The sequence below is a fragment of the Bufo bufo genome, chromosome 1 (assembly GCF_905171765.1).
Source record: "Bufo bufo chromosome 1, aBufBuf1.1, whole genome shotgun sequence".
Taxonomy (NCBI): domain Eukaryota; kingdom Metazoa; phylum Chordata; class Amphibia; order Anura; family Bufonidae; genus Bufo; species Bufo bufo.
Window position 1 is genome coordinate 168373776 of NC_053389.1, and position 72089 is coordinate 168445864.

The following is a 72089-nucleotide window of genomic DNA, read 5'->3' on the forward strand; positions in this document are numbered from 1 at the left end:
TTATAGGAAATGTCTCATTATTTAATGCTCAGGATAATAAAGGAGTCTCCTGTGTCACAGGAGCTGCAATCAGGTGCAGCAGAACAGCCTAGTGGACACTTATATATGCTGACCACATTTAAGAATTTTTAGAAACCCCAGAATGTGTTGTTTGTCTGATACATCACATACAGTGCTGCCCATAATTATTCATACCCCTGGCAAATTTTGACTTACGGTAAAGTTATTTTTATTCAACCAGCAAGTAATTTTTTGACGGGAAATGACATAGGTGTCTCCCAAAAGATAATACGACTATGTACAAGAGGCATTATTGGAGGGGGGGGGGGGGGATTCTCAGCTATTATTTACATTTGAGCAAAAAGTGTCCAGTCTAAAATTATTCATACCCTTCTCAATAATCAATATAAAAGCCTTTATTGGCTATTACAGCAATCAAATGCTTCCTATAATTGCAGACCAGGTTTTTGCATTTCTCCACAGGTATTTTTGCCCATTCATCTTTAGCAATGAGCTCCAAATCTTTCAGGTTGGAGGGTCTTCTTGCCATCTCCCTGATCTTTAGCTCCCTCCACAGATTCTCACTGGATTCAAGTCTGGACTCTGGCTGGGCCACTCCAAAACGTTAATGTTGTTGTCTGCTAACCATTTCTTCACCACTTTTGCTGTGTGTTTTGGGTCATTGTCATGCTGAAATGTCCACTGGTGCCCAAGGCCAAGTTTCTCTGCAGACTGCCTGATGTTGTCATTGAGAATCCTCATGTATTGCTCTTTTTCCATGGTGCCGTTTACTGTGATTAGGTTCCCTGGTCCATTGGCTGAAAAACCCCCCCAAAGCATTAGGTTCCCACCACCATGTTTGACAGTGGGGATGGTGTTCTTTGGGTTGAAGGCTTCTTCTTTTTTTATGCCAACTGGACACTTTTTGCTCAAACGTAAATAAAAGCTGAGAAATGTTTTTTTTTTTCCACAATACATCTTGCACATTGTCTTATTATCTTTTGGGAGACACCTATGTCATTTCCCATTAAAAAATTACTTGCTGGTTGAATAAAAGTAACTTTAAGTCAAAATTTGCCAGGGGTATGAATAATTATGGGCAGCACTGTAGGTTGGGTGACAACTACTAACTGGTTTTGCCACCTGCTTGAAGCAGCAGTTCCTCTGTGTGTCTCTCTGCCTCTGTGTCCCTCTCATCGTCCATCTCATCTCTCAAGTGGGATTTTACCTTTGAACTGAGAGAAAAAGGCATTTTTCTCTAAGATGTATTACAGTTTATTATTTGCACGCATACTATTGATTTATACAAATGTATTTGTTTGCAGTGTCCATTTAAGCTGAATCCGTTTGATGCAAGAATATTTTTATTTGGCCATCCATGTTTAATAGCTTTACCTGGAAAGGGCAGTAGGGTGTTCTTCTGTCCAGCTGGTGCTGTCAGGGGAGAAGTGGTCATATTATTTTTTATTTTATTTGATGTAACACAAAAGTATTTATGCCTGCTAGATTTATGGATGTGCACCTGTGACTTCTGATGTGCTAGTCTAAATTTTCTTGCAAAAAAGTATTTATATACTGTAGGAAGGCGCAAGGGTCCGTCATTGACGGAAGATACGTGTCACCGAGGTTCCTGGCCTCGGTGAGATAAGAACCGGTTATTTAATGTGTCAGCCGCAGCTAGTGCTTGCTGACACTGTTTATTCTTAGTGTGGCTGAAAAGCCGATCCGGGCCGGTTCTTATTGGGAGCAGCCAAAGAGCAGGGTGGGTGGCTGTTCCCCACGTCCAGGCCAGGTTTTGGGCTGGGGTTTAAAAACCCAGCCAGCAGCTCAGCTGGGTGTGGATTATCCTCCATGGCAGAGGAGCTGAGGAGTCTGTGGTGTGAGACACTGAGGCGTTTATTTGTGAGAGCCATAGGCTGGGGAAACAGGCCTCTAAAGCCTGCTGCGGACTGTGGGTGAAAATCATCTGCTGACCAGGTGAAGTCTTTTTGCACTGTGAACTTTGTGTGGTGTGAACAGGCACCAAAAAAATGAACACTTACTTTTGGCTTGTTTCCTTTCTGTGTGAGAATAAACACTGAACTTTGATTTACAACCTTGTTTTTGCCTCTGTACTGCGTCCGCTTACCCTGCCTACCAGAGCGAATCCCCACAATACATAACATTATTTGGGCTAAACTATTGAAAATATTTTTTAAAGTGTCAGTTCTTATGAGGAAAGACCCTTAAAGGGTTTTTGTCATCAGGAATTACGTTATGTAGCTGACTGACATTAGCGATGTGCTAATGTCAGCAGTACATAACAGTATGCTTTATAACTCCCTGCCTGCCGCTGTTCTCTTAAAATAAAGTATTTTAAAATATGCTAATGAGCCTCTAGGTGCTATGAGGGCATTGCTTCAGCACCTAGAGGCTTTACTCACTGCGCAGGCGCCATCCGAAATAGTATTCGGTGCAGGCACAGTGAGTGAAGGACGTGCTCCGAGCTTTTCCTTCACTCACTGCGCCTGCGCCGAATACTAAACGGGACGGCGCCTGCGCAGTGGGTAATGCCAGCGCAGGTGCAGTGAGTGAGGCAGGGATTTACGCGGGATTTACTGGACGAAGAGGACAACTCGCCAGTCAATCAACTGGGTGTGCCTAAGGCCCCTTTCACACGGGCGAGTATTCCGCGCGGAACGCATTGCACCCGCACTGAATTTCGACCCATTCATTTCTATGGGGCTGTTCACATGAGCGGTGATTTTCACGCATCACTTGTGCGTTGCGTGAAAATCGCAGCATGCTCTATTTTGTGCGTTTTTCACGTAACGCAGGCCCCATAGAAATGAATGGGGTTACGTGAAAATCGCAAGCATCCGCAAGCAAGTGCGGATGCAGTGCGATTTTCACGCACGGTTGCTAGGAGACGATCGGGATGAAGACCCGATCATTATTATTTTCCCTTATAACATGGTTATAAGGGAAAATAATAGCATTCTGAATACAGAATGCATAGTAAAATAGCGCTGGAGGGGTTAAAAAAATAATAATAATAATTTAACTCACCTTAATCCACTTGCTCGCGCAGCGTGGCTTCTCTTCTGACTTCTTTCTTTGCACTGTGCAGGAACAGGACCTGTGGTGACGTCACTCCGGTCATCACATGATCTTTTACCATGGTGATGGATCATGTGACGGACCATGTGATGACCGGAGTGACGTCACCACAGGTCCTGTTCCTGCACAGTGCAAAGAAAGAAGTCAGAAGAGAAGCCGGGCTGCGCGAGCAAGTGGATTAAGGTGAATTTAATTTTTTTATTTTTTAACCCCTCCAGCGCGATTTTACTATGCATTCTGTATTCAGAATGCTATTATTTTCCCTTATAACCATGTTATAAGGGAAAATAATACAATCTACAGAACACCGATCCCAAGCCCGAACTTCTGTGAAGAAGTTCGGGTTTGGGTACCAAACATGCGCGTTTTTTCTCACGCGAGTGCAAAACGCATTACAATGTTTTGCACTCGCGCGGAAAAATCGCGCATGTTCCCGCAACGTACCCGCACCTTTTCCCGCAACGCCCGTCTGAAAGAGGCCTAAGGGTGAGTAGACCAAGCCTCTAGGTGCTGAAGCAACGCCCTTATAGCACCTAGAGGCTCATTAGCATATTTTAAAAGTCTTTATTTTAAGAGAACGGCGGCAGGCAGGGAGTTATAAAGAACACTGTTATGTACTGCTGACATTAGCCCATCGCTAATGTCAGTCAGCTACATAATGTAATTTCTCATGACAGAAACCCTTTAACTAGGGTTTTAAACGCATCTCCATTTTCTTATATCTTTTGTATAATGGTATATACAATTTGGGGCAGTAGTCCCCCACATTTAGTTTTACAACAATGGAGAGCCACTGGTGTAGGGTACTAGTGTTGGGGCTGAAACTTAGGTATGGGCATTATTTCTTGTGATTTTTAGTTTTGTTTATTTTTATTTGATATTTTTGTGTTGTTTTATGTAGTTTACACTCAGGTCAGAAATCAATTTCACCTATACATGACAATCTCACACTTCCTGCCCCTGCTCCCCATCTTTCAGTGCTATCTTACTAGTATCCCCCTGTTATAAGGTGTATGTCCCCTTTTGATCAAAAGTGTCAATTCTTCAACCTAATCATGGGTGACATTAGCAGAATTACAGCTGTGAGGTGAGATTGTATCAGTGTGTAACCATTTACTTTTCAAGGAGGTTGCCCAGCATAGAGACCTTGATTTGATCTTCTTGATTACAAGGATCCAGAGTGGTGGATGCCTCACATCTCAGTCAGTGAACACAACTCTTCCAGGTTAATATTTCCTGTTGCTCAGGCTCTTGTGTAATTTTCGTTGCTCAATCAGTGAGCACAGACAATTAGGGAAACGTGTGAGAGGGAGATAAGGCAGGAAACATGGGAATCAGAGGTTCCTACAATGTCACACAGATCTAATTCCCTGCAATGCAGAAGTAACCGCTCTGTAATTACCCCAAGAGACCAAACTTCCTCCTTAGGCCTCCTGCACACGACCGTTTTTTCCCCACGTTTACTGGCCGTTTTTTGCGTTCCGTATACGGTCTGTATACGGAACCATTCATTTCAATGGTTCCACAAAAAAAAACGGAATGTACTCCGTATGCATTCCGTTTCCGTATTTCCGTTCCGTTTAGAGATAGAACAGGTCCTATTATTGCCCGCAAATCACGTTCCGTGGCTCCATTCAAGTCAATGGGGCCGCAAAAAAACTGAACACATACGGAAATGTATCCGTATGTCTTCCATTTACGTTCCGTTTTTTGCGGAACCATCTATTGAAAATGTTATGCCCAGCCCAATTTTATCTATGTAATTACTGTATACTGTATATGCTATACGGAAAAACGGAACGGAAAAACAGAACAGAAACGGAAACCCAACGGAAACAAAAAAATTGAACAACGGATCCGTGAAAAACGGACCGCAAAACACTGAAAAAGCCATACGGTCGTGTGCAGGAGGCCTTAAGGTGATGTCCACAATATCTATCAGAAATATCTATTGTGGCTCCTGATAAATCCACCCAAGACACTTTGATCAAATGTAGTAGTTACTGAGTCAAAACAGGGCAATGACGATGAGCAAATGGTAAATTTACAGCGCTGTGTCTCTTTTTTTTAATATCTTTAGATGTGGTTTTTAGCCAATAATGTATTAACATGGTTTGTAAGGCTGATTTACAAGACATACGTAAATCCAGTTCAGCCTGTTATCCTGCAAGTTGATCCAGAGGAAGGCAAAAAAAATCTCATGAGATAGAAGCCAATTTTCCTCATGGTAGGGAGCAAATTCCTTCTCATCTTAAAATCTGAAAATCAGAATAAGGCCTCATGCACATGGCCATTGTTTTGGTCCGCATCCGAGCCGCAGTTTTGGCGGCTCAGATGCGGACCCATTCACTCTTAATAGGGCCGCAAAAGATGCAGATAGCACTCCGTGTGCTGTCCGCATCCGTTGCTCCGTTCGGTGGTCCCCCCCAAAAATATAACCTGTCCTATTCTTATCCGCGTTTTGCGGAGAAGAATAGGCAGTTATATCAATGGCTGTCCATGCCGTTCTGCAAATTGCAAAACGCACACGGACGCATCCGTGTCTTACGCATCCGCGATTTTTGGACGGCAAAACACACAACGGTCATGTGCATGAGGCCTGACTCCCTGGATCAACGACCCTTCTCCGGAAATCTAGTAACTATAACCTGTAATATTATTATACTCCAGAAATACATCCAGGCCCCTCTTGAACTCTTTTAGTGAACTCCCCATTAGTGTTGAGCGAACTTGTGTTTTAAGTTCGGTAAAGTTCGGGTTATCAAAGAATCGCGTTATGGATTCTAAATTCTGTTATGGTCCGTAGTAGCGGAATCCATAACGCGATTCTTCGATAACCCGAACTTTAGACGCCGAACTTAAAACACAAGTTCGCTCAACACTACTCACCATCACCACCTCCTCAGGCAGAGAGTTCCATAGTCCCACTGCTCTTACCATAAAAAATCCTCTTCTATGTTTGTGTACAAACCTTCTTTCCTCCAGACGCAGAGGATGTCCCCTCGTCACAGTCCTGGGGATAAATAGATGATGGGAGAGATCTCTGTACTGACCCCCGATATATTTATACATAGTTCTTAGATCTCCCCTTTTTTCTAAACTATCAGGGCACTGCAGTCCGCCCATTCCATGAATTACTTAACTGCCTGTTTTTAACCCACTCTACTATATCTTTCTTGTGTACTGTTGCTTAGTACTCTACACAGCACTTAAAGGGTTTCTGTCACTAGAATTTTCAGTATTAAACTGGCTGACATTAGCGATGTGCTAATGTCAGCTGCACCTAACTCTGCTATTCTAATGATTATATGTGCCCCCGTTACTGTAGAATTCTTACTTTTACAATATGTAAATGAGCCTCTAGGAGCAGGGGGGCATTGCTCCTGCACCTAGACGCTCCCGTCTCCCACCTCAAGTCACGCCTTCCAATGTTGATTGACAGGGCCAGGCATTGATCACATCCTTCTGCCTGCCCTGTGCCCTGGGGAAATCTCACGCCGGTCGGTATTCTGTGCAGGCGCAGTGAGGGAAGGACGCTCGCAGGCTGCCAGCTTCCTCACCGCGCCTGCGCAGAATACTGAACGGCGTGAGATTTCCCCAGGGCACAGGGCAGGTAGAAGGATGCGAGCGATACCTGGCCCTGTCAATCAACACTTAGGCCTCTTTCAGACGGGCGTTGCGGGAAAATGTGCAGGTGCGTTACGGGAACACCCGTGATTTTTCAGCGCGAGTGCAAAACATTGTAATGCGTTTTGCACTCGCGTGAGAAAAATCGCGCATGTTTGGTACCCAAACCCGAACTTCTTCACAGAAGTTCGGGCTTGGGATCGGTGTTCTGTAGATTGTATTATTTCCCCTTATAACATAGTTATAAGGGAAAAGAATAGAATTCTGAATACAGAATGCATAGTAAAATAGCGCTGGAGGGGTTAAAAAAAAATGTAAAAAAAATTTAACTCACCTTAATCCACTTGATCGCGATGCCCGGCTTCTCCTTCTGTCTCCTTTACTGAACAGGACCTGTGGTGAGCATTCATTACAGGTCAAGGACCTGTGGTGACGTCACTCCGGTCATCACATGATCCATCACCATGTTATAAGGGAAAATAATAATGATCGGGTCTCCATCCCGATCGTCTCCTAGCAACCGTGCGTGAAAATCGCACCGCGTCCGCACTTGCTTGCGGATGCTTGCGATTTTCACGCAACCCCATTCACTTCTATGGGGCCTGCGTTGCGTGAAAAACACAGAATATAGAGCATGCTGCGATTTTCACGCAACGCACAAGTGATTTGTGAAAATCACAGCTCATATGAACAGCCCCATAGAAATGAATGGGTCGGTATTCAGTGCGGGTGCAATGCGTTCAACTCACGCATCGCATCCGCTCGGAATACTCGCCCGTGTGAAAGGGGCCTTAGAAGGCGTGACTTGAGGTGGGAGACGGGAGCCTCTAAGTGCAGGAGCAATGCCCCCCTGCTCCTAGAGGCTCATTTACATATTGTAAAAGTAAGAATTCTACAGTAACGGGGCACGGATAATCATTAGAATAGCAGAGTTAGGCTACATGCCCACGAACGTTGTTTATTTCCGTGTCCGTTCCATTTTTTTTGCGGATAGGATGCGGACCCGTTCATTCACTGTGTGCTGTCCGCATCAGTATTTCCGTTCCGTAGCCCCGGAAAAAAAATAGAACATGTCCTATTCTTGTCCGTTCTAGGCATTGTTGCAATGGATCTGCAAAAAAAACGGATGTCATACGGATGTCATCCGTTTTTTTTGTGGATCCGCAATTTGCGGACTGCAAAACATATACGGTCGTGTGCATGTAGCCACACTACCGTTTTTTTTTTCCGTTTACGGGCCTTCTTTTGCAATCCGTATACGGTCTGTATACGGAACCATTCATTTCAATGGTTCCGCAAAAAAACGGAATGTACTCCGTATGCATTCCGTTTCCGTATTTCAGTTTTTCCGCTTCGTTGAAGGATAGAACATGTCCTATTATTGCCCGCAAATCATGTTCCGTGGCTCCATTCAAGTCAGTGCATCCGTATGTCTTCCGTATCCGCTCCGTTTTTGCGGAACCATCTATTGAAAATTTTATGCCCAGCCCAATTTTTCTATATAATTACTGTATACTGTATATGCCATACAGAAAAACGGAACGGAAAAAAGGAACAGAAGCGGAAACAAAAAAAATTGAACAACGGATACGTGAAAAACGGACCGCAAAACACTGAAAAAGCCATAGGTTCGGGTGAACTAGGCCTTAGGTGCAGCTGACATTAGCACATCGCTAATGTCAGCCAGTTTAATACTGAAAATTCTAGTGACAGAAACCCTTTAATGTGCGGTCTGTCTAGTCATCTATAAAGTGGTAAAACTGTGCCCTTGTCATGTGTATATATGCCCCTTTGATGTATCTTGATCATTTTAGCCTTGGCAGCAGCCGCCTGACACTGGTTGCTACAGTTAAGGCCTTGTTCACACATCAGTTTTTTGATCCGTTATTTATATCAGTTATTGAGAGCCAAAACCAGATGTGGATCAAAAACACAGAACAGTTGCAGAACTTTTCATTATACCTCATCTCTGTGTAGCCTCCACTCCTGGTTTTAACTCTCAATAAGGGTCCATTCACACATCCGTGTGTGTTTTGCGGATCCGCGGATCCGCAAAACACGGACAGCGGCAATGTGCGTTCCGCATTTTGCGGACTGCACATTGCCGGCACTAATAGAATATGCCTATTCTTGTCCGCTATTGCGGACAAGAATAGGACATGTTCTATTTTTTTCGGGATCGGAATTGCGGACCCGGAAGTGCGGGTCCGCAATTCCGGATCCGGGCCGCACATCGTGTGGCCCCATAGAAATGAATGGGTCCACAATTCTTGAAAAACGAAATTGCGGACGTGTGAATGGACCCTAACTGATAGAAATAACTGATCAAATAACTGAAATGTGAACTCAGACTAAGTTTACTGTCAACTAAAACTCCTAAGCCTTTTTTTCATGTCAGTGGTTACCCAGTGATTCCCATTTAGTATTGCATGTATTTTCCCTTCCCATGTATATACCTTACATTTATCAGTTAAACCTTATTTGTGTTCGAGGCCACGGTCCGTAGGATAGACGGAGGGGACCCTAACAGTGGCTGATGTGTGCCTGGAGCCACGTTAAGCGGGTAGGCCTAAAAGAGGGCCAACCCTAGGTAGAGTGAAAAGGGGACAGTAAAGAAAACAAAAAAGGGGGGGACAAGGGTGGGATGTACGAATGCGGCGTGCGTGGCGGAGATGACCCAGGAGTGGGGGGTTTAAGAGGAGTGACCTGGCCCCGCCCACAAATACAGGCTGCATGCAGCCTTAACTACTTGTGTTCGAGGCCACGGTCAGTAGGATAGACGGAGGGGACCCTAACAGTGGCTGATGTGTGCCTGGAGCCACGTTACGCGGGTAGGCCTAAAAGAGGGCAAAAAACATTGAGTAGGGAAAAGCAAAGACATTTAATATACATTACAAAACCAATGCACGGAAGACTTCCCGGATCTCTGATTGCGGATCCGGAATATACCGGGAAAAACAGGCAGATCTCCACCTACCCATGTGACGTATGACGTGCGGAGGTGTCCTGTGTTTGGAGGCTGCAGATGCAGCTCCGATGCGGAATGAATGCCCGGTTATCGTTTTGGGGTCCACCCCCAACCCTGCGACCAGGGATCTGATGTGGGATACGAATTGCCGTGTGGATAGAGGCTTCCCTTGGAACGGAAGTAACGGTGATTCAGGGTCCGGAGGTAATATGGTGTTTAGGAAGTGTCGTGGTACGAGAACCGGACACCATTCGTTCTTTGACTCAAAGAAGCAAATCTGTATAGGAGGACCGGTCTGAGACGTCTTAGTGGAAGGAAGGCTTAAGACAAAGTGATCCAGGTTCCAGGATAGTTGTTCCCTCTTCAGGAAGGTCGCCCTTGGGGAAGTGACAGAGAACTCTCCAGGGCGTAGGAAGCCGTAGAAGCTCAAATACATTGCAGCCTTGATAACCAGACTAATGGAAGGGCCAAAAGGATTTCCATCTAGGATTGCAGACAGCTGCCTAAACAGTTCGCCGGAGACCGGCCGTCGGGAAGGGGTCGTATCCCTACTACTCTTTTCCATGCCCCTGAGCGTGGCTTTGACGGCCTGAGATGTAAACACAGAGCGATACTCGGGATCTTGCAACACCAAGAAATGCTGCACCCCGGCGAGGTATAAACGGATGGTGCTGGGTGCCAATTTAAGGTTGACATGACAATAGGCCATAAAGGCCATGATGTAGGGTGTGAAAGCTGTATCCCGTTGGGGATGATCCGTGGTGAACCTTGAAAAAAGCTTCCAACCGGTGTGGTAATTGCGGGCCGTGTTGATAGAGAGGGATCGGTGCATGAAGTCCTTGGCCGTAGTCAGCAGGGACCTTAATCCAACATTAGGCTGCTGAAACTGGGAATCCGTGCCCCGGTCTGGTCGGCTTCTGGACATTCCTGAAAAAACGTGTAAAAATTGAACCGAGATAAAGCATCGGCCGCAGTGTTGCTAACACCTGAAATATGCCAGTGGCCCACAGTGTGAAGTGTGGGGAAATATCCTTTTAAAATATAGCCTTTATAAGATATGCGATAAAATATACACCACAGGATGCATCAACAATACAAAACATATATAAGGGGTTTCTGTGATAGATGCCCCACTGCTGGTGAAGCTAAGGTAAGCAATGAAACTGCTGCGCCTGTGTGGACGCACGCAGTCTTACCTAAAGCAAAGGTAAGTGTTGAACCGGCTGCGCCCTGTGGACGCAATCAGTCTCACCTGACCAACAACAATACAAGACATAAAATTGAGGGGTTCCGGGATAGATACCCCACAGCTGGTTGGAACAATAGTAAGTATTGAAAACTGCTGCGCCTGTGTGGACGCAAGCAGTCTTACCTGACCAACCAGGTGACCAGGATCGGCATGACGGGGAATGATGCTTTGATGGAACTGGGTGTAGAACAGAGATGCAGTCACGGGAGTGTGAATACTGTGCCCTAATTCACCCTATACACTTGGTAGGAAGGGGGCTGCTCCCATACTGTCTGTCTACACAGAGCACCCGCCCTGAAGAGGACGACCCCGTCAGGATACCTGTCCCTAGTTATGGACCTGGTCACTAGTCTAACAAGAATTATTAATAACTACAGACCTCCCGACGTGGCACGTTTCTGTCGTGTCGACTCCTCAGGGGGATTCAGTACATGTAGAAAAAAGAAACAATAGGTACCACCTATAACTGCAGATAGCAGGTAAGCATATCCTGCAGTAAAGTGGTTACACTACAAAGGTAGGCTCAAGCACTCAATATAAGAGCCTGAGGGCAGACATCCCTGGTGCAGGATTGTCATGCTGCAGAGGGATAGATGCTCCTCCGCTTGTTGGTGTGTGAGGATATCGTGATCCTCGCTAAAGGTAATATCCCTATGGTTTAGGGGGTTCCTCAACCAATACCAGCCACCTGAATATACACCTAACACCTGAAATACACCTAACACCTGAAATATGGGAGCATGAAAAATGGAAGTTGTTAATCATAGACAGCCAGACCAGTTTACGCAGGAGGGACATGATTTTTGCCGACTTAGCCCGACCCTTGGTGATGATGTCCACTAAGTCTTGACTGTCTGAAATAAACATAACGCTGGAATTGGCCCAAAGGTGACCCCAGACTGTGGCAGCTGCCACAACGGGATAAAATTCCAGAAATGGAGAAGAACTAAGTGCCTGAGGATCAGTACTGATCTGAGGCGGCCAAGGACCCGCCAACCAGTGGGACCCGAATATTGCTGCGAACCCCCGGGAAGCTGCGGCATCAGAAAACACCCTAGCTGAAGATTGAGTCCAGGAAGGGACGAACAGGCTAACCCCGTTCCATGCTGAAAGGAAATCGTTCCACATACGCAAGTCTGCCATGGCTGCCCTGTCTAAGCGGACAATGCTGTCGGGTTCTGGGGCTGCTGGGAGGAGTGAGAGCAGACGTGAAATGAAGGCCCTACCCTGGGGCATCACCCTTAAGGCGAAATTTAATCTACCCAGAATGGACTGCAATTCTACCTTAGTCAACTGGGAAGATGCTAGAGCCCCAGAAACGACTTCACGGATTTGTGCCAACTTGTCCTCTGGTAACCTGGCTTCCATCCTGTCTCAATCCAGGATAATGCCCAGGAAGGTGATGGAGGTGTGAGGACCAGAGGTCTTGCCCTGCGAAATGGGAATGTGTAAGGAGGAAAAGAGCTCCAGGAGGGAGTGAAGCCCTGATGGTTGACACTGTGGCTGTTCAATGAGGAGAAAGTCGTCCAAGTAGTGGATGACCGCTGGAGTACTGCTGTGTTGGGTCAGAATCTAGTGTAAAGCCTGAGCCAACTGGTCGAACAACCATGGGCTGCTCTCAGAGCCGAATGTCAACCGATTAGCAAAATAAAACCTGTTCTCCCATTGGATGCCATAGAATTGCCATAAATGTGGAGCGATTGGAAGTAGTTTGAACGCGTCTGCGATGTCGGTTTTAGACAACCAGGCGCCCTTCCCAGCCCTGAGGATGAGAGCAATGGCCTCGTCAATGGATGCATATCTCATGGCAAACTCTTCAGATGGAATTAACGAATTGATGCTGGTAATGACGGAATCATGAGGGGCTGAGAGGTCGTATATTAAGCGTTTTTTATTAGTATCTTTCTTTGACACAACTCCTATGGGGCTGATCCGCCACCGAGAAGGAATCAGGTTGAATGAGCCCATGAGGAACCCCTTCTCAACCTCCGAGTTCAGGAGCTCCTGAACAGCGGCAGGATCCGACCTGGCCGACTGAAGATTGTCGCACACCCAGTTAGCGTGGGGGAGCGCCACCATCCCCGTGTCAAAGCCGAAGCAGAGGCCGGAAATCAAGGAGTCCACAAATCCCGGAGCCGGATGATCCCGCAACAAAAAAGCCAAAAGATCGATATTGCAGTCTGCTAGTCATAGCTGTTTGGAGAACCGCTTTGGACAAGTGGACCTGGGGTGAGCCCTGAAGCAAATGGTGCAGATGTGCAGGGCCCTGCAGCCACTGAAGAGACAAGTGCCAAAGTTAAAATTATTACAAACTTGGCTGTTGCCAAGATAGACGATGGGCCTACCTAACTTGTCCATGGAGGAGGGCTGCGAGAAACACCGGAGGGGCCGGGGATAGCCCTATCTGGTTGAGCCGTGGCTGCTTGCGGACACCACTCCGATGAATGGAAGATCGACTGGCAAGTCGAACATGAAGGGGCACGGAGACCGGCAAAATGCCGGCAAAATAACTCCATGTCCAGAGTGGCCCAGTTGACAGAAAACTGAAATTGAGTTAGTGCGGCGGCGGCTTTAGCTGAGAAGGAGCGGTGGTAATCATAAAAAGCTGTGCCGCCGTACTTGTGCCCAAGATCAGTGACTCTGTACAGATACGTATCCAGCTCCTCCCTCCGTGATGGGAAGGCGGAGCAGACCACGTCTCTATACAGGCTAAAGGTCAAAACGAACTCTGGCACGGAGAGCTTGCGGTTGAGACGGGCATCCTTGGCCTTAAGGACAACCGAGATTTCCCCACAATCAAAGGTATTATTGTCCGTGGTATCATGGGATGCTATCAGAATTGAAGCCAGGTTCACATCCTTTCCTGCCAAGATGTCTTTCCTGATGTTGTCTGGCACGAAGTGGGCTGGTGCTACCACTGGAACTGATGGGGCCGTACCTGGAGCCGGTAGCTGAAATGAAGGGTCGGAGGAAGGGACCACCGCCTGGGATGTCGGCAAGGTTCTGGATTCCAAGTCCACCACCCTGGTCCTGATGTCAGCCACGGAAGAGGCGAGGGAATCCATGGTAGCCTGTAACTGCACCAGAGATTGTCGAATGGATGGGGACGAATCTTCCCCTTCTAACGGACCAGTTTCCGACATCAACAGCCTGTATAGTTCGGCTTTTCGTGCAGATGCTGGATGCCTGATGCCCCTTCTGTGCAATTCAGCGACAAGCTTTGGCACGGTCCATCTCCTGAGGGACTCTGGGCCGCCTTGACCAGAGACCGAGGTACCCGGAAGGGACAAAGTGTCGTCCACGTCTGACACCTGAGACATGGTTCGGAAGACCTTGAAGACCTTACGTAGGACCTGAAATTTAAAAAACAAAACATGGCAGCTGGAGAGGACACGAGGACTGTGTTCCGTATTTACTAAGCTCACGAGAAAACGTAACTGGGAACGTACCTGTCTGTAGACTCGACACCCTTGCCTTACCGCCTGCGAATTGACGGATGAGACCCGACTCGCCCTGGAGACTGGAAAAGTCAGGAGCCGGCGTGAGTGAGTTATGCGGGACTGAAAATAACACCCAGTTGTGGCGAAGATGGACGAAAGGACGGACGCACCGACATGCAAGTTTGACACGAAAAAACTGAGTGACGATGGACGGGTGAGGCAGGAACCCAGAAGAGGCTCCCGAGAGCCAGCGAGCACACAGCTAAGGAGGAAAGTAAAACGCCGAAGGGTGTCCAAGGTACCAGGAGGAGGAGAGATGGTTACTGCAGCGAGAGGGAGACCTGGACGTTTCCAGGCCGAGCGGAAAGGTTAGACCTGAATGCTACCGGTTGGGGAGGTGAGTCGTGTACCAGAATGCTTCAGGCTGCGAAGACAGGGACGAGACCTGAAGCCTCAGGCAAGATGGACAGGGAAGGCACCTGAACGTTTCAGGCACAGATGGACAGGGAAGACACCTGAACGCTTCAGGCACAGATGGACAGGGAAGACACCTGAACGCTCCAGGCACAGATGGACAGGGAAGACACCTGAATGCTTCAGGCACAGATGGACAGGGAAGACACCTGAACGCTTCAGGCACAGATGGACAGGGAAGACACCTGAATGCTTCAGGCACAGATGGACAGGGAAGACACCTGAACGCTTCAGGCACAGATGGACAGGGAAGACACCTGAACGCTTCAGGCACAGATGGACAGGGAAGACACCTGAACGCTTCAGGCACAGATGGACAGGGAAGACACCTGAACGCTTCAGGCACAGATGGACAGGGAAGACACCTGAACGCTTCAGGCACAGATGGACAGGGAAGACACCTGAACGCTTCAGGCACAGATGGACAGGGAAGACACCTGAACGCTTCAGGCACAGATGGACAGGGAAGACACCTGAACGCTTCAGGCACAGATGGACAGGGAAGACACCTGAACGCTTCAGGCACAGATGGACAGGGAAGACACCTGAACGCTTCAGGCACAGATGGACAGGGAAGACACCTGAACGCTTCAGGCACAGATGGACAGGGAAGACACCTGAACGCTTCAGGCACAGATGGACAGGGAAGACACCTGAACGCTTCAGGCACAGATGGACAGGGAAGACACCTGAACGCTTCAGGCACAGATGGACAGGGAAGACACCTGAACGCTTCAGGCACAGATGGACAGGGAAGACACCTGAAACCTTCAGGCACAGATGGACAGGGAAGATACCCGAACGCTTCAGGCACCGATGGACAGGGAAGACACCCGAACGTTTCAGGCACAGATGGACAGTGAAGACACCTGAACGCTTAAGGCACAGATGGACAGGGAAGATACCTGAACGCTTCAGGCACAGATGGACAGGGAAGACACCTGAACGCTTCAGGCACAGATGGACAGGGGAGACACCAGAACGCTTCAGGCAGGATGGACAGAAAAACGACACCTGAACGCCTCGAGTGCTAGCGAGTGAACTGCATAACAAGCGACGTGCAGCACTATACCTACCTGAAAGACCCTCAGGCCCAAGAATTTCCACTCGACTGACTGGCAGGGACCCTCAGAAGTGCCTGTAGGAAAAAGATTTTTTTTTTTTAATTTAAATTAGCAATAGGCGTAAGAACCCATCCTAATACCTAATCCTGAGACGTCAGAAGGACAAGAACACGATGCGGAGAAACCACGACACTAAAGGAACCAAAAAAGGACACAAATGTAAAGCATAAACTCACAAGCCATCAGGGCTTGCTGGACACGGCAAAATAAAGAAGTTTTAAGAAGAAGTATGACCGCTGGGACCAAGCAGGCTAGGTAAGTTGCAGAGTGCCGTATGGTCCAGCACCAGCTGCGCTAACACAGGATGGTCATGCCACAGGTTAGCGCCAGAACGGACGGCAGGCAGGAAAGGAGATGGCCTTCTGGACCTGTTGGACAGTATCTTAGTGGAAGCAGAAAAGACCGAGGATACCTGAACATTCCCTTAATACCACTATTTTTATTTTATTTTTTATATTATATAAAAAAACACAGACCTGACAAACATTGCGGATGACCTACATAAGGTGTGCTGGTGCCTACCCTATGCACAGACTGCATGTAACGTTTAACCTAGTCTGTGCATAGTTTAGCGCTTTTTTACCCCATGACACAAATGACATGCAGGAGCAGTACAGCCCTTCCTCCCCGACCAGAGCGGAACAAGGAGACGTCGCGCTGGGGGGGGGAAACACTGCGTCCTGAGCATGCGGTGCGGTGTGGCGTGTGACGTAGGGCCCCCCCCCCCCAAGTGGAGGAGGGCGCGTGATGTCCGCCGCCGGGCTCCAGAGCGGGACCGACGAGCATGGGCACGTCCTCTCGCGAGATGAGGGGCGCGCCGTGGAGCAGCAGCGGACCGACCGGGAATGGAGGGTGCTCAGAGGAAACAGGCACCGGAGCGGGTCGGGTGAGTCGTACGAGGGGGAAACAGGGGTAGGAGCGATGGTTTGCATGGAGTGGCGTGCGCCACCACTTACCTGACCAGCGAGCGTACCGGAAGTGACGTGAACTGCCGGGGATGTACGAATGCGGCGTGCGTGGCGGAGAGGACCCAGGAGTGGGGGGTTTAAGAGGAGTGACCTGGCCCCGTCCACAAATACAGGCTGCATGCAGCCTTAACTACTTGTCACTTCTCTGTCCAAACCTCTAATTTATCCAGATCTGTCTACTTTACACAGTTTAGTGTCATCTGCAAAAAATTATATTTTACTGTGTAATCCTTCTACAAGAATATTCATGACTATGTTGAAGAGAATCGGGCCCAATACTGACCCCTGAGGTACCCCACTAATGACAGTGACCCAATCTGAGTGTGTACCGTTAATAACCACCCTCTGTTTTCTCTCAGCCAGTTACTTACCCACATACAGACATTTTCCCCCAGTCCAAGCATTCTCATTTTATATACTAAGGCAGTGGTGGGCAACCTTTTTTGTCAACTGAGCCAAATATCGCCAAAACCACGATTGGAATTTCTTTCGAGAGCCACATTTTTAAAACCTAAAATATTGCATCAACAGTACCAGTGAGGAATATTAGGCTCATGCTCACGACCGTGTGCCCGCAAAAAAGTAGCGCATGCTGAAGTGAATGGGTCCATGATGCAGTCCGCATCAAGGACCCATTCACTTCAATGGGTCCAGGATCCGGGCGCATGCACTACTTTTTTGCGGTGCGGAGGCACAGCCAGAAGCACCACGGAAGCACACTGTAGCACTCATATCCCGGATCCTGGACCCATTAAAGTGAATGGGTCCATGATGCAGGCTGCACACGGCCGTGTGCAGCCCGCATCATGGACCCATTCACTTCAGCATGCGCTACTTTTTTGCGGTGCGGGCAGTCGGATGCGGATCGCGAACCCCATTCAAGTGAATGGGTCCGCGATCCTCATGCAGCTGCCCCATGGTCTGTGTCCGTGCATTGCGGACCGCTATTTGCGGTCCGCAGCACAGGCACGGCGCCCTTACATTCGTGGGCATGAGCCCAGAGTGTGTTTTTGAATACTTTTATATGTACTTTCTTTTATTTGGATCTTGATTATTATTTCATTTTATCTTTATCATTTTTTACTTTTCTTAAACTTGTCTGCAGATGTGGATGTAATGTGGATGACGCACTTATGGGGGATATCTGTGGATGCCGCACTTATGGGGGATATCTGTGGATGACGCACTTATGGGGGATATCTGTGGATGACGCACTTATGGGGGATATCTGTGGATGACGCACTTATGGGGGATATCTGTGGATGAAGCACTTATGGGGGATATCTGTGGATGACGCACTTATGGGGGATATCTGTGGATGACGCACTTATGGGGGATATCTGTGGATGACGCACTTATGGGGGATATCTGTGGATGACGCACTTATGGGGGATATCTGTGGATGACGCACTTATGGGGGATATCTGTGGATGACGCACTTATGGGGGATATCTGTGGATGACGCACTTATGGGGGATATCTGTGGATGACGCACTTATGGGGGATATCTGTGGATGACGCACTTATGGGGGATATCTGTGGATGACACATATATAGCATAAGATGCTATATATGTGTCATCCACAGATATCCCCCATAAGTGCCCTCCTCAGATATCCCCCATAAGTGCCCTCCACAGATATCCCCCATAAGTGAGCCATCCACAGATATCCCCCATAAGTGCCTTCCAGTAAGTAATGTATTAGTGGGGGGAAGGAAGGGGGCAGGGACACTTGCGGCGGGGCCGGTGCAGTGCACACACCGGGGGCAGCTCCTACCTTTCTGCTGCAGGACATTTCGTTCCTCCTGAGCGGCGGCCTCTTCACCCCTCCTCACAGTGGGCAGCCGAACTAGAGCCGCGCTGCCCGCCCTTCTGCTGCTGTGCGCAGCGTGACATCTCTCCCTCCGTCATGCGCCTCCTGCCCTGCCTGCCTGCTTCATTCATAAAGTGGAAGGAGCAGACAGACGGGGCAGCAGGCGCATGACGGACAATTTACAAGCAGCTTGAGCGGCGCGATATAGCTGCGCGGCCGCCCACCCGCCAGCCCGAACCAAAGAGCCGCAGTGAAGGATCAAAAGAGCCGCATGTGGCTCGCGAGCCGCGGCTTGCCGACCACTGTACTAAGGGGTTTATTTATCAAACTGATCTAAAGTAGAACTGGCATAGTTACCCATAACAACCAATCAGATTCCACCTTTCATTGGAATCTGATTGGTTGCTATGGGCAACTAAGCCAGTTCTACTTTACACCAGTTTGATAAATCTCCCCATAAGATTCTATGTGACACAGTATCAGATGCTCTTCATAGGAACTGATCAAAAAAGTATGACAGAATCTATCCCTTATAAACCCAGAAGACTTCAAACTATTTGCCCACAATAGAGGTTAAACTTACAAACCTGTAGTTTCCGTTCACTTTTTGACCCTTTTTTGGGTTTTATACTGTTTTCTGCTTCCATTTTCTTTAGGGATGAACCAACCTCTGTAGATGTCCCTAGATAAAATATGTGCTGAAGAAAGAAGGAAGCAGAGGGTTATAAGGGGCGTCCACATGGGATGTCTATGACAGTACTTATATTATACCAACATATAGTGCTCACATATTGTCATACCAGGCTTACAGTGAACACGCAACAGTAAGGCCGGGTTCACATTACGTTTTTGCCATATGTTGGAAAAAAAAGGATGCAAAAGCGCAGCACACCATGCTTTTATACAGTGGGATGCGAAAGTTTGGGCAACCTTGTTAATCGTCATGATTTTCCTGTATAAATCGTTGGTTGTTACGATAAAAAATGTCAGTTAAATATATCATATAGGAGACACATACAGTGATATTTGAGAAGTGAAATGAAGTTTATTGGATTTACAGAAAGTGTGCTATAATTGTTTAAACAATATTAGGCAGGTGCAGAAATTTGGGCACTGTTGTCATTTTATTGATTCCAAAACCTTTAGAACTAATTATTGGAACTCAAATTGGCTTGGTAAGCTCAGTGACCCCTGACCTACATACACAGGTGAATCCAATTATGAGAAAGAGTATTTAAGGGGGTCAATTGTAAGTTTCCCTCCTCTTTTAATTTTCTCTGAAGAGTAGCAACATGGGGGTCTCAAAACAACTCTCAACTGACCTGAAGACAAAGATTGTTCACCATCATGGTTTAGGGGAAGGATACAGAAAGCTGTCTTAGAGATTTCCGCTGTCTGTTTCCACAGTTAGGAACATATTGAGGAAATGGAAGACCACAGGCTCAGTTCAAGTTAAGGCTCGAAGTGGCAGACCAAGAAAAATCTCGGATAGACAGAAGCGACGAATGGTGAGAACAGTCAGAGTCAACCCACAGACCAGCACTAAAGACCTACAACATCATCTTGCTGCAGATGGAGTCACTGTGCATCGTTCAACCATTCGGCGCACTTTACACAAGGAGATGCTGTATGCGAGAGTGATGCAGAGGAAGCCTTTTCTCCGCCCACAGCGTAAAAAGTGCCGCTTGAGGTGGGCTAAAGCACATTTGGGCAAGCCAGCTTCATTTTGGAATAAGGTGCTGTGGACTGATGAAACTAAAATTGAGTTATTTGGCCATAACAAGGGGCGTTATACATGGAGGAAAAAGAACACAGCATTCCAAGAAAAACACCTGCTACCTACAGTAAAATATGGTGGTGGTTCCATCATGCTGTGGGGCTGTGCGGCCAGTGCAGAGACTGGGAATCTTGTCAAAGTTGAGGGACGCATGGATTCCACTCAGTATCAGCAGATTCTGGAGACCAATGTCCAGGAATCAGTGACAAAGCTGAAGCTGCGCCGGGGCTGGATCTTTCAACAAGACAACGACCCTAAACACTGCTCAAAATCCACTAAGGCGTTTATGCAGAGGAACAAGTACAACGTTCTGGAATGGCCATCTCAGTCCCCTGACCTGAATATAATAGAAAATCTGTGGTGTGACTTAAAGAGAGCTGTCCATGCTCGGAAGCCATCAAACCTGAATGAACTAAAGATGTTTTGTAAAGAGGAATGGTCCAAAATACCTTTAACCAGAATCCAGACTCTCATTGGAACCTACAGGAAGCGTTTAGAGGCTGTAATTTCTGCAAAAGGAGGATCTACTAAATATTGATTTCATTTCTTTTTTGTGGTGCCCAAATTTATGCACCTGCCTAATTTTGTTGAAACAAATATAGCACACTTTCTGTAAATCCAATAAACTTCATTTCCCTTCTCAAATATCACTGTGTGTGTCTCCTATATGATATATTTAACTGACATTTTTTATCGTAACAACCAACGATTTACACAGGAAAATCATGATGATTAACAAGGTTGCCCAAACTTTCGCATCCCACTGTATCCTTCAGTAAAAAAAACAATACATGGTGCTCTGGTACATGGAACTCTATGGTGAACGGATGCAACGGTATGACACCAGTCTGAGGCGTCCTTAATGTATATATTTATTTACACGTTAAACGGATGGCAAAAATGTGTTGTGATCCCGTCTTTATGTGCACATATGTTAAATAACACGCACGATTGACATAAGGAGGTAATGGTTCCTGTCAGACGAGGTGGTGACCGGGTACTAGATGTCCAGGGGTAATGCTCATGTGGACTATAATCCGGCCTTGTTCTCCTGGACACATATTTTGCGCTGCGGCCCTTGTCCTGACACAAAGCAGACAATAAACGCCATGGATTTCCTCAGTCAATGTTAATGTGCAGCCCATATGGAGAGCACACATGGAATAAAGGAGCCACAGTGGTTGGATCTACAGCCAGGAGTTACTGAAGGCAGGAACGCGCCGCCCTCTGCAGTTGGACGAGCTCTTGTGGTAACAGAAGGGTGAAAATACCAGAAAGAAACACGATCCTTGCTCAGTAATTAGACGGTTAATTTTGCAAAGTCTTGTTAAATGAAATGAATTGAATAATTCTGGGCTTTGGAAGTCGGTGCAGAAGTAACCTGAGGATTTGGTAGCCGGGATGGTTTTAATCAAGTTCAGATGCAAACACTACAATGTCTGTGTTGAGAAGATGTAACCCCTTCATGCCCAGAGAGGCCTGAAACGCGCTGCTGGGGCAACAGAACCCTGCAGATTTGTTCAACAGCCTCTGGGCAGAGTGCCTGTGGCGTGTGATGTGTTCTCCACACCATGGATTCACTGATATATAGACAAGTACAAACAATTGTACACAATTATATGTAATACTGTAAACTAACAGATACACAATTATATAGATACAAACACACAAGTGTACACTGACAGATACACACACAATTATATAGATACAAACACACAAGTGTACACTGACAGATACACACACAATTATATAGATACAAACACACAAGTGTACACTGACAGATACACACACAATTATATAGATACAAACACACAAGTGTACACTGACAGATACACACACAATTATATAGATACAAACACACAAGTGTAAACTGACAGATACACACACAATTATATAGATACAAACACACAAGTGTACACTGACAGATACACACACAATTATATAGATACAAACACACAAGTATACACCGACAGATACACACAGAATTATATAGATACAAACACACAAGTATACACTGACAGATACACACACAATTATATAGATACAAACACACAAGTATACACTGACAGATACACACACAATTCTATAGATACAAACACACAAGTGTACACTGACAGATACACATACAATTCTATAGATTCAAACACACACAATTATATAGATACAAACACAAGTGTACACTGACAGATAAACACACAATTCTATAGATACAAACATACAAGTATACACTGACAGATACACACAATTATATAGATACAAACACACAAGTATACACTGACAGATACACACAGAATTATATAGATACAAACACACAAGTGTACACTGACAGATACACACACAATTATATAGATACAAACACACAAGTGTACACTGACAGATACACACACAATTATATAGATACAAACACACAAGTATACACCGACAGATACACACAGAATTATATAGATACAAACACACAAGTATACACTGACAGATACACACACAATTATATAGATACAAACACACAAGTATACACTGACAGATACACACACAATTCTATAGATACAAACACACAAGTGTACACTGACAGATACACATACAATTCTATAGATTCAAACACACACAATTATATAGATACAAACACAAGTGTACACTGACAGATAAACACACAATTCTATAGATACAAACATACAAGTATACACTGACAGATACACACAATTATATAGATACAAACACACAAGTATACACCGACAGATACACACAGAATTATATAGATACAAACACACAAGTGTACACTGACAGATACACACACAATTATATAGATACAAACACACAAGTGTACACTGACAGATACACACACAATTATATAGATACAAACACACAAGTGTACACTGACAGATACACACAGAATTATATAGATACAAACACACAAGTGTACACTGATAGATACAAACACAATTATATAGATACAAACACACACAATTATATAGACACACACAAAACTATACACTTACAGACACACAATTATATAAATACATATACACATATATACACTGACAGATACACATGCTATTTATACTGTAGATACACATACACAAAGTATTATAGAGACATTACACCTACAGATTCTGCAGGCAATTGTCGGGATGGAAGCGTTCCTTCCCAACAATCGCCTGCTCACTAGCAGAGGAGACCTATGCTATTGCCATCGCTCATCCCCATACGGAATCGTTGTTTGCTGGCCGCAGAGTGCTGATTACACGGAACGATCTGCCACTGGCAAATGATTATTTTTACCCGATGAACAATCGTTTGCGGCAGTATTACATTGCCAGATCATCACTAACAAGCATTCATACGAACGTTTGTTAGCGATGATCTTAGCTATTATCTGTAGGTATAATAGAACCTTTACAGTTACACAATTATATAGACAAACACAAAGGCAATTAACAGATATACACACACACACACACAATTATATAGACAAATAAACAACATTAGACACTTACAGATACAAAGTTATATAGACACAATTATACACTGACATATACATAATTATATAGATACAAACATACAAGTATACATTGACAGATACATATACAATTAATAGACACACACACAATTATGTAGATACATAGACATTTACACATTATATACACCTACAGATACACAATTACAGTATATAGATACAAGTACACAAGCATACATTATCAGATACAAACACAATTATACATTGACAGGTACATATGCAACTACACAGTCATATCCAGATTAAGGGCTCATGCACACGAATGTATTTTGGTGCGCATCAGATCTGCATTTTTTGCGGGTCGGATGTGGACCCATTCACTTAAGTGGGGCTGCAAAAGATGCGGACAACACTCCGTTTTGCTGGCACATCCACACGTCCGTTCTGTGCCATCTGTAAAATTATAGAACACGTCCTATTCTTGTCTACCTTACGGACATGGATAGGACTGTTCCATTAGGGGTCGGCCATTCCGTTCTGCATAATGCGGACTGCACACAGCCGGTATTCTTTTTTTGCGGAACCGCAATTTGCATACCACAAAAACGGCAATGGCAATGGGCATGAGCTCTAAACCCCATGTGGAGCACGGACAGCAGTTAGACGGACTATATAGATTAGATTATAAGTACATACAATTATGCACAGATGCACAGGATTATACACATACATACACACCATTATATAGATAGATAAATACAATAATACACAGATACACACAACTATACATATGCACAAAGTTATACACTGACAGAGACATACATAGTTATCCATTGATATATACAGTACAGTCGTGGCCAAAAGTTTTGAGAATTAGATAAATATTGGAAATTGGAAAAGTTGCTGCTTAAGTTTTTATAATAGCAATTTGCATATACTCCAGAATGTTATGAAGAGTGATCAGATGAATTGCATAGTCCTTCTTTGCCATGAAAATTAACCTAATCCCCAAAAAACATTTCCACTGCATTTCATTGCTGTCATTAAAGGACCTGATGAGATCATTTCAGTAATCGTCTTGTTAAGGCCTCATGCACATGACCGTATGGCTTTTTCAGTGTTTTGCGGTCCGTTTTTCACGGATCCGTTGTTCCGTTTTTTGTTTCCGTTGTGTTTCTGTTCCGTTTTTCCGTTCCGTTTTTCCGTATGGCATATACAGTATACAGTAATTACATAGATGAAATTGGGCTGGGCATAACATTTTCAATAGATGGTTCAGCAAAAAACGGAACGGAAACGGAAGACATACGGATGCATTTCCGTATGTGTTCCGTTTTTTTTGCGGACCCATTGACTTGAATGGAGCCAAGCACCGTGATTTGCGGACAAGAATAGGACATGTTCTATCTTTTCACGGTACGGAAATACTGAAATACTGAAACGGAATGCACACTGAGACACCTCAGTATTTTTTGCTGAACCATTGAAATGAATGGTTCAGTATATGTTCCGCATACTGAACTACAAAAACGGCCAGTATACTGAACGTAAAATACTGTCGTGTGCATGAGCCCTTACTCAGGTGAGAATGTTGACAAGCACAAGGCTGGAGATCATTATGTCAGGCTGATTGGGTTAAAATGGCAGACTTGACATGTTAAAAGGAGGGTGATGCTTGAAATCATTGTTCTTCCATTGTTAACCATGGTGACCTGCAAAGAAACGCGTGCAGCCATCATTGCGTTGCATAAAAATGGCTTCACAGGCAAGGATATTGTGGCTACTAAGATTGCACCTCAATCAACAATTTATAGGATCATCAAGAACTTCAAGGAAAGAGGTTCAATTCTTGTTAAGAAGGCTTCAGGGCGTCCAAGAAAGTCCAGCAAGCGCCAGGATCGTCTCCTAAAGAGGATTCAGCTGCGGGATCGGAGTGCCACCAGTGCAGAGCTTGCTCAGGAATGGCAGCAGGCAGGTGTGAGCGCATCTGCACGCACAGTGAGGCGAAGACTTTTGGAAGATGGCCTGGTGTCAAGAAGGCCAGCAAAGAAGCCACTTCTCTCCAAAAAAAACATCAGGGACAGATTGATCTTCTGCAGAAAGTTTGTTGAATGGACTGCTGAGGACTGGGGCAAAGTCATATTCTCCGATGAAGCCTCTTTCCGATTGTTTGGGGCATCTGGAAAAAGGCTTGTCCGGAGAAGAAAAGGTGAGCGCTACCATCAGTCCTGTGTCATGCCAACAGTAACGCATCCTGAGACCATTCATGTGTGGGGTTGCTTCTCATCCAAGGGAGTGGGCTCACTCACAATTTTGCCCAAAAACACAGCCATGAATAAAGAATGGTACCAAAACACCCTCCAACAGCAACTTCTTCCAACAATCCAACAACAGTTTGGTGAAGAACAATGCATTTTCCAGCACGATGGAGCACCGTGCCATAAGGCAAATGTGATAACTAAGTGGCTCGGGGACCAAAACGTTGACATTTTGGGTCCATGGCCTGGAAACTCCCCAGATCTTAATCCCATGAGAACTTGTGGTCAATCCTCAAGAGGCGGGTGGACAAACAAAAACCCACTAATTCTGACAAACTCCAAGAAGTGATTATGAAAGAATGGGTTGCTATCAGTCAGGAATTGGCCCAGAAGTTGATTGAGAGCATGCCCAGTCGAATTGCAGAGGTCCTGAAAAAGAAGGGCCAACACTGCAAATACTGACTCTTTGTATAAATGTCATGTAATTGTCGATAAAAGCCTTTGAAACGTATGAAGTGCGTGTAATTATATTTCACTACATCACAGAAACAACTGAAACAAAGATATAAAAGCAGTTTAGCAGCAAACTTTGTGAAAACTAATATTTGTGTCATTCTCAAAACTTTTGGCCACGACTGTACATACACAATTATATGGATACATACTCAAAATTATGCAGATACAATTACTTGGATGCACACCATTAAACACTGTTAAATAGACAATTCTACACAGATACACACAGTTATATAGACACATATAAGTATACACTGACAGAAACATATACACTTATCCATTGATACACACACAAATATAGGGACAGATGCATACACACAAATCCATTGATTCACACAATGATATGGACACATGCATAAAACTCTACACTAAGGTCTCTTGCACACGACTGTGTGTCCCCCGTGGCCGTATTGCGGCCCGCATACGGTGGGTCTGCAATACACGGGACATCAGCCGTGTGCATTCCGCATCACGGATGCGGACCCATTCACTTAAATGGGCCTGCAAATCCAGAGATGCGGTGCGGAACGACGGAACGGAAGCACTACAGAGTGCTTTCGCGGGGTTCCGTTCTGTGCTTCCGTCCCGCAAAAAGATAGAACTTGTCCTATCTTTTTGCGGAACGGACGGATCGCGGACCCCATTCAAATGAATGGGGTCACGATCCTCATGTGGCTGACCCACGGTCGGTGCAATTTGCGGTCTGCAGCATGGGCACGGGCAGCACACGTTCGTGTGCAAGAGGCCTAAGAGAGAAATACATAAAATCATTATGAATACATATAATGACACAAATTATACTCTGACAGATATATACACACAGTTACATAGATACATGCACACAATTATACAGATTTCATTAATATTCTAATAACAAGGACAGGTGCACTCTGCGATCTTACTAAGCCCTGAAACTGGTTGAGAATTTGAGAAATTGAGAGACTAGCCAACATGTCCTACTAGGAGGACATGTCTGGGCCCGAGCACCGCACCAAGGTTTCTCAAGTAGCTCGGGTTCTAACACTCACCTACCTTACCGCATGGGCAATACCAGGAGCCAGTGGGCGAAGTACAGGAGTGTGAGGACCGACTCACAGACCACTCACCAGTTAACTCCAACATCTACCATGCCAGCAATGGGAGGAGGGAGGAGTCTGCGAGTCCCACTCAAGACTGGCTGGTATGGCCCAGGCTTCACAGGTGCACCTAAATGTAGCCTGTGGATGGAAAACAGGCACATTTAAATTGGAGTTTATACACCTCCATATACAAGCAAACCAACAGAAATAGCGTGGTGTTCAACAGGCAGGAAATGCTCAAACCCATATGCAGTTATGCACATGGTAGATGTTGGAGTTAACTGGTGAGTTGTCTGCGAGTCGGTCCGCACATTCCTGTAATTCGCCCACTGGACCGTGGTATTGCCCATATGGCTCAGGTAGGTGAGTGTTAGGACCCGAGCTACTTGAGAAACCTTGGCGCGGTGCATAGTAGGACATGTTGGCTAATCTCTCAATTTTAACACCAGTTTGAGTGCTTAGTAAGACCGCAGAGTGCACCTGTCCTTGTTATTAGATTGTTATACTGTTTATCACATCCACATAATTGCTATCTTGTGTAGGATGTCTCTTGTGGTACTTGTGGTCCACAGCAGGCATCCTCCGCCGTATGCATTTTTGCTGGGGATCGCCATTAGCAATGGGCCACAAGTGCAGGATTTGCTCCCCTGTATATATGTGCATAACTGCATATGGGTTTGAGCATTTCCTGCCTGTTGAACACCACACTATTTCTGTTAGATTTCATTAATAGTTATCTTTGTAAACTCAAAATTTTGCTGCCACAGAGAGAAAGCAACAGCTCTGCGGTGACCGCACTTGCTCTGTAGGTGACTTACAACAGGACATACAGTCAGGTCTATAAGTATTGGGACATCGACACAATTCTAACATTTTTGGCTCTATACACCACCACAATGGATTTGAAATGAAACGAACAAGATGTGCTTTACCTGCAGACTATCAGCTTTAATTTGAGGGTATTTACATCCAAATCAGGTGAACGGTGTAGGAATTACAACGGTTTGCATATGTGCCTCCCACTTGTTAAGGGACCAAAAGTAATGGGACAGAATAATAATCATAAATCAAACTTTCACTTTTTAATACTTGGTTGCAAATCCTTTGCAGTCAATTACAGCCTGAAGTCTGGAACGCATAAAGATCAGCAGACGCTGGGTTTCATCCCTGGTGATGCTCTGCGAGGCCTCTACTGCAACTGTCTTCAGTTCCTGCTTGTTCTTGGGGCATTTTCCCTTCAGTTTTGTCTTCAGCAAGTGAAATGCATGCTCAATCGGATTCAGGTCAGGTGATTGACTTGGCCATTGTATAACATTCCACTTCTTTTCCTTAAAAAACTCTTTGGTTGCTTTTTCAGTATGCTTTGGGTCATTGTCCATCTGCACTGTGAAGCGCCGTCCAATGAGTTCTGAAGCATTTGCCTGAATATGAGCAGATAATATTGCTCGAAACAGTTCAGAATTCATCCTACTGCTTTTGTCAGCAGTCACATCATCAATAAATACAAGAGAACCAGTTCCATTGGCAGCCATACATGCCCACGCCATGACACTACCACCACCATGCTTCACTGATGAGATGGTATGCCTAGTATCATGAGCAGTTCTTTTCCTTCTCCATACTCTTCTCTTCCCATCACTCTGGTACAGGTTGATCTTGGTCTCATCTGTCCATAGAATGTTGTTCCAGAACTGTGAAGGCTTTTTTTAGATCTCGTTTGGCAAACTCTAATCTGGCCTTCCTGTTTTTCAGGCTCACCAATGGTTTACATCTTGTGGTGAACCCTCTGTATTCACTCTGGTGAAGTCTTCTCTTGATTGTTGACTTTGACACACATACATCTACCTCCTGGAGAGTGTTCTTGATCTGGCCAACTGTTGTGAAGGGTGTTTTCTTCTGCCTAATGTTTTTGATATCTCTCTGATGGGTTTGTTTTGTTTTTTCAGCCTAATGATGGCTTGCTTCACTGATAGTGACAGCTCTTTGGATCTCATCTTGAGAGTTGACAGCAACAGATTTCAAATGCAAATAGCACACTTGAAATGAACTCTGGACCTTTTATCTGCTCATTGTAATTGGGATAATGAGGGAATAACACACACCTGGCCATGGAACAGCTGAGAAGCCAATTGTCCCATTACTTTTGGTCCCTTAACAAGTGAGAGGCACATATGCAAACTGTTGTAATTCCTACACAGTTCACCTGATTTGGATGTACGGTAAATACCCTCAAATTAAAGCTGACAGTCTGCAGTTAAAACACATCTTGTTAGTTTAATTTCAAATCCATTGTGGTGGTGTATAGAGCCAAAAATGTTAGAATTGTGTTGATGTCCCAATATTTATGGACCAGACTGTATGTCTCAGGATGGGCCATCAATATTTGATCCATCAGTACCATCTCCATACACTGCACAATGGACAGAGCTGTGTAGTTCCAGCGCTGGAACCTCACTGATCAGATACTGAAGGCCTATCCTAAAGTAAGTCATCAGTATCAAAATCCTGCTGCATTGGTTTTCTGGTTTAAAGTCCCGATTGTGACATACAGAATTAAATTTGTACATTTGCTAACAAATTTAGCATTATTTTTGATGACAGAAAACTGTATGGTTCTTATATAATCAAAATATTCAACATTTATCAATTGTTGCACATATCTGGGGGTGGTGAATAAATGTTTCATCGCAGTCGATCGCCCAGCTGACCCAGTAAATACCAGCTAGCTGTATTATGATTGAGGGAACTAGTAAGAGGGTGTGAGGTAGTGAGAGCAGAAGAACACAAACCCTTCCTGTGTATCTTGTACTTTCTCCACTCGCTGCCCTCATATGGTTTTAATCAGCCAGTAATTTACTTTTGGCTAGTAAATCCACATGGGAATGATGTTAGCCACAGGCTTGCTGGCAGCCTGGACCCGTCTAGCTGGGGGGACTCTAGGAGGCTTGTTTGCCTTGACTTATAACATGACCAGGGATAACTTTTCAAACTTCTGGCAGACTATGAAGTGCTCACAGTGACGGGGGCATGGGCGGCTCGATGAGGTGTGGGGGATATTTCAACACGAAGGTCAAAATGTCCAGGAAACAAAACAAAACAAAAAAGTCGTCAAAACACAGACGTGTGTAAATTAAAGCATAAACCGTCACTAAAAGCGGACAGTCAACCTGGTGCTGGCGGCTAATAATTAAACAACTTTATTGTCCTATATATAATTTACATTATAGTCACTGAGCTGCCCGAGTGAATGCGAATGATGAAGAGCAATGCAGAAGCCACAGTGCACACTCTAAGGGCTCATGCACATGAACGTATTTTGTCTCCACATCAGCACACTGCTGTCCACATCCGTATGTCCGTTCCGCTGCGCCCACAAAAAATAGAATTTATTATTGACAAGGATAGGACTGTTCTATGTTATCTCCGGATCCAGGATTGCCGGATGTTACCAGAATACCCGTCAGCTCCATTAACTATAATGAGGTCCGGTAGAGATCCAGGTGCTACCCGGCAAATGTGATAAAAGCCTAATGTGGCTGAAGAATACTGGTGTATAACTACAACATGTTCACAATATATCCTTTATCATAATGGATGAGCAACAAGGAAATCCATTTCCTTAGGCCTCATGCACACGACGACCTCTGTTCAGTTTTTTTTGTGGATAGGATGGGGACTCATTCATTTCAATGGGTCAGCAAAAAAATGCTGATAGTTCATCTGTTTGTGTTCCGCATCCGTTGTCCGTGTTTCCCTTCAGCAAAAAAAAATAGTGCATGTCCTACTTTTTTCACATTTGCGGACAAGGATAGGCATTTATTACAAGGGATCTGTGGGAAAAAACGGATCCTCCAAAAAAAACGGATGCCGCATCCGTTTTTTTGGGCGGACACACAATTTGCAGACGCAAAAAACTATTGTCGTGTGCATGAGGCCTTAGTGAAGGCAATACTGAACATCTCACACACAGAAAAAGTTACACGATATTTGACATGTGGGTCCATGCAATCTCACATGTTATGAAATATTGTATTTTTTGACAGCATGCACTACTCTGTAGTGTTAGGGTATATCCACATATGGCAGATTTGCTGCACAAAGGTTTATGCCAGGCCCATTCACTTGACGCAATGAGCAGGACACTGGGTCAGTTGGGGCTGCTATGCAGTGGGTCAGATTTATAGGTGAATAAGTTCGTGACGCCAGTTGCAGCTTGCGCAGGTACTGTAGAAGGGCCCTTTAAGATGGTAATAGCTCATGTACTAGGTTAGGAATGCCAGAGGGGGATATTGTCCCTGTATTGTGTCAACGGTGTCTCCTACCTTAGTACGGCCGGACTCCTGTATCCTGGCTCACATGCAACAAAATTGAGTGCTGTAAATAGGAGTAATGTAGGAATGATGGAATTCCACACAGAGAATAGGGTTCAACTTGTCTTTACTTGAGGTTATCTTATGCAGCTCTAGATCCATACAATATTACAGCAATAGTCTTTAGGTCCCAGCAGGTATTGGCAATATGTGGCAGGAATTATATCTATATTCTGCATCTAGTACATACGCCTTTAAGAATCTGGCAGGCATCTGTCTTCTGCTCTGTCTGAGGTCTGCTTAGTATGGGCCTGACTAGCTATGGAGGTACTTATCTTCTCCTTGTATTTGGAATCTGTACTTACAGGACTGCTCGCAGGGAATGGTGGTTTCTTCCTGGAGATCTGATAGTTCTGAAGTTGCTGCTTTCTTTGTCATCCAGCTGAGGTAAGGAACTCAGGCTGGGAAAGGTTGCTTTGGGCCTCAGGTTAGGCCTGAATCTTTGGTTGGGATCCCTGTTTCTGGGAGCTCCTATTCACAGAGCCTACCCCAACAGAGGGTGGCTGGTACACTGCCTAGAACTTTCTATCCTCCCTCTGAAGTAGGTTGTGGGAACATTCCACTCCTCCTCAGATAGGGGAAGCTAGCCTGGAATGGTATATTCCAGTCTAGGTATACTAACTGGCCTTATTCTGTCTACATATTGCTGCCACCTGCTGGTGTACATTTGGAATTACAGCAAATATATTCAATACAGACATAGGAATGGCATACAATATAAGTGCAATGTCAGGTTACACAGGGTGACAACACATCTACACTTTAACATCATGAATGGGAATTTGCAGAAATCTGGGATTTGCAGAAATCTCCACCAAAACAACCCAATTCAGAGAAATGGAAACATTTTTCAGTTGCAGAAATTTCTGCAACAAATCTGTCACATACAGGGAGTGCAGAATTATTAGGCAAATGAGTATTTTGACCACATCATCCTCTTTATGCATGTTGTCTTACTCCAAGCTGTATAGGCTCGAAAGCCTACTACCAATTAAGCATATTAAGTGATGTGCATCTCTGTAATGAGAAGGGGTGTGGTCTAATGACATCAACCCCCTATATCAGGTGTGCATAATTATTAGGCAACTTCCTTTCCTTTGGCAAAATGGGTCAAAAGAAGGACTTGACAGGCTCAGAAAAGTCAAAAATAGTGAGATATCTTGCAGAGGGATGCAGCACTCTTAAAATTGCAAAGCTTCTGAAGCGTGATCATCGAACAATCAAGCGTTTCATTCAAAATAGTCAACAGGGTCGCAAGAAGCGTGTGGAAAAACCAAGGCGCAAAATAACTGCCCATGAACTGAGAAAAGTCAAGCGTGCAGCTGCCAAGATGCCACTTGCCACCAGTTTGGCCATATTTCAGAGCTGCAACATCACTGGAGTGCCCAAAAGCACAAGGTGTGCAATACTCAGAGACATGGCCAAGGTAAGAAAGGCTGAAAGACGACCACCACTGAACAAGACACACAAGCTGAAACGTCAAGACTGGGCCAAGAAATATCTCAAGACTGATTTTTCTAAGGTTTTATGGACTGATGAAATGAGAGTGAGTCTTGATGGGCCAGATGGATGGGCCCGTGGCTGGATTGGTAAAGGGCAGAGAGCTCCAGTCCGACTCAGACGCCAGCAAGGTGGAGGTGGAGTACTGGTTTGGGCTGGTATCATCAAAGATGAGCTTGTGGGGCCTTTTCGGGTTGAGGATGGAGTCAAGCTCAACTCCCAGTCCTACTGCCACTTTCTGGAAGACACCTTCTTCAAGCAGTGGTACAGGAAAAAGTCTGCATCCTTCAAGAAAAACATGATTTTCATGCAGGACAATGCTCCATCACACGCGTCCAAGTACTCCACAGCGTGGCTGGCAAGAAATGTTATAAAAGAAGAAAATCTAATGACATGGCCTCCTTGTTCACCTGATCTGAACCCCATTGAGAACCTGTGGTCCATCATCAAATGTGAGATTTACAAGGAGGGAAAACAGTACACCTCTCTGAACAGTGTGTGGGAGGCTGTGGTTGCTGCTGCACGCAATGTTGATGGTGAACAGATCAAAACACTGACAGAATCCATGGATGGCAGGCTTTTGAGTGTCCTTGCAAAGAAAGGTGGCTATATTGGTCACTGATTTGTTTTTGTTTTGTTTTTGAATGTCAGAAATGTATATTTGTGAATGTTGAGATGTTATATTGGTTTCACTGGTAAAAATAAATAATTGAAATGGGTATATATTTGTTTTTTGTTAAGTTGCCTAATAATTATGCACAGTAATAGTCACCTGCACACACACATATCCCCCTAAAATAGCTAAAACTAAAAACAAACTAAAAACTACTTCCAAAAATATTCAGCTTTGATATTAATGAGTTTTTTGGGTTCATTGAGAACATGGTTGTTGTTCAATAATAAAATTAATCCTCAAAAATACAACTTGCCTAATAATTCTGCACTCCCTGTATGAACTTACTTCTCCAACCCATAAAAATAAAGAAAAAGAAAACAGACAGAAACCTGGCTAAGACTACTTTCACAAAAGCATTTAAGTTTTCCGGTATCGAGATCCGTCATCGGGGCTCAATACCGGAAAAAAACGCTTCCGTTTTGTCCCCATTCATTGTCAATGGGGACAAAACTGAACTGAACAGAACGGAGTGCTCCAAAATGCATTCCGTTCCATTCAGTTGCGTTCCCATACCGGAGAGCAAACCGCAACATGTTGTAGCTTGCTTTCCGTCCTGTGATGCGGAGCAAGATGGATCCGGCAATGCAAGTCAATGGGGACGGATCCGTTTTCTCTGCCACAATCTGCCACAATAGAAAACGGATCCGTCCTCCATTGACTTTCAATGGAATTCATGACGGATCCGTCTTGGCAATGTTAAAGATAATACAACCGGATCCGTTCATAACGGATGCAGATGGTTGTATTATCAGTAACGGAAGCGTTTTTGCTGAACCCTGCCGGATCCAGTAAAAACCCTAGTGTGAAAGTAGCCTTAGGCTAATGTCCCACATAGTTTTTTTTCCACTTTTTTCTGAGTGCTTTCGCAGATTTTGGTGTTTTCAGACACATTTTTAAAGGGGTTTTACGGTAATAATGATTTTTTTGCAAGTGCTCGCAGAAGAATCATACTTACCTTCTCCCTGCCGCAGTCTCCATCTTCGAGTCCTCGCAATGTTCACATCTGCATCCATTGGCATGGTCACATGTACTGCTCCAGCCAATGACTGGCTTCACCGATGATGTGGCCACAAGCAGCACGTCACTGCTGAAATCAGTCATTGGCTGGAGTGGTGCATGTGACCATGTGCATAGCCAGCCGGAAGTACACAGTGCGGGGACCGGAAGATGGACACAGCAGAGGCAGCACGGAGGACCAGAGCGGCGTAGAGCAGGTAAGCATGAGTCTTCTCTTTCAGGGGGCACGTTACGGGCACTTATTAAAAAATCATTATTACCAGAAAATCGCTTTAAGGCCTATTGCACACAACCGTATGGCTTTTTCAGTATTTTGCGGTCCACAAAAAACGGATCCGCAAAAAATACGGATGACATCCGTGTGCATTCCGTTTTTTGCAGAACGGAACAGCTGGCCCCTAATAGAACAGTACTATCCTTGTCCGTTATGCGGACAATAATAGGATATGTTCTATCTTTGAACAGAACGGAAATACGGAAACGGAGTGCATATGGAGTACATTCTGTTTTTTTTTGCGGACCCATTAAAATGAATGGTTCCGTATACGGAGCGTATATGGAACGCAAAAAAACGGAATGTAAACGGGAAAAAAAACGTATGTGTGCATGAGGCCTAAGACAAGATGCGGCAGTTCCAGATGTTGCATGGAAGTCTGTAGGGAATATTAAATGCATGACAAAGAGGCGTTTATCTGTAGTGGTGTTTTTTTCACCCCTCAAGTGTGTTTTTGCAGCAATAGCATTTCAGACAAAAACATAGCTATATGAGCAAAAACATTACAAAAAATTATTATCGGGAGGCATTTCTTTTCATAATAAGACTGTTGTCACTCAAGTTTTTTTCTGCCATTTTTTAGGGTTTTTTGTGTGTTTTTTTTTTTTTTTTTTTGCTTTTCCCACATATGGGTTGGGGAGGGGCACATACTTTCCCCTAAAAACTTGCTAGACATGTAAAAAAAAGGCCAGGTGTTAAAACACACTATATGAGCAATAATGCCTCAAAATCACCTAGAAAAAGCTACAAAAATGGGAGTGAAGGAGCCCTAAACATAAAGAGTCAGGCGTTGTTGGAATCCATTATGAAAAGAAGCCATGACTGAGCCCTAGAACAGGAGGAAGACTGTAACATTTACTGACAAATTCAATTACAATTTCCATAGATACCAGAAAATAACTCCAGGGCCAGTATCAGTATTCCGGTGCACTGGTGACCAGGCTCTTGTCATTTTTCCATCCTTGTGGAGTGGATACTGGGAGTTGGAGTTTGAATTCAGCACAAGCCAATTAGAGGGGCGGTAGTCATTTATCACACAGTCAGCTAACAAACAAGTCAGGGTAAAAACTATTGATCTTTTCTTCCTTTAAACTTATTTTCTGTGCAAATTTTGCCCCAAATCTGCATTTCAGAGTCCATGATAAATGATCCCATGAACCGTCATTAGCTCAGAGGCCTCAATAAATAATGTCTAGTCCGCAGTTCCTGACACTCAACATAAAACACACTGCTGCTCAACAATCAGTCAAGTTCAGTGACTAAAAGATTTTTATTCTTCCGAGACGAGCTGTATGTCTGGAATATGGGATATAAAGAGGAGAGATCAGTGGGAAGAGGGGAGATATTACAAAAAACAGGACTTCTAACAGAATTATTTGTATCGTATCATCAGCCATGGTACACTGCACTGTGATGCAGGTGGGAATTCAGAGTGTATTTTATACTCAACATCTGCCAGTGTCTTCCCAATCCATGATGGAAAGAGTTTTTTTTTTTAAATCTCAATAAAAAAAAAAAATTCAATATAGAAATACCGTAATAACAAAATGCACAAATGACGCATTAAACAGTTCCATAATATTTCAATCAAGTAAACGAAAATAAAAAAGAATAAACTTCTCCCTACTAAGTCTGGGTGCAAGAAGCTGTGCAGAAGTACAGAAACAAACAGGTACATATGGACAAAAAGAAGAGGAGACAAAGAGGTAAAACAAAGGAGGGGGCAGAAGGTAGGGGAGAGCAATGTAAGGGGTAATGTGAAGCAGACACTATCCTATCAAAGACTACATCTCAACTGTCTCCACCAACAAATCCGAAATCTCAGCATATTCTAGCAGTTCTCAGCATACGCCAGAGGGCCAAGTATTAAAGAGGGGCCCTAACTTGTATAACTTGTAAGTTGTGCATGGGAGCCATGTGTGCTCCATTGGGTAAGCCCTATCATGATCTTCTGTCATTTGTCATTTCCATGCGATGAATTTGATCTAATGCTACTATCCAGGGGCGGATTGGGAAGTGGCCTTGGAAAAAACCTAAAAGTGGCCCCAAGTTATAGGAGAGTCTAAATTGACAGAAGGCAGGCCAACACAAGTAGGCAGACAACAGAATTAGGTGGGGCCAGCAGTACCCTATTGCAGCACAAAATACCTCCCAGCAAAACTAAATACCACAGTACAGCATTCACGAGGGCACCAACGGCTGCTGGTCAGGTGCATAATTATGGACCTGATACTCCTAGCATTTATTAATGCTAAGAGCATCAGATTGTTGTGTACCTGCCAGTGGCCATGAGGAGTCCTCAGTTGGCCCGCTGGGAATCGGCTCACCAGGAAATTTCCCTGTAGAGTCCATGGCCAGTCCACCCCTGCTACTATCCATTCTCTGACCGTTGGAAACTCTGTGGACTTCCAATGCCTGAGTATACCGATGAGGGCAGAAGATAAAAGTTACCCTGCAAGGCCCTGCTGGATGGCTGAAACAGGGCCTGGAAGGAGAGGAATTATGAAATTGGCCAGATGGAGTCAGGGATCCCTGGTATGTCAATTTGAGGTACCAACAGCCTGTTGGGATCGGCCAGATCACCTGTTGGTGGTAGGATATCTACAATCCCAATAGTTACTTAGACCATCTGTCCTTAGTACTGCTTGTATCTATGAGGGTCTAGAAATCCTAGCAGGGGTGGATGTCACTCTCAGCTTCCACAAAGCTGTAGACTGATCACCAGATCAGTGGAGCACTGAATGAATGGTAACACATTTTAGGTTATGTCAGAGGAGAAAGCAGAGCTGTGTAGTAACAAGGCTAACATTATATTCTGTGTGTCAATCTCCATGGATGAGGATCCAAAATGACATCGCATCCAGTGACATCACCCAATTACAAGAACAACATATCAGTCAGGAGTATTATACAATGTGATTCAAGACATTTGTTATAGTAACATTTTACAGGGATATCTTATCTCATAACTGCCCCATGAGTGATGGCCACAAAGAAGACACAACCACCTAAGCACCGACACCTACAGGTCTGAGGCTTGTCAGACTGATATTTAGTGACTGGTTTCCAATATGTGTTATACTTCACTATTTTCTTTCCTATTAATAAATATTACATTTCCCTACTGGTCACTTATTATGCTGAATTGTCAGACAGTATGGGATTTCTCAGCTCGCCCCACTTCCTACAGGCTGGTGAAGGGGTTAATATTAGGGTCTTGAATAAAGAATGTATAATGTTTTCTTTCCCCCTCAGCTAGCGGTTTTCCTTGCCGAGAGATGGAGGCTGCAGGCGCTCAGACTGACCTCTGACCCTCTCCCCTTAAACACTCTTATTAAGAAACAAAATGTTTCAATATGTTAGAAGCCAGGCAGAGCAGCGGTGGGCGGCGGGAAGGGGCCCCTCATTCTGCACACCACATTCCCAAAATGTTGTGACATTTCCATATATATTATTTTCATCATACCTCTGCTTTCTATTCCTCAACCATAAAAGTCAAAGAAACAAAAAGAATCCCAATAAGTAGAACCTCTATTAGCTGGAGAGTTGTAATATTTGCAGCAGTCCTCCTGGAACAAGAGAACTACACCCCCCCCATTGTTTTGTGCTGACGACATCTGGCTACAAAGAATTTTTTTAAATTTCTAAATTATAACCAAACACACCGCTCTGATCTCCCCTGTGATAGTGTAAATTATACAATCTGGCCGAAGAAAAATTATCCCGACCATGTCTTCTGAACTTTTCTGTTTGTTTTCTGTCTGCAATTGTTATGGACTCCCTTTGGCCGCTTGATATTAACACACAAATGTTCCACTGCCAAAATGAGAAGAGGGTATGCAAATGAGCTCTTAGCAAGCTCTGCTTCTAATGCTACCAGATGTCAGGTAGCTATCCTACAAGTCAATGTTCGACCTTTTAAGAGGCCTTGAGACATTAGAGCTAATTTGCATATCCTCTTCCCAGAATTCCAGAGGAGCATTGTCTGGGCTATAAGACTCCTTACGCCGTTTAAGGTGTTCTCCATAAGGAGATATAGTACCCCCAAATACTGCTAAAATGGTAACTGATGTCATTGCACAGAAATTCAGCACTTTGGGATTTCACCTGACTAACGTGTCGGTAACGCGTGTCACAATATGGCCACATTCACTTTCACATTCGTTGCGATACAGCAGTGAGACATTGTGATCTTATGATGTGCAGTCACAAATCGCCCTGTAGCTCCAGCCTAGGTCTTATTTGGAATAAGTATTGCAGTCACTTTGCATGCTGCATTAGCAGTTTGATACAATGCATTAGGGTGGGTAAGAGCCATAGTGGAGTGTAGAGATTTGTGCTGGTGATGTGTCTACCTCCAAAGGATTGTCCACTTTGATACATAGTAGCAAAATCTCAGCAGTGTGAGCAAGACTAGGTGAACAAAGAATTTCAATCTTTAAATTTGAACGAGCAACTGCAAGCAGCTACAGATTGTTAGAATAAATTTACTTATCTATCTGTTATCCATCTATCTATATCTATTTCTCTATCCATCCATTATCTATCTATCTATCTATCTATCTATCCACCCATCTATCCAAGATTAATATGTATATATATATATATATATATATATATATATATATATGTAACTAGATTAATATGTGGTAGATAGATAGACTGATATATTAGTAGATAGACATGAGGTACATGGATAGATAAAAACGCACACCTGACAGTATGATTCTCAGCACATGCTTTGTCTGTTCTGTGTCCATGGGAAGCCCAGTAGGATGCAGGGGACATATCTGTGTGACCTGAAAATTCTTGTTGATCTTAGGATATCCTCAATGTAAGCAACGTATCCTGAAAGACCAGGGTTCAAGAAGCCAAGTTAAAGGACAAGCCAGCAGTTACAAGAACTTCTATACAGCTTGTATATTGTTGATGATGAAAGATATTCAATGGATCAATGTTAGGCTATTTTCACACTAGCGTTGTTTGAATCCGGCGTTCAATTCAGTCACCGTAACTGCCCGCCGGATCCGGAAAAACGTGGGAAAACAGATTACATTTGAATCCTGATCAGGATTTTGATCATAATGAAAAAATGCATTAGAAAAAACGGATCCGCCATTTATGGACTTTAACTTTTTTTTTCCAAATTTTTGGGGTTTAACATGCAAAAGCCAGATCCGGTTTGACGGAACACACGGCGCCGTATCCGGCGTTAATGCAAGTCAATGGGAAAAAGGCCGGATCCGGCGTTCAGTCAAAGTGTTCAGGATTTTTGGCCGGAGGTAAAAATACAGCATGCTACGGTTTTCTGAAAAGCCTGATCAGTCAAAAAGACTGAACTGAAGACATCCTGATGTATCCTGAACGGATTACTCTCCATTCAGAATGCATTAGGATAAAACATATCAGTGCTTTTCCGGATTTGAGCCCCTAGGATGGAACTCAGCGCCGGAAAAGAAAAACACGTGTGAAAAAAAGTGTGAAAGTAGCCTTACACAGTGGTTAAGCTTCTTGTCTCTCTACTGACCACTTTTCTTCCATTAGTCTGCACATGGGGAAAGAAAAATAATAAAACTTACTGTCACGATAGGTAGGTAAGCGGGGAAATAACCAAACACAGGAAAACAAACAGAACAAACGACTAGGCCCTAAAGCTAGGGAGAAAAAGGGTCACCTCCTAGAGATCCCTAAAAGCTTTCCCTAAACTGCTGTGCCCATTTGCATACCCTTATGGTGGATATGCACATGCCCTCGTGCCTGAACCGAAACACCCTGGGCAAACCCTAAGCAGCAGGACAAAGGGAAGAGGCAACCTGCTTCTTCAAACCAGGAGGAAGCAAGCGTCTCCCTAGAGGCCTAGATCCCAAGATTCAAAGGGAAATAACGGAGAGGACTTATCTTGAGCAGAGCTGGAGAAGACAATCCACCACACATCAAGAGCTCCCAGGAAAGAACTATAACCCGCACAGGCCACTGGGGGAAGGAGGGATAAATAGCCTCACTGACAATGAAACTCAGTACACCTGAGGGAAGATGGATCCAGCTCAAACCCAAATCAAAACAAACAGAAAAGTCAGACACGTGCAGCCAGTCTGACAGATCTCCGCACATTCACAGGGCAAGGCGTGACACTTACACTTGCCTCGCTTGTCCCTAACCACTGCAGTTCCAACGGTGTTGGGGTTCCCGCTGCTCTCAATTTTCTGCTCCTGTCTCGACACAGTAGGAAATGTCTGGGATTGCCAATCACTGGCTGAGGCAGGTCACCGATGCAGCCAGTTATTGGCAGCGCAGCATTCACAGCTATTTCCTGATTGATAATGGGTAAATATAAGTTTTGTTATTTTTTCACCATGTGCAGCCCATGCAAAAGGTTTTTATTTGCTTTGGAATACCCCTTCAGCAATACACAAGGAGGAGGGAGAGACTGAGGCCAGTGATTGGCTGCAGCAGTCATTTGCAGTCAATGTGACATTATGACTGCAGCACAGTAAAGAAAGCACTGGAGCGGAAGCGCTGTTATGGCAGAGGGATTTACCGGGGGAGTACTGCATCTTCACTTGATCTTGAAAAATCTAATTCAATTGAAAATGTAACTTGGTCATAATCAAATACTCAATAGAGGGTGACTAAATTTTGTTAAAAACATGTTCCCTCTTTAGAGAAAATACATGTACACCAACCATAAGATAAGCTAAATTTGACCGACATGCCTAGTAAGTGGCACCAAATATACTGTGTACACAATTTTTATGATAATACTTTATAGATACTTGTTCACATACAGTACATGAGCAGTCAGTGTCTTCTACCAGTAAGAATGCAGCTCCCAGTAATAATTATGTGGAGCTTGGTCAATGCCCTTGGGACAGATGTCAGATATTACTTCCATAGAACACACTATAAAAGCAGCAGGTACATTACTTACCAATAAGAAACCACCAGATTTTACTACATCAGGTCAACTAAAGACATGTGTATGGCCAAGCCTCGGCGTCTGCTCTATACACTGCGTCACCTCTCATCTCAGGACGATAATTTGGGGAGGTTTTAGCTGAAGTTCAAAGACAATTCTTCCATGTATTATTTGCTAGATTCTGCTGCTTTTCAAATTGACAATTAAGATACTTATTGAGAAAGGAGCAAATACAATAAAATATTAAAGAAAAATCCCAGGTCCCACAAAAATCCCATAAAAAAGTTATACTCTGTTAACATCCGTATTGCTCATTTCAAAATAACAACATTGACTATAATCAGGTTTGTTGGGTTTCCATGTACTGGACGAAATAGCACTGCATGTGTGACAGAAGCTCCTAACGGAGTATCCAACCTGGGTGTGTACAGAGCCTAAACGCTGTGATCATGGCACTTGTCTTGATTCATCAAAAAAATAAAATAAAATACTAAAGCATGAACTAAAGCATGAAATACTAAAGCATGAACAGGGCAGATTTTATCTGCTGAATCCAGTTTGCAGGCATTTAAGGTTTTAAATATACAGGTCAGGTGCGTTGCTAGGTTAAAACATTTGGGGCCTGGGCCCCTGATGTTTTGTCCCAGGCCTCGAATGTCCTGCCTGCCAGCTAGATACAATGGTATTGCACTCCTCAGGAGAGCAATACAATTGAATCTAATGCACTAGAAGAGCTGAAGGACCTATGATGACATCATAGGTCATGTGACCAATAAAACAGGCAGTGGTTGAGAAGGACCTGCGATGATGTCTCCATCATGTGACCAGTGCAGGAGAGGAGGGCAGTGACGAGGAGAAGTCCTGGAGGAAGAAGCTGTGGTGAGTTCTGCTACATGAGGGGAGGTTAGTGAAGGGAGAGGCAGAGCAATGCTGGGAGTGTATGTTAGGGCTGAAGGGAGGAATGTTATTTACATGGGACTGTATGTCGGAGGGGGCTGGGGGAGGCAGTGATGTTATTTACATGGGACTGTATGTTGATGGTGGCTGTGGAAGGGAGTGATGTTATTTAGGCTACTTTCACACTACCGTTCAGAGCGGATCCGTCTGGGGTCTGCCCAGACGGATCCGCTCATATAATGCAGACCTGGGATCCGTTCAGAACGGATCCGTCTGCATTATATTGTAGAAAAAATTCTAAGTGTGAAAGTAGCTTCAGACGGATCCGTCCTGACTTTACATTGAAAGTCAATGGGGGACGGATCCGTTTGAAAATTGAGCCATATTGTGTCAAATTCAAACGGATCCGTCCCCATTGACTTACATTGTAAGTCTGGACGGATCCGTTTGCCTCCGCACAGCCAGGCGTCCACTCAGAATGCATTAGGGCAGTACGGATGTGTTCGGGGCCGCTTGTGAGCCCCTTCAAACGGAGCTCACAAGCGGAGCCCCGAACGCTAGTATGAAAGTAGCCTTATATGGGACTGAACGTTACAGGGGTCTGAGGGAGAGAGTGATGTTATTTACATGGGACTGAATGTTTAAGGTGGATGGTGGGGGGGAATGATGTTATTTACATGGGACTGAATGTTGAGGGGGTGATGTTTACATGGGATTGCATGTTAGAGGCGGCTGGGGAGGGGGTGATATTATTTACTTGGGACTGTATGTTGAAGGCAGCTGGGAAGGAGGTGATCTTATTTACATGGTACTGTATTTTGGAGGGGGCTGTAGATAGAGGGATGTTATTTACATGGGACTGTATATTGGAGGGGGCTGGAGAGATAGTGTGATGTTATTTACATTGGACTCTCTGGCGGAGGGAGGGAAATAGTGTTATTTACATAGGCTGTATATTGGAGGGGCTGAAGGGAGGGGAGTAATGTTATTTTCATGGGACTGTATTTTGGAGGGGGCAGGAGAGATGGTGTGATGTTATTTACATGGGACTGTATGGTGGAGGGAGGAATATAACTACAGGCGGCACTGCAGGGGGCATTATAAATACTGGGGACCCTTCAGGGTGACAATTATAACAGTAGGGGGCAGTATAAATACTGGGGGCACTGTAGGGGTATTATAAATCCAGGGGACATTATAGGCGTTCTTATGACTATTGGGGGTTCTAGAAGGGAATTACTATTAGTGGGACTATAAGGAGCACTATTACTCTTGGGGGCACTCATTTCCCTTCAGGATAGTATTTGGGGGTATTGGGGAGCACAGCGAGCAGCAGGATAACACCAGGGCCGGACTGGGGATAAAAACCAGCCCTGGAAAAAGTTGCATACCAGCCCCACAGCTTTGCGTCATTATTTAATTGCTTATAAAAGGGGAAAGCATTCATTTTAAAACACGTGTGTAAACACGAATATGAACTTTGCCCCACAATAGCTCTTTTGTAGAACCCCCATTGTTCATATTATCACCGTAGTGTCACGGCTGAGGATGGGGGAAAACCCTCAGCCGTGCGGTATCAGCATATGGAGTCGCTGCAAGGCCAGGACAGAGAATTAGGGAGCTGGTCACCTCCTACACATCCCTAACTTTGACCCTGTCTCCTATCCGTATGAGCCAACCCTGAAGGTAGGAGGGCTCATACTCCGGAACCTAATATTCCTGCTCGCCCTCAGGGTGGCCCTGGACTAGGAGCAGGGTAAGACGACCCGTTCCTCCTAGACACGGAGGAACAGGAGTCTCACTGGCCAAGATACATAGAAAGGGGGAACATAAACAGACATATGGCAATGACAGGTAAGTGAGACTAGATCCACACTTACCTGCCACAGACACACAACCTGGAACCCACGTGCAAGTGCTGCTATCCACAACCAACATAAAGGACACAGCACACAACAGACATCACACGGGAACCCAGTAAACCATATGCTGCAATAACAGATAAACCATAACCTAACACCAGACATAACGTTTATGACAACCAGGGTGGCCCTCACTAGCAGATGGAAAATAAGCAGGAGGATGTCTCCAGCAAGCATGGCTGAAGCACCCTCTCTGACTACTGCCTTCCACTGAGGCTTTATAGTGCCAAGTAGCCACACCCACAGTCAGACACACCCAGTGCACACACACACTAGGAAGGAAGTTAACCCTTCCAACACCAGGGAAGGGAAAACAACAACTTAAAGGGGAAGTGCACACAACACGTATAACACCCCGTGCACACCGATAAAAGGCACACCTATAAAGAGAGGTTGCCAGGTGCAACCGCATGCCTACTGCAGCAAGTTGCCTAGCACCGCTCAGGCTGCTCTGCTGCCACATACACAATGTTGCCAGCGGCAACCACAGGTGAGGCAACATACTATAGCCCTCACCTGTGATTGACAACAACACCAAGACCGCAGGCAACTGCATGCGGTTACAGGAGTCACGACCATGACCAAGGGTCGTGACACGTAGACCAGCTTTTCCCTACCAGGATGCCTCCAGCTGTTGCAAAACTACAACTCTCAGCATGCCCAGACAGCGTTTGGCTGTCAGGGCATGCTGGGAAATGTAGTTTTGCAACAGCTGGGGGCATCCTGGTAGGGAAACACTACAGTAGACCATTATCCCATCCAATTGGGTCAGAACTAAGAATAATCAAAGAACTTTACTTTAAAGAAGAGGTGGGACGAATTAAATTTTTTTCGAATCCGAATCCGAAAAGGTTCTCGAATCTCTCGAATCCTACGAATCCTGTACATAAGAATTGTGTGAACGGTGTAAGAAACAAAGTGATCCAAACTCAATATGCTTTTAATATGAAAAAATAAAGAGTCCTTTTTTAACAAAGTATTCGGATTTGGATTCGAAAAAAATTGGAAATACAGGGTAATACAGCGCACATACCTCTTACATCCAGTGACGTCTCTTTGATGTAGATGTTCTCTGTCCTCATCTTCTCCTTTCAGACCTTCAGATCAGACCATCATTTTTCAGCCATTTTTCGTCTCTGCAGTTTGACAAAAAAAAATCTTAGTTTACTACTTTTTCATCATTCTCGCATCTTTTGGACAAATCATCCTACTACCCCCAATACTGTGCCTCTGTGCTCCCCAATACAATACTGCAGAAACAGATAAACCCCCTGATAATACTAGTACCACACAGAGCCCCCCATATAAAATACCCCTTCTTTGTGGCCTCAGTAGATGCCCCCATAGTGCCCCCCAATAATGTGCCAGTAAAAAGGGACCCCATAATGCCCCTCAATAATGTGCCAGTAAGTGTCCCCGTAGATGTCCCCCATCATGTGCCAGTATCAAGTGCCATCTCGCCCCCCCCAAATGTCCCAGTATCATAGTGCCATCTCGCCCCCCCAAAGTGCCAGTATCATAGTGCCATCTCTCCCCCCAATGTGCCAGTATCATAGTGCCATCTCCCCCCAATGTGCCAGTATCAAGTGCCTCTCTCCTTCCCACCCACCCCATGTGCCAGTATCATAGTGCCATCTCCCCCCCAATGTGCCAGTATCAAGTGCCTCTCTCCTTCCCACCCCCCCACATGTGCCAGTATCATAGTGCCATCTCCCCCCTCCAATTGTGCCAGTGTCAAGTGCCTCTCTCCTTCCCACCCACCCCCCATGTGCCAGTATCACAGTGCCAAACCCCCCCATGTGCCAGTATCAAGTGCCTCTCTCCTTCCCACCCACCCCCCATGTGCCAGTACCATAGTGCCAAACCCCCCCATGTGCCAGTATCAAGTGCCTCTCTCCTCCCCCCCCCATGTCCCAGTATCATAGTGCCATATCCCCCCTCCCCAATTTGCCAGTATTATAGTGCCATCTTCACCCCAATGTGCCAGTATTAAGTGCCTCTCTCCTTCCCACCCACCCCCCACATGTGCCAGTATCATAGTGCCAAACCCCCCCATGTGCCAGTATCAAGTGCCTCTCTCCTCCCCCCCCCATGTCCCAGTATCATAGTGCCATATCCCCCCTCCCCAATTTGCCAGTATTATAGTGCCATCTTCACCCCAATGTGCCAGTATTAAGTGCCTCTCTCCTTCCCACCCACCCCCCACATGTGCCAGTATCATAGTGCTATCTCCCCCTCCAAATGTGCCAGTATCAAGTGCCTCTCTCCTTCCCCCCCAATGTGCCAGTATCATAGTGCCATCTCCCCCCTCCCAATGTGCCAGTATAAAGTGCCTCTCTCCTACCCACTCACCCCCCATGTGCCAGTATCATAGTGCTAAACCCCCCCATGTGCCAGTATCAAGTGCCTCTCTCCTCCCCCCCATGTCCCAGTATCATAGTGCCATTCCCCCCCAATGTGCCAGTATCATAGTGATATCCCCCTCCATTGTGCCAGTATTAAGTGCCTCTCTCCTTCCCCCACCCACATGTGCCAGTATCATAGTGCCATCTCCCCCCCCCCAATGTGCCAGTATCAAGTGCCTCTCTCCTTCCCCCCCATATGTGCAGTATCATAGTGCCATCTCCCCCTCCCCCATGTGCCAGTATCAAGTGCCTCTCTCCCTCCCCCACATGTGCCAGTATCAAGTGCCTCCCCATGTGGCAGTAACAGTCCGGTATTAAAAAATATATATATATTAAACCTCCATGTCAGCGATGCGATGCAGCCTCTTCCGGCCTGTATGTCCATATATGGAGTCAGTGCTTGTGTATTTCAGAAAAGTTTCTGCTGGAACTCGAACCCACGACCTTCTGTATCAGAAGCAAGGCACTTAACCACACAGCTATTCATTATACACAGAGTGATCTAAGCAACCTGGGCTTCCATAACACCTCAGCAGTTCCATAGGCTGATCGCCTCCATGCCATGCTGCACTGATGAAATAATTCATGCAAAAGGAGCCCTGAGAGCATATACTTTACATACTTTTCAGTAGACCAACATTTCTCTATTAAAAATCATTTTTAATATTAAAATTTTCTGAGATTTTGGGTCTTCATTAGCTGTAAGCCATAATCTTCAACATTAAAAGAAATAAATACTGACTCCAGTCTCAGTACACTCTTGCTTGTGCAGCTTTTTCTAACACACATTTTCCTTCAACTCAACCTTCTATTAATATGCTTGGATGCAGTACATCCAACATCCAGCTTCTTTAGCAATGAACTTTTGTGGCTTACCCTCCTTGTAGAAGTTGTTAATGACTGTCTTCTGGATAACTGTAAAGTCAGCAGTCTTCCCCATGATTGTGTAGCCTACTGAACTATTCTGAGGGACCATTTAAAGGATTAGCTGATTAACCCCTTAAGGACTCGGCCCTATTTCACCTTCTGGACTTGGCCATTTTTTGCAAATCTGACCAGTGTCACTTTAAGTGCTGGTAACTTTAAAATGCTTTGACTTATCCAGGCCATTCTGAGATTGTTTTTTCGTCACATATTGTACTTCATGACACTGGTAAAATGAAGTAGAAAAAATAAAAAATTTTTTATAAAAAATACCAAATTTACAAAAAATTTGTACACAATTGCAAATTTCCAAGTCTTAATTTCTCTACTTCTATAATACATAGTAATACCTCCAAAAATAGTTATTAATTTACATTCCCCATATGTCTACTTCATGTTTGGATCATTTTGGAAATTATATTTTATTTTTTGGGGATGTTACAAGGCTTAGAAGTTTAGAAGCAAATCTTGAAATTTTTCAGAAATTTTCAAAAACCCAATTTTTAGGGACCAGTTCAGGTCTGAAGTCACTTTGCGAGGCTTACATAATAGAAACCACCCAAAAATGACCCCATTCTATAAACTACACCCCTAAAGGTATTCAAAACAGATTTTATAAACTTTGTTAACCCTTTAGGTGTTCCACAAGAATTAATGGAAAATAGAGATACAATTTCAAAATTTCACTTTTTTTGGCAGATTTTCCATTTTAATATTTTTTTTACTTTTACAAAGCAAGGGTTAACAGCCAAACAAAACTCAATATTTATGGCCCTGATTCTGTAGTTTACAGAAACACCCCATATGTGGTCGTAAACTACTGTACGGGCACACGGCAGGGCGCAGAAGGAAAGGAATGCCATACGGTTTTTGGAAGGCAGATTTTCCTGGACTGGTTTTTTTGACACCATGTCCCATTTGAAGCCCCCCTGATGCACCCTTAGAGTAGAAACTCCATAAAAGTGACCCCATCTAAGAATCTACACCCCTCAAGGTATTCAAAACAGATTTTACAAACATCATTAACCCTTTAGGTGTTCCACAAGAGTTATTGGCAAATGGAGATGAAATTTCAGAATTTAAATTTTTGGGCAAATTTTCCATTTTAATCCATTTTTCCCAGTAATAAAGCAAGGGTTAACAGCCAAACAAAACTCAATATTTATGGCCCTGATTCTGTAGTTTACAGAAACACCCCATATGTGGTCGTAAACAGCTGTACGGGCACACGGCAGGGGGCAGAAGGAAAGGAATGCCATACGGTTTTTGGAAGGTAGATTTTGCTGGACTTGTCTTTTTGACACCATGTCCCATTTGAAGCCCCCCTGATGTACCCCTAGAGTAGAAACTCCAAAAAAGTGGCCCCATTTTAGAAACTATGGGATAGGGTGTCAGTATTGTTGGTACTAGTTTAGGGTACATATGATTTTTGGTTGCTCTATATTGCACTTTTTGTGAGGCAAGATAACAAGAAATAGCTGTTTTGGCACCGTTTTTATTTTTTGTTATTTACAAAATTCATCTGAGTTTTACACAATGATTTCATTTTTGAAGCAAAAAAAATCATGTTTTAGTGTTTCCATAGTCTGAGAGCCATAATTTTTTCAGTTTTTGGGCGATTACCTTGGGTAGGGTATGATTTTTGCGGGATAAGATGACGGTTTTATTGGCACTATTTTGGGGTGCGTGTGACTTTTTGATCGCTTGCTATTACACTTTTTATGATGTAAGGTGACAAAAAATTGTTTATTTAGCACAGTTTTTATTTTAAATTTTTTACGGTGTTCATCTGAGGGGTTAAGTCATGTTATATTTTTATAGAGCTGGTCGATACGGACGCGGCGATACCTAATATGTATACTTTTTTTGTATTTATGTAAGTTTTACACAATAACAGCTTTTTTAAAACAAAAGAAATTAGGTTTTAGTGTCTCCATATTCTGAGCCATATATATATTTTTTTTGGGCGATTGTCTCCGGTAGGGGATCATTTTCGGGATGAGGTGACGGTTAGATTGGTACTATTTTGGTGGGCAAACGCCTTTTTGATCGCTTGCTGTTGTACTTTTTGTGATGTAAGGTGACAAAAAAATTGTTTATTTAGCACAGTTTTTATTTTTTATTTTTTACGGTGTTCATCTGAGGGGTTAGGTCATGTGATATGGTTATAGAGCCGGTCGATACGGACGCGTCGATACCTAATGTGTTTCCTTTTTTTTCGCCCTATTTTTTACCAATTTTTTTTACTTTATTTGGGGAAAATGACATTTTTGTTTATTTTTACTTGAAACTTTAACTTTTTTGGGGGGAAAACTTGATTTTTTCAACTTTTTTTTTCACTTTATTTTTTGTCCCACTTTGGGACTTGAACTTTTGGGGGTCTAATCCTTTACAATGCATTCCAATACTTCTGTATTCGAATGCATTGGCTGTATGAGTAATACAGTGTGTATTACTCATACAGCTTCCGGCCTGTGAGATCCAGGGGGCTGGATCTCACAGACTCGTCACCGGAAGGCAGCGCAAATGCCTCAGGAAGGCATCGCGCTGCCTTCCATGCCATCGGGTCCCCCCCACAGCCCCATGGGGACCCGATGGCATCACCGCCGCTGCCGCCGCACCAGGTAAAAGCCGCAAACCGCAGGTCCCCCCTGCGCATTTAGCCGAGGTGCCTGCTCAATGATTTAGGCGGCGGCGGTGATCGGAACAACACATGACGTACCGGTACGTCATGGGTCTTTAAGGACTCAGGAACTATGCCGTACCGATACATCATGGGTCCCTAAGGGGTTAAAGTGTGACATCATGAGTCTACAATATTGAACTTTTTCACAATATTCTAATTTTCTGAGATACTGGCTTTTGGGTTTTCATTAGCTGTAAGCCATATTTATCAAACTTAAAAAAAAAAAGAAGCACAGGAAATAGATCACTCTGTGTGTAATGAATCTACAGGTGAAACTCGAAAAATTAGAATATCGTGCAAAGTTCATTTATTTCAGTAATCTAACTTAAAAGGTGAAACTAACATATGAGATAGACTCATTACATGCAAAGCGAGATATTTGAAGCCTTTATTAGTTATAATTTGGATGACTATGGCTTACAGCTTATGAAACCAAAAAGTCTCAATTTTGAGGTACCCTTTGCTCAGGGGGTATGGATTAATTAGCCAACTAGAGTGTGACACTTTGAGCCTAGAATATTGAACCTTTTCACAAAATTCTAATTTTAAGCTGCATAAACGCAATTCCTTTTAATTTGCATTACTGAATTAAATGGACTTTTGCACGATATTCAAATTTTTCGAGTTTCACCTGTATATGATGTATGAGTTTAACTTTTTGAATTGAATTACTGAAATAAATTAACTTTTCAATGATATTCTAATTTATTGAGATGCACTTATACATTCATTGACAAAAAATAATGCACCAAGAAGGAGTTTTTGGAATCGAGTGAAACTTTCTATGTGTGAATGTAATGGTTTATGTAAGTGATTACAATATTAGAGCGAAAGGATAAGTTTATTGAGGAAAACTACACAATTGAAAGGAGGCTCTAGTGCCCTGTTGGGCAGCCTCTAGCCTGGATACAAAATGAGAGTTGGGTATGGAGACATATAGGTTCTGTATGGTATCCTGAGGTACATTTGCCTACAGATATTACAACTGGGCCTGTAGATCCTGCATACTTTTAGGTTGCTGAAGCTAGTGTCCCAGCTGGTCCCATAAATTCTTGATTAGCGATAAATCTGGTGACCAGGCAGGTCAAGGAAGTGTTACAATCTGGTAGAGACATTCCTGTGAAACTCTTGCTGTGTGTGGAAGAGCTTTATCCTGCTAAAAAATTCCAGGTGGAAGCCCTGCCAGGAGAGGTAATACATGTGCTCACAGGATGTCCTGCACAAATCACTGAACTGTTAATGTCCCTTGTATCACTACTAACGGTGACACCAGAAGTTGTGGCAGTGTTGCTCCACAACAAATGCAGGCTTGAAGCACCCCCCATGAGGCCTCCATACTTGAACTCGACCTTTGTGGGATACCAAGCAGAACATGGATTCGTTGCTTAAGACGATACGGTTTCAGTCCACAGCAGTCTAGGTTTTTCGTCCACGACGCTACTGCAAGGCAACAGTAGCTGTCTGTCAATGGCAGGACACGTAATGGGCGCTGCAACACCAGATTTCTTTCTACTAAGCACCTGAAAATTGTCTTGCCAGAGACAGGGCAGGGTGTGTAATGAAAGTGTCACCTGTGTCTGTATGGTGGACAGTGGAAATGTGGGAGCTGATCATGCTTGTCAGCAGATCAAACAATGCTCTCTACTGATGGTCTGTTGGGGCCATCAGGAGCCTGTTCATCGTGTGTGTGTGCCCTTGTGTAACCACTGCTCCCAGCACCCCCTAACAGCTAGGTCTGTACGGCTGAGATGACCATCCTGTTTCTCTCAGTCCAATGATGTGCCCCTCTCAAAGCCTTTCCACTGTGGAAAATGTCTTCCAGTGCTTCGTACTGGCATGTCTAGCAGTCAACAATTTGTCACCAGGAGGTACACTGCAGCAATCCGACATTTCTGTCTGGTGCGTTATTTTTTTAATTTGTCAGGGAGTGTGCATTACAGGGAGTGCAGAATTATTAGGCAAGTTGTATTTTTGAGGATTAATTTTATTATTGAACAACAACCATGTTCTCAATGAACCCAAAAAACTCATTAATATCAAAGCTGAATATTTTTGGAAGTAGTTTTTAGTTTGTTTTTAGTTTTAGCTATTTTAGGGGGATATCTGTGTGTGCAGGTGACTATTACTGTGCATAATTATTAGGCAACTTAACAAAAAACAAATATATACCCATTTCAATTATTTATTTTTACCAGTGAAACCAATATAACATCTCAACATTCACAAATATACATTTCTGACATTCAAAAACAAAACAAAAACAAATCAGTGACCAATATAGCCACCTTTCTTTGCAAGGACACTCAAAAGCCTGCCATCCATGGATTCTGTCAGTGTTTTGATCTGTTCACCATCAACATTGCGTGCAGCAGCAACCACAGCCTCCCAGACACTGTTCAGAGAGGTGTACTGTTTTCCCTCCTTGTAAATCTCACATTTGATGATGGACCACAGGTTCTCAATGGGGTTCAGATCAGGTGAACAAGGAGGCCATGTCATTAGATTTTATTCTTTTATACCCTTTCTTGCCAGCCACGCTGTGGAGTACTTGGACGCGTGTGATGGAGCATTGTCCTGCATGAAAATCATGTTTTTTTTGAAGGATGCAGATTTCTTCCTGTACCACTGCTTGAAGAAGGTGTCTTCCAGAAACTGGCAGTAGGACTGGGAGTTGAGCTTGACTCCATCCTCAACCCGAAAAGGCCCCACAAGCTCATCTTTGATGATACCAGCCCAAACCAGTACTCCACCTCCACCTTGCTGGCGTCTGAGTCGGACTGGAGCTCTCTGCCCTTTACCAATCCAGCCACGGGCCCATCCATCTGGCCCATCAAGACTCACTCTCATTTCATCAGTCCATAAAACCTTAGAAAAATCAGTCTTGAGATATTTCTTGGCCCAGTCTTGACGTTTCAGCTTGTGTGTCTTGTTCAGTGGTGGTCGTCTTTCAGCCTTTCTTACCTTGGCCATGTCTCTGAGTATTGCACACCTTGTGCTTTTGGGCACTCCAGTGATGTTGCAGCTCTGAAATATGGCCAAACTGGTGGCAAGTGGCATCTTGGCAGCTGCACGCTTGACTTTTCTCAGTTCATGGGCAGTTATTTTGCGCCTTGGTTTTTCCACACGCTTCTTGCGACCCTGTTGACTATTTTGAATGAAACGCTTGATTGTTCGATGATCACGCTTCAGAAGCTTTGCAATTTTAAGAGTGCTGCATCCCTCTGCAAGATATCTCACTATTTTTGACTTTTCTGAGCCTGTCAAGTCCTTCTTTTGACCCATTTTGCCAAAGGAAAGGAAGTTGCCTAATAATTATGCACACCTAATATAGGGTGTTGATGTCATTAGACCACACCCCTTCTCATTACAGAGATGCACATCACCTAATATGCTTAATTGGTAGTAGGCTTTCGAGCCTATACAGCTTGGAGTAAGACAACATGCATAAAGAGGATGATGTGGTCAAAATACTCATTTGCCTAATAATTCTGCACTCCCTGTATATGGTGGAATAGTGGGGTGAAATGGGACAGTCTACTATTTTTTTTTTATTTTTTTTTTACATTTGAAATACAATAAATAGATTTGTCTGCCATCGGATAACCCCATTTAACTCTGACAAATCTGTCTTCTGTAAGCTCCCCCTAGTGATAACAATTGAAAGCCATTACAAGGATTTAGATGTAGCAGATGATTTCTTTGCCTCTGTCCATGCTGCACACACAGAACCATTTGTTGGCTGAGAATTTATTTTGAAGACTGAAACAATTTGAATTCCGTCTCATGTTGTAATACGCTGCTTGGTGCAGGGTTACTGTACCATTTCCTCCCATTGTCATATGGTAAACAGGCGACTGGTGCAGAAAATAAACTAGAAAGGTTTTGTTCTTATGAATGTAAAATAAACACATTGATAATGTATGTGACATCCTGTTTTCATTCCTCTAGTTAATGACAGTGGCCCTCCGATTCCTGGACTTTTTCATTCCCCCTTCATTATCTCTGAACTTTTCTTTAACATAATTAGGATTACAATGATTAAGGGGTTCAGAATCAGATTTCTGCTGTGGATTCATAAAAAAAATACATGTGTCCATGCTTATTGCAAATCCTGAACGACTACAAATATCTTCTCAGAGCAAACTGATGGAGTATAAACAGCAGTCACAACCATGGGCTTAAAAAGTGTGGGTCTCCCTCCAGTCCAGAATTAAATACAATGTCTGAAAATGGCAAAAGAACACCTGTAAAACTTAATGCAATTGATCAAAGTAAAAAATGCAAGTGGTGATAGGTCAATGATCACACAAACAAAGTGGGGAACCATTTATTTTGGGTTCTGCAGCAGGATATATGTTGAGGCAGGGTCACATTATTACTTGGTGGCATCTCCCCTTGCTGTGATACAGGCTGCCACTCTGGCATGGGAACAGTCATACAGATGCTGGATATCCCGGTATGTCATTTCAGGCTCTATTAACTTGCACTCAATGTTCAGTCAAGGTGGCTGCTGTGCAGATCCCTTACCCCATCCAGTCCCAGGAATTCTCAATGGGCAGGAGCGGACTGGCAACTTAAAGTGGCCCTGTAAAAAAAAAACTAAAAGTGGCCCCATGTTGTGGGGGGGGGGGGGGGGATGCAACACAAATAGTCAGGGTCAGCAGTACCATGGAGCAAAATACTGTCTCATCAGAACCATAAACCACAGTGCAGCAAAATATATGCTGTCCCTCTGTGGTGGCCATCAGTAGATGCCATTTTCTGTTCTCCTCCTCCAGTTGTCCCTGATTAATATATGGAGAAGGGTGCTTAGGAGGTGAGTTGCGGGCCACAGCTATTGAATTCAGGAGGCCATGAGTGGTCGCTGGCAGAGAAGAGGGCTTGGGCGGTCACAGTGGCGTAGCTAGAAATGACTGGGCCCCACAGCAAATTTTTGAATAGGGCCCTCCTCCCCCAGAAATTTATTTGCAACCCCTTCCTTTCATGCCGCCCCCATTCTTGTGGCAAGTAAAGATCGCTCTCTCAGACTAGGCCCGGCAGCTGTTCCATCCATTTTCTACACTGTCTATACCAGGAATGCTCAACCTGCGGTCCTCCAGCTGTTGTAAAACTACAACTCCCACAATGCCCTTCTGTAGGATGATAGCTGTAGGCTGTAAGGGAATGATGGGAGTTGTAGTTTTGCAACAGCTGGAGGGCCACAGGTTGAGCATGCCTGGTCTATACTGTCACTGTATATAATATCATTGTGTAATACTGTTGATGGGGCCCTGACAAAATCTTTTAGTCCTCCTCCTCCTGGATGGGCCCCCTTCTGGGTCAGGGCCCCAAAGCAGCCGCTTCCCCTGCTTCCCCTATAGCTACGCCCCTGGGCGGTCACTAGGAGTTTTTCCTGTAAGGTCTATGGAAAATCTGCCCCTGTCGATGGGGGAGAGATTTGGAGATCAAGCTTGTGTAGTGTGGGCAGTGTGTGGGCAGTTGTTATCTTGTTGGAACACCACATATCCTAACTGAGTCAAAAAAGGACTAGTTGAATGATGAGTAGGACTGGTTCCATGATGTCTTGGACATACTGAAGGCTGCTCAATATTCCTTCCACAAATACCATATTGGATCAGGTATGGTAGCTAATCCTGCTACACACCTTGTCTGTCTGTCTCCACACTATGCATAATGGCAGTAGGCAATCTCCAGCCCTCCCGTGATCTCTGATTACTTCAACACTAAACACTATTAGATTAGACTAATAGGGTGGCTCACCCCCTATGACTCTGGATAGGTGCTAAAACCCAGGAATTGAATCACCCTGTTCAAAAATAGATAAATACAATAACAATGGTGGGCTAGCACTCAAAACATCATGGAGCTAACAATGTGGATAAGCTATCAATATTTAATGCTGCAACAATGGATAAAAATGATACACACAATAAAATACAATGCAATACCAAAAATCGCGATTAATATGGCACAATAACAATAAAATCGTACTAAAAATAATCGTTAAGAAATCGTAGGAATAATCGCCTTGAGGTTTCGGAAGCAAGGAGATCGAAGTATTGTCCTTATTTGCACATCTGATGATTCCACTAATTTCGTGACAACCTATATATAGCAGCTGATTCGATAATGGCCTATATGTATCGATCTAGCGTTGCGATTTTTGTTCGAATTATCTCAGAACCATAGGCTGAAAGGATTCATAGCCGCCATAAAGTGTCAACGTGCGGGTAATAAAATCTTGCTCACTGAGCACTCACCCCACCTAATATGCAGTCTTCACGCTGGCTGGTGTGCATTTGGTGTGCACAAACTTGGAGCAGGTCAATGACCTGTGATGAGATCCGGCTGGCGTGTAGTTGTTCACACAGCCATGTGTGTTGCTCCGTATGTAATTCCCGCAAAAACTTAGATGTGAAATCACGGTCCGAATTTCTTCTCACGCAATATTCGAGTATAGCTGAGAGATCGTTTCATAAATCGCTTGACTCATTCATACAGTTTTTCAATCGCATGGCCATGCTTAATGGAGTCTTTCAAAGCATCAGTATATCACCAGACGCGTTTCGAGGTCTTGCTGACCTCTTCCTCAGTGGTTATACTCCATATGCCAAGACTCCCTTATTTATACTCTGTTCAGTAGTAGACAAATCCTGGAAAAACAGATCTCAAAGCAAAACGAAGGTGGAAGATAAGTCCTGGAGAAGCGGATTTCAAAGAGATAAAATCGATCCAATACGGTTTTCATGCGTTTTTATGATGCGATTTTCGATGCGATTTTTTTCACAGATGCGTTTTTATGGTTAAAGCTGCTAGATTAAAAAAACAATTCATTTCAATGTTCTAAAAGTTCATTCTCATTCCTTGATCATTCCAAAATAAATAAACAATACGATTTTAAATGAACGACACAATATAAGAAATACTTAAAATGACTACATAAATAAATTAAAATGTGTGGACCTAAATGTGGGGATGTGAGATCTCTGTAGCACCAACAACAAATAATAGATAAAATATTAGATAAAATATACTTTTTCATAAGATGTCTTCCAGGTGTATTAGAATTTCTTGCAGGTGTATTAGGATGGAGGCCATTCATGCCTTCAATGGGCTCTCTCATGGCACTAGTGCAGGCACTCTTAGTGATGATGAGAGGTCAGTGGCAAACAAGCTAGTGAAGTGAGTACACTCAGGTGGTCTGGGTGGTCACTGCAGGGTCTACTGTACAACCAGTTTCCGTGGCTGCTCTTCTTATAAGGCAATCTTGGCATACATCTATTTGTTTTGACAGTCCAGAACCATACATGTATGAGTGTTCTCCTCTAACCACTGTCAACACCACAAATGTACTACATAAACCAATCTAACTATGAAATTTAATTAATGGGTCATCCAGCTTCTTGAAGTCCCACTATTCAGCCGTTTTCAATGTCAGTTAATTTCACAATCTAAAAGGCATAGTGAACACTTCAACACTACCCAATCAACAGTCCTGTAAAAGACAAAAAACAACAGTGATTCTAAACAAACAAAAAAAAGTCTGTGGAGCATCTGTATGCAAAGTAAGGATCTTGATCACTACATGTAACATCCCCCAGCATTGTCATATTGTAAAATAGGCTTTTGATCTTTAGAGGTAACCCTATAGACACTTTTTTATGAAAATGTTCTAAATGTCCTGAAACTAATTTTTGTAATATACTTTATTTATGAAATTACTGTTTTACTAAACAAATAGGCACCAGAAGTTAAGGATCATGCTTTGGAATCAGTACTAGGGATGAGCGAATCGACTTCGGATGAAACATCCAAAGTCGATTCGCATAAAACTTCGTTTCAATACTGTACGGAGCAGGAGCTCCGTACAGTATTAGAATGTATTGGCTCCGATGAGCCGAAGTTATTACTTCGCCAAGTCTCGCGAGACTTCCCATAATAACTTCATAAATTGATTTCTATTGTAAAAAAACATTTCCCATTTTACCTTGAAACCGAACCCGAGTTCGGGAAATGTTTTTTTACAGTATAAATAAATTTCTGAAGTTATTATGCGAAGTCTCACTTGCTCCATACAGTATTGAAATGAAGTTTTATGCGAATTCACTTTGGATGTTTCATCCGAAGTCGATTCGCTCATCCCTAAGCAGTACCTTCATACACTGACGACATGTCAGCGGTGTACAGATCCCACTGTACTGATGGAATAGGTGCTGCAGTGAGCGGTGTACTGGCAGGAGACCCTGAACCAATGTGATATGCCAGGATTTAGCTAAGCAGACAGACAGAAGCAGTGATGCGTGCTCCTGTCAGTACGGGGCTTGCTGGTGCCCTTATTCCAGCAGTACTGTGAATTGATGTCAGTGGTGTTTGAGTGCACACCTTCCAAAAAGCAATAGACACCAGAACTTCTGGTGCCTATTTGTTTAGTAAAACCTATTAATAAAGCATATTACAAATATCAGTATTGGGGCATGTAGAACATTTTAAATAAACTTTCCTAAAGGGCTAATTAGATGTTCCTTTTTTTTTTTCCTAACTTAGGCCCCCTTCTTCTATTTGCCCCGACCGTCCCCCTTTTCGCGTTCTGCTACATAGTTATTATTTGTGGTGAATATTAAAGAAGACTGTATTGCATATACACTCACCTAAAGAATTATTAGGAACACCTGTTCTATTTCTCATTAATGCAATTATCTAGTCAACCAATCACATGGCAGTTGCTTCAATGCATTTAGGGGGGGGGGGGGGGGTCCTGGTCAAGACAATCTCCTGAACTCCAAACTGAATGTCAGAATGGGAAAGAAAGGTGATTTAAGCAATTTTGAGCGTGGCATGGTTGTTGGTGCCAGACGGGCCGGTCTGAGTATTTCACAATCTGCTCAGTTACTGGGATTTTCACGCACAACCATTTCTAGGGTTTACAAAGAATGGTGTGAAAAGGGAAAAACATCCAGTATGCGGCAGTCCTGTGGGCAAAAATGCCTTGTGGATGCTAGAGGTCAGAGGAGAATGGGCCGACTGATTAAAGCTGATAGAAGAGCAACGTTGACTGAAATAACCACTGGTTACAACCGAGGTATGCAGCAAAGCATTTGTGAAGCCACAACACGCACAACCTTGAGGCGGATGGGCTACAACAGCAGAAGACCCCACCGGGTACCACTCATCTCCACTACAAATAGGAAAAAGAGGCTACAATTTGCACGAGCTCACCAAAATTGGACTGTTGAAGACTGGAAAAATGTTGCCTGGTCTGATGAGTCTCAATTTCTGTTGAGACATTCAAATGGTAGAGTCCGAATTTGGCGTAAACAGAATGAGAACATGTATCCATCCTCTGATGGCTACTTCCAGCAGGATAATGCACCATGTCACAAAGCTCGAATCATTTCAAATTGGTTTCTTGAACATGACAATGAGTTCACTGTACTAAAATGGCCCCACAGTCACCAGATCTCAACCCAATAGAGCATCTTTGGGATGTGGTGGAACGGGAGCTTCGTGCCCTGGATGTGCATCCCTCAAATCTCCATCAACTGCAAGATGCTATCCTATCAATATGGGCCAACATTTCTAAAGAATGCTATCAGCACCTTGTTGAATCAATGCCACGTAGAATTAAGGCAGTTCTGAAGGCAAAAGGGGGTCCAACACCGTATTAGTATGGTGTTCCTAATAATTCTTTAGGTGAGTGTATAGTATATAATGCCCCCAGCCCCTAACAGTATATAGTATATAAGACCCCCAGCGCCACACAGTAAATAGTATATAACAACTCACAGTATGAATTACCCCACATTGTACAGTTGTATAACACACTCTGTTACCTTCTCTTGAGGTCATTTCCACATAAAACTACACCAAACTTCTGCAGCAAGACTCCTCCTGGAATGCTTGTAGAAGAAAGGACCTGTGATGATGTCATTGCCATGTGACCAGTAACATCCATATGTTACTTCTCACATGGCAATGATGTCATCACAAGTCCTTTCTCCTAGAAGCATCCAGCACCACAAGTCATATGAGGCAACAGTAAATGTGAGCAGACAGCCTGGACTTCTATTCTCCATCCTCTCTCTCTCTCCCTGAAACTCCCTCCTCAGGAAGTGAGGGACTCTGTCTTTCCTTGTAATGGGTGTTTTGAGAGACAATGGGCTCTACCAGGACGTCAGGCACTGGGCTGCCGTTCCAAATGCTCCTATTATAATCTGCCATTGCTTGGGAGATATTTTCTTTTCAATGCAAACATTTAGGCCTGCGAAGATGTGATGCAACGGACATGTCTTTTTCCACCCTACATGACCGTGTGATATGTTCTGCCTCTGGCTGCAGTAGCAAAGGAGATGTTCTCCTGCCTCTTACGTCCATCTTGGGCCAGTGACAAAACAGTTCTATTGTTGGTCTCAAAAATCCATCTGGACAAGGAGCATTTGCATGCACACACGGCGTTGTGTTATATGATCTAATAGTCTATAGACATATACATCTGCCACAGATTTACCATCCATGCACTTATGAATCTACTTTGATGCAAAGGTGAAAAACAACATGGTTCTAAGGTTTGTATCTTCAAAAAGGTATTTTATGGAGTAGGCTGGTCTTCAGATGTTCTTATCAAAACCATAAGCAGAGATATGACAGATAAGGCACCTCACAATGATGGTGGAGTAGTCCTTCAGCATCTTTTAATAACAAATAATCATTTGTAGTTGTTTACTGGTTTGATATTTGTGCTCTCAGATTGTAGATGGAGCCATGATTAATGGCATCAAGAGTAGAGACCGGGCTCTGCGGCAATCGGTGTAAGTTACATCTGTGCCTCTAGGTAGTGTTTAGAGGGGTCAGGTTTTCAGACATGGGGGGTGGGTGTGCATCTTTCTCTATGGCGCTGTATAAAAGTGCTTTGTGTTAGCAAGTGATACAGAGAGCAGTTTTATGGTGTAATAGTTGTGCTCGTTGGACAAGTGTGACCAGATGAACATCAAACTGTCTCCCCGGCCGCAGCTGCATTGAATCTGAGAATCTTGTTAATCCATTTTCTGGAATGAAAAACATATGTTTGTATTGAGGTTTCCCCACCTAGGACCCACTTGACTTTTCATTGTAGATAAAAAGAGAAGAAATAAAAAAAGAGCATCTTATAGATCAGAATCACATTTAGGGGTTTTATCCAACCTATTGCAAGGAAATATGGAGCAGTTGCCCATGGCATCCAATCAGATTGGATTGTTCATTTTCAAAATGGCCTGTGAAACATTAGAGCTGTAATTAAAGGGGTCGTCCCATGAAAAATATTCTGCAGTTTTCAAACCAGCACCTGGATCTGAATACTTTTTTTTAATTGCATGTAATAAAAACTTTAGTATAGTCACTGAGTTATTCAATAAAATGTATCTGTATAGCGCCACCTGCTGTTTGTTCTTTTTCTTATTTCTCCGTCCATTTCACTGAGGTGGTCGCCCACGCTCAACTCCATTCTTCAACTGCCTCCTGAGCTGTGATAGGGACAGAGCTACAGTACAAGGGACATGCCCCCTGAGCTGTGATAGGGACAGAGCTACAGTACAAGGGACATGCCCCCTGAGCTGTGATAGGGACAGAGCTACAGTACAAGGGACATGCCCCCTGAGCTGTGATAGGGACAGAGCTACAGCAGAAAGGACATGCCCCCTGAGCTGTGATAGGGTCAGAGCTACAGTACCAGGGACATGCCCCCTGAGCTGTGATAGGGACAAAGCTACAGCAGAAAGGACATGCCCCCTGAGCTACCAGGCTGAAGATAATCTAGCAGAGCAATTGGAACAATGAATGGGGAGATCTCTGGATCCATGTGAGGTACAGGGCTGGTTCTAGCTTTGTTAGAAACAGATTGACATTTACTATATGATGTCTGATTTCCATTTTTACTTTAATCATGGCATAACTTTTATGGATTGCTGGATTTTTAATTGCAGGTCACATGCAAATTGTGAGCCAGATATTAATGTAAGTCGGGTGAAACTGTGACTCACTTCAAACATGTCTGTAATTTGTTTTTCTTTTAAAGGGGTTGTACACCCCCTGATGACTTATTCTTCAGACTCCCCCAGCATGGCCGTACCAGTACCAGTTATAATCATACTTACCCTGAGTTATATCTCTGTTGTCCCCCCAACAGCTGTGCAGGTCCCAGGTTGGTCTCCCCGTGTCAACATCTGTCTTGATGTGGGTCATGTGACTGCTGCAGTCAGTGGTGACATGTCACCCAGGCATCACGTCACTGCTGCAGGCAGTCTGGCAGCTAGTCAACATTCCTTTTTGATGCCTGGAGACACTCGACCTGCAGAGATGGTGGAGGAGTGATGGAGCTGGAACCCTACAGCGGGGATCAGGTAAGTGAGATTACCACCATGGGTCCAGCCACACTGAAATGGAAGGGCGGGGGGTTGTCTGAAGAAAAAGTCACTAGGGGTGAACAACCCCTTTAAATGTGCAAATGATGTTGCAAATCCTATGACACACTTGATTCACAGCAAAATTGCACACAACAGCAAGTTATAGCCAAACTGTATCGTGGTACATGTAGCACCCTAGCTTAAAATGGGTTGTCCAGTATTCGAATATTGATGACTTATCCTCAAGATTCAGGAAAAAAAGACAATGCAGCAGCACCCAGCAAATCAGATAAAGTACAATAATGCCAAAAATTATAGTGATAATGCTTATTCATAAAGTGAGATGCTTGGCCAATGCATTTTGTTCAAAACCATCTGAGCCCGTCTGCCGTACGTCAAGGGTCAAGGCGATCTCTGTTAGACGGGTCCCAACACCAAATACTACCTGTCATGCGCCATAATGGCCGCCATAAAGTTCAGGGAGTGTTGGATCCACATGCGTGCACCTGCGCACTGGGAGGTGCTGACTAACCCCCTTTTTTTTGCAGATTTACAATGCTGGAGATGTGGCACTCCAGCGAGTCGTGCACTCCTGATTAGCCTGTCTGCCCCATAGGCTGATTTTAATTACTTTCAGTATAAAGCTGTAGCCTGCTCTCACTACATTCATTGGAAGCTGTCTGGCACCAGGAAAGGTATAGAGTGGGCTCGGCAGCATGTCGGTACCTGCATCCCTTGTAATGGAGGCCATTATGGCACCAAAATGGTAAAAGGCAGAGTGGATCCAGCATGCATGTGGATCCAACACCACCTGAACTTTATGACGGCCATTATGGCGCATAACAGGTAGTATTTAGTGTTGGGACCTGTCTAACAGAGATCGCCTTGACGTACGGCAGACGGGCTCAGATGGTTTTGTACAAAATGCATTGGCCAAGCATCTCACTTTATAAATAAGCGTAGCATTAGCACTATAATTTTGGGCATTATTGTACTTTATCTGATTTGCAGGGTGCTGCTGCATTGTCTTTTTTTAACTCTAGGTCTTTGCCATGGCAGCATGCACCTTCGCACTGGGAGGTGCTGACTAACCCCCCTTTTTTTGCAGATTATCCTCAAGATAGGTCATCAGTTACTGATTGGTGGGCATCTAACTCCAGGTACCCAGATGATCAGTTGCTGGAAGGGGCAGCAATACTGGAACGAGCACTATGGACTCTTTCTTGGCCTGAGATGTCATGTCCATTGGTGACATGGCCTTTCTGAAGCTCAGCAGAATGGGACTGAGCTGCAATAGAATGCACAGCCTTTATTAAATGGAAGTTGTGCTTGGCATACAATGAAGAGGCTGCTGCGTTGCCAGGATTCGGATCCCCACGATCAGATATTGATGACCTGTGCTGGAGATCATGAATATTTGAGTCCTAGACTGGAACTACACCTAGACATTTTGCAGCACTATTGATTGATTGACAACTGCAGTCCGAAGCAATAAACAGACTTGTTTCCAGTCTTGTGCCCTGCAGTTGTCATTCGATAACATCAATCAAAAGTGCTACAAAAAGTCTAGGAGTAGTTCCATTCTTAAATGACACACTAATGTTACCACAAGGGAAGACATCACATTATGTCTCCTAAAAGTCTGTCTAGTTCATGAGATAAATGTGTCTTTACCTTCTCCTTGCTCCTGTGGAATATATCTGCATGCTAATGTGCATTCCATCGACTCGTGTCCTCATCTCTGGCTGTGATCATTTATTTACATGATAGGAAAACCTAGGTATAACAAACCCTCTGTGTAGTCACCGATGGAAGAAGTCCTGACAGCCCTGCAATCCTGCACAATGTTCTACAGAGTGTCTATACCCGAAATGGACCAGCTTAGGACCATTCACCGTTACTAAAGCTGCTTCAAGCTTAGTCCATGAATATAATAAATGAAAGTAGCTGCAGCAAATCCTATTAATCGTATGAAATAACAAATGAAACATTACTCGCTTGTCACATTCCCTGCGGCTCCAGTGCCTCTGCCATACACCCACATGACCTCTGCAGTTGTTTACTGCCTTCAGTGGTGATGCTAGCAAGTTTGGCAAGTGCCTACTGGTTTTATAGAACATCATCAATGCAGAAAAACTAAACTAAATTCAGTAGGGACCACAGGAGCACTGAAATGCAGGTGATTTAAAGGGATTGACTAAGTTAAAGGCAGAGAACCTATTAAAATACTTCAGCAAAAAGTTATACTCATTGTTCTGAACTCCCTCCATTCAAGTGCCACTGCTCCACTCCTCCTGACCCAGGCTTTACTTTTAGGACTGCAGCAGTGATGTGACCGTACATTGCATGTGACTGCAGCAGCCAATCAGTGACCTCAACTGTTTTGCGTCATTTACCGCTGATCCAGTGACTGACTGCAGACTGACTGTCATTGCTGCAGCCAAAAACATGATGTGAGCAGTGGCAGAGAGGTTCAGAGCAGTGGCGCCGAAGTGAAGACTGTTTGGAATGGTCAGAAAAAGTTTTTTTTCTTCAATTATTTTAATAGCTTTCCTGCCTTTCACAAAAATTTTACTCAAACAACCCTTTTAAAAGGTGAATTATGTTCATTTTGTTATACCATTTCTGGTAGCTACTTTCATTTCTTATAATCCAACCCCTTTAATCACAGGGCGAAACTTCTCAAGAAAACATCTCCAGTCTATTTGTCCTATTAGAGTGGGACTCACCTGCTTGAGATTTCCACCATGAATGTAGAGGTGCTAAGAATGGGTGGCTCCCACCCTCAACCTAGTTATGTAGGCACCATGTAATAACGGCGAAATGTGAGAAAACTGAGGGCAGCTACAAGATCTTGGTGTTGTGGGACCAACTTGATGAGACTGTGGGGCACATTTATCAATGATTTTACACCAAAATTCAATACACATGTCGAACTTGGTGCAAAAACACCCTGCAGCAAAATATTATCACATGGCTGTTTAAAAAGTCTCAAAACTGGGTCTTGCAACTTTTTTACACCACAAACTGTTGTAGCGCTGTAATTAAATAACCTTCAATGGATTTTCCTGAAATTAGAAGTGCCAAATTTTTTAGCAATTTACAAGGTCCAGGTGCATTCACATTAGTAAATGTGGTCCAGTGTGGTTCTTGATGAACACAACAGAAACTAGAGTGCTAGGTATGTTCCCATATCAATGCAAGTGCAGCGAGCCCCCAAGGAGCCAGTCCGGAGGAAAGGAGTGGCCCTGTAGGAGATGTACTATCACAGTGTACTCTGTGTACGGCCTAGGGTTTGGTGGAGTCAATAATTGATGTGAAGGAACCAGGCAGAGATTATAGAACAAACAACATCTTTCTTTACTGAGAGCAAAAACGGATAGTAGCACATCCAACAGCAGTACAAAGTGCAATTTCTCCTCCCAGATAATGGGGTATAGTGGCTGGCAATGGGGCTGAAGATGACACTCAGAAATGTGCTAGCTGACAATGTCTCTCTCTGGACTCCCTTCCCTACAGCTGTACTCTGACACCTGTGGCTCTAGGTGTCCACTGTATGATGCTGGCTTCTATCTATAGCCGTCCTGAACTGTGATGGTGGTGTCTTAATGTGTTTCCCTTCATCTTGCAGCAGAGTCTGTATAGCTTGATCGCTTGATCACTCTGCAGGCAAAAATAAGCCATAGTCCAGATCTTCTGTAGTCTGGGACCCTGTGGGCTCTCTAGAGCAGTGGTCCTCCCAGATGAACTGACTCGGTGGTCCTCATGGCCCAGAGAAGCGGGCGCTGGATCACATGCTCCCTCTCTTCTACACTCTCCTCTAGCTAGCTCTGCCCCTCCCTTGGCAGTAAGTCAGACCAGCAGCCCACTCCTACAAAGAGGGTAGGAATAGGATGGTAAGTCCCATTCCTGTTGCCAACCACTGCCAACCGTATCCCATCTGCTGGCATACAAAGTGTATAGCATGAATTGTGACATAACATGAACATTACAAAAGCATTACATTACAAACCATTGCAGTTACCCCCCAGTCTGGGGTACTGCACGAGGTATAAACTCTTCATCATCCAACAATCCCACCACTTGATGCCTGACTGGCAGAGTGTGGCGGGGAGTATTATCCAAACCAAACAAACTCTAAATGGTAGATGACTCCTAAGACGTAGACAGAAGAAGCATGTTTCTTCCCATTTAACACCCCTGCTGGATTTTACATTATATAGCTTTTCCACGACAGTTGCAAAGAATGTAAACAAAGCCGAGTTCGGGGCAACATCTGGATCCCATGTTTGCTGCTCCCAGCTCCAGACTGAGTAGGATGAGAGCAGTTACCTCCATCTGTCAGATTTCCAGCCCCTCACAAGTCAGTGGATTGGATTCATTTCCAGAGAACGTGCTGGTTACCTGACCTTTCTGCAAGGATGACAAAACTGATGAAGGAGAATGAGATTATTCATCTGAGCTGCTCCTCACAAAGCTGCTGGAGGGAGGCCCGGAGATGTGTATTAGGGTATGTTCACACAGCAACTTGTGACTTCACTGGAAGTGGCGCTGTAGTAGCGAGCTCCCTCCACTACAATGTTGACGGCGCATTGTAGCTCCGGCGCTGCCTTCCACTGATCAGCTAGTGATGCCCTATCATGAGGATAGTCCATGACTTAAAAAAGGATGGACAGCCCCTTCGAACCAGGCATGCTGCTTGGTAGGTTTGATCCTGAAAATTGGATGCAACGTTCTGATACCTGGCTCTGAAATCCCACACACGCTCAGTGGATTTTATGTGTCTATGGCCTCATGCACACGACCGTTGTTTTATTCCGTGTCCGTTGTTCCGTTTTTCTTGATTTTCTGCGGACCCATTGACTTTTAATGGGTCCGTTGAAAACTCGGCTAATGCACCGTTTGTCATTCGCGTCCGTGATCCGTGGTTCCAGTCCGTCAAAAAAATATAACCTGTCCTATTATTTTCGCGGAAAAAGGTTCGCGGACCCATTCAAGTCAATGGGACCGCTAAAAAACACAGAGGCACACAAGATTGTCATCCGCGTCCGCGTCCGTTTTTTTCCTATCATTTGCATGGCAAACCTGTCTTAGATTTTTTTTTACTTTCCTTTATGTCTGCTGACCCTCCAAAAATAAAGGAAGACACACAGAAACGGAAACGCATCACGGAACAACGGAACCCCATTTTGCGGAACGGAACACGGTCGTGTGCATGAGGCCTAACTCTGTTCCAGAAATTTTAACTGCGCCATTTGAACACTTGCTGGGGCATGAGCGAGATTTCAGAGACAGACATCATCTAGCGCATGCGCAGACGATGGTTCTGTCGACGCATTTTGGATCTCAGGAGAGGGGACAACTTAATGATATCTACTGTACATCTGGTGATTAAACAATTTGCAGTGCAAGCATGAAATATCAGGGCCAGGTATGAGAATAATGATGATGCCTGGTCCTGTCAATCACAGGGAAAGAGCGAGTAACTAAGGCAGAAAGGTGGAGGTGAAGTGGTGCTCCAAGGTGCTAGCCCCACCACTCAATGCTCTCAGCACCTCATTAGCATAAAAATAAAAGTAGGAATTTTTTGATTGCTGTAAGAGGTCCTTGCACTCAGCATTATCAACACTACCAGACAGTATGCCTGGTTTACTAGGGTTCATCATACTGACAGATGATTCACAGTCCTGTGTCAGCTGGATGCTGTTAGCTGCTCAGGCTGCCCCAATTATTATGTACAGAAAATAGAACAGCCGCACATCTGACCCTTTAATTACTAGTGCTCCATGTCTGTCTTGCTATACTTTGACTGGGTATTTGTCTGGCCGATTCTTGGCATATTTGCTGCATTTTGGTCTGATCTCCTCTGAACCCCATTATAGTTAATAGCGCAAGACGGCACATCGGCAGTGACGTATCCGACAGACTGTTCTCGAACGGAACAGCTTACTGGATCTGTAAACACTAGTGTGAAACTAGCCTTAGGCCTCTTGCACACAAACGTTTTTTTCTTCCGTTTCCATTCCTTTTTTTGCGTTCCGTATACGGAGCCATTCATTTCAATGGATCTGCAAAAAAACAAAAAACGGAAGGTACTCCGTATGCCTTCCGTTTCCGTATTTCCGTTTTTCCGTTCTGTTCAAAGATAGAACATGTCCTATTATTGTCCGCATAACGGACAAAGATAGTACTGTTCTATTAGGGGCCAACATGCACACGGACGACGACATCCGTATTTTTTGCTGACCGCAAAATACTGAAAAAGCCATACGGTTGTGTGCAAAAGGCCTTTAAGGGTCCATTCACACGTCCGCAAAATGTGGAACAGGTGCGGACCCATTCATTATCAATGAGGCCGGAATGTGCTGTCCGCATCCGCATTTGCGGATCCGCACTTCCGGATCTGCACTTCCGTTCCGCGAAAAAATAGAACATGTCCTATTCTTGTCCGCAATTTTCTATGAGAGTGCCGGCGATGTGCGGTCCACAAAATGCATTGCCGGTGTCCGTGTTTTGCGGATCCGCAAAACACATATGGACGTGTGAATGGACCCTTAATCAGAAGGGTGCTGGGGTAAGAGGTGCCAAATTTATTAAGAGGCACAAGCTTCCCGTGAAACTAAAATCGATGCCAGCTATGAGCATAGATTTGTCCCATAATTTACTCTGGCATAAATATGATTAAAAAAATCATTTGTTGTGAAAAGTAAAAAGTAGTGATTATGTTTCAAAATATTTTTTCCATTTTTAATGCCTAACAACTGGTGTACACAGGGCTTGTAAATTCCTCCCTCCTGTTTCACTTCCACATTATTTTCAAAATATCCACTTCAGTCAGTGAATAAAAACATTCTTTTTTATGTCTGGAAGCTAAAGCCCTCTCCAGATCTAAGAGGGGAGAGGTTTCTGTTGCATGTTTTTAGCTCACAAAGTATGGCCTGCACTGGGTACCATTGTAACAAAGCTTTAGATGTGAAAAGTATTTATTAGGCCTATACAGGTTTCCTGTCCCTGGATATTACCAATAATGTCCTTATTCATTCACAGTCAGCAGAGATTTTGAAAATGGCGAGCATTTGAAACACAAAGTGGGACACTTATTAAAGACGTTGTCCCATGAAAAATATTTTACATTTTTCAGCATGGCGTGCACCAAACTTTGTGACTTTTTGATGCCAGCTTTCTGGCTAGTGTTGAGCGAACTTGTGTTTTAAGTTCGGCGTCTAAAGTTCGGGTTATCGAAGAATCGCGTTATGGATTCTGCTACCACGGACCATAACGGAATTTAGAATCCATAACGCGATTCTTCGATAACCCGAACCTGAGCTTTAGACGCCGAACTTAAAACACAAGTTCGCTCAACACTATTTCTGGCATATAGGCATAAATGACCCCCAAAATCTATAGTAAAGGTACAGAACATTTTCTTAAACTGCCATAGCAAGCTATTGTTCCTGAACGTATCTACTCCACAGCGGGGCAGATTTACTAATCCTATAGTTGGTGTAAGCTTAGACCGTCTGTCTAGACCTGCAGCAGATTTATCACAGGGGCTCAGGCTGGACAGGACACTTCTCTCTGACTCTATATCAACCATCGGTTCGCTTACATGGAGACAGAATTGTGGTGCAAAATGGCGCATCTTAGGTCTGTCCTCTTTCCCATGAAGCTCTTCCCCCTCCAGTTGAGCCCCACTCCTTTTTCAAGCAAGTTGGGAAAAAAAGTATAGATCCCCAAGTTGTGCCACTTTTTAGACAGATTCTTGGCGCAGATACATTATTAAATCTGGGCCGCTATGCCTGCTCTTTATCTAGCAGACATCAGGCAGTTCTATCTCTTCTTAGGCTCAGTTCACATCACAGTTTAGCTTTCCGTTCTTATGAAACGTCAGAAGAAGAGAGAGAGAGAAACTGCATGCAGTACTTTTTTTCCGTCTAAAAAAAAACGGATCTCAGACGAATCTCAACGGATGAAAACTGATGCAACAGTATAGTTTTTTTTTTTACAGGATCCTGTAAAAAAACGGACCCTGTGCAACCCTATGCATGAGGGCTCATGCACACGAAAAGCTAAGCGGTGATATGAACTCAGCCTTCAACACTGAGAACTCCTAATCAGTGGGCAGGAAGTGGTAAAAAACCAGGTCCAGCACTGACAATGTGTGACAGGATGTCACCACTGCTAGCCGATCAGTGGTCTCAGCGGTGACCACTGCTGTGTCGGCCCAAGTCACATCTGAGGCCATTGACTGGCAGGCAGCGGTGATGTGTATGTAGGCGGC